The sequence below is a fragment of the Lactuca saligna genome, chromosome 6 (genome assembly GCF_052625555.1).
Source record: "Lactuca saligna cultivar CGN05327 chromosome 6, ASM5262555v1, whole genome shotgun sequence".
NCBI lineage: Eukaryota > Viridiplantae > Streptophyta > Magnoliopsida > Asterales > Asteraceae > Lactuca > Lactuca saligna.
In genome coordinates, this window is record NC_136422.1 from 96,590,813 (window position 1) to 96,662,901 (window position 72,089).

A 72,089-nucleotide genomic window follows, 5' to 3' on the forward strand; every position below is an offset into this window, starting at 1 on the left:
TGGTATATAACTATAAACACTAAGTGGCCGAAGCACTCTGAACTAAAAGTATACTTTAAAATATAAGTATTTTTCAAAAGTATACACGAATACCCAAACACTAGAAACTGTAACCACGAATAGAATAAAACATAAGTAATTGGGTGTTTTACACTGCGGTTAAACCTGGGTAGTTATGTAGTTGTGTCTAGGGTCAATATAGCCTGATCAACTATATTCATTCGAGACACGGCCAACATGTGCTTGGGAGTGACTATGGTGTGCAGCATGCCTAAAACTTACCAGATATCCAAACAATGAGTCATCATCGCAGCAAAACATAAAATATTGTGGGCGTATTTTCTAGAGTCAACTTTGTTATAGAAATCCTCATTCAAGTGTTGCTACTCATTTCCTTTAGCGATAAATTCCCTTGCTTTGGTAGCTTTCCTATATATTATCGCATAGTAGAACAATTTATCTCCCATAATGAGATATCTCTTGTTCCATATCTCTTGATTCAATTCAAAGGAGTTACCATCATCTCTTTCCTGATCATTTTAGATTAAGATGCCTCCAAGAACAAGACCCAACTAAAGGAACAACAATCCTCCTCCACCACATCCTCCATTTGATCCCACCATGTTCCAAGTAGCTGTTACTGCTGTTGTGGCTGCTGCCATGTCACAAATAAACCCTGGTGGTTCCGGCGGGCTAGGAGGTGTTACTCATCCTCAAAATCAGGAAGGTGATCAGGGACACCGGAAGGAGTGTTCCTAAAAAGATTTCATGAACGCGAAACCCACACCTTTCAATGGCACTGGAGGTGTTATTGCTCTGACTCGATGGTTTGAGAAGATCGAGTAAATTTTGGAAATTTGTTCCTGTTCGGAAGTTGACAAGGTGAAGTTCGCCGCATGCACTTTTACCAATAAAGCCTTGACTTGGTGGAATGGCCGAGTCAAATCTTTAACCTTGCATGTAGCCAATGCTATGGGTTGGGAGAGCATGAAGGAGCTTCTACTTGCAAAGTACCGCCCGTGGGGCGAAATGCAGAAATTGGAGCACGAACTCTGGAACCTAAACATGAAGGCTTCCGATGTCGCCACTTACACCTCCATATTTGAAGACCTAGCACTTCTCTGTCCGGGAATCGTTACCCCGAAAATTAAAATATTGAAACATTCATCAGGGGGTTGACCCAACCAACCAAGGGAAATGTTTTGGCCGCAAAGCCAAACACCTTCTATAGCGCTAAATGCCAAGCGCAAACTTTGATCCACCATGGAGATGATCTTGATGAAGTGACCACCACTCCTGAGCCGGCAAAAAGGAGTGGTGAGAAAAGAAAATTTTGGAAGCAGCAGAGGGGTCAGTCTTCGCAAGAGCCCTCAAAGAAGTAGCAAATTGTGGTAGTCCACGCTGCTACTACCCCTGTTGTTGCTTCTGCCGTCGCTTCCACAGCTCAAGCACCTACGAGTAGGTATGCTGGTACTCTCCCTCGGTGCGACAAGTGTAACTACCACCATAACCCCAGTCCATGTTGTGAACTATCATACTCCAATTGTGGTAAAAAGGGGCATACGATTTGATTATGCAAAACACGAGCCCAACCAACCAATCAAGCATCAGGAGCAGGTGTCGGTCAGGCCTACTACGGTTGTGGTGAAGTCGGGCATAACAAGAGAAACTGCCCCAAGGTAGCAACAACTGAAAACAGTAGGAGAGTTCTAACTATGGGGCGAGATGAGGCAATCGCCAATCCCACCGTCGTCACGAGTACGTTCCTTCTTGACAACTCATATGCTTGCATCCTTTTCGATTATGGTGCTGAAAGAAGTTTTGTTAGCCATTCATTCAAACATCTTCTTAAACATAGTTCTGAACCATTAATCAAACTGTTTACCGTTGAGATGCCTAACGGTGAGAAAGAGAACGCTAATGATATATTCATATGTTGTACCCTTACCCTGAACAATCATTCCTTTCCCATCGACCTAATGCCAGTTTCAATAAAAAGCTTCGATGTTATCATTGGCATGGATTGGTTGAGCCCCAATCATGCTGATATTCTTTGTTACGAAAAAGCTATCCGCCTTAATCTTCCCTCTAGCCAAACTCTCATGATCTACGGCGATAAACTTAGTTCTAATCTTCGCATTTTTTCATGCATCAAAACTCAAAAACTTCTTCGAAAGGAGTGTCATGCATTCCTAGCTCATGTAATCAACATGAAACAGGAAGTTAATGATCTCGAGAGCATCCCCGAAGTTTGCAACTTTCCTAATGCCTTTCCAGAAGAGCTCCCGGGAATTCCTCCCGAACACCAAGTCGAGTTTTGCGTCGACCTAATCCCTGGAACAAATCCTGTAGCCAAGTCTCCATATCATTTAGCACTAGCAGAAATGCAGGAGTTATCAAATCAGCTAAAATAGTTACTCAGAAAAGGGTTCATCAGACTGAGTTCCTCACCCTGGGGAGGCCCGGTGTTATTTGTGAAGAAGAAAGTTGGATCCTTTCGAATGTGTATAGACTACCGTGAGTTGAACAAATTGACTGTCAAAAACCGTTATCCTCTTCCTCGAATAAATGACTTTTTTGATCAACTTCAGGGAGCCAGTTACTTCTCAAAAATAGAACTTGGGTCAGGTTATCATCAGCTACGAGTTCATGAGAATGATGTTTCCAAGACAGCATTCTGTTGGATAAGGTGTCTAAGTCCATAACTTATTTGGTATATACTTGACCCGACCCGGCATGGTCCATTTGGGTTGCATACCATCATGCACTTGGATAGACTATAATGAGAGAAATAAGACACTTATGGTTATTAATATATTATAAGTTCTAGTATATTAATAATAAGAATAATAAGATTATTTAATTAGTATTGATCAAGAATTAATCTAGGATTAATTAAGTGATCAAAAGAAGACTAATTAAATATATGGGTTGATTGTGTAAATCATCCATACTTATATAGTGGGCTAATGCTCCATGGATAATCAAGTTGGGCTAAAATCCATAGGATGGTCCATGGATGCTCCATGGTGTATTTGAACCCATGGATCCAAGGAAATGGAAAGCCATGACAATTAAGGATTTACCCTAATTGTAACACTATATAAAGAGCTTATTCTTGACAAACTCGGACACTAGTATCATCACTAGAAAGTAAAGAAAAGGGCTAGCCGATTTCATGAAGTATAGAACTCTCTCAAGTTATTCTAAGTGTTTTGGTGATTGTGATTCCATTTAAGGCATTCACACTCTTGGTGATTGGCCCTCAAACTCCTTAGAACCAAACTCGTCAAAAAGGTATGTAATCTCTTCTAACTCTTTATGTTTAAATGTTCCCCATGCCATGTTAGATAGGTTATACACCTTGGAAAATTTATTATTTTGCATGTATTTAGACAAACATAGATCCAAGGTTTATTAGGGTTTCATGCACACTTAGGAAGTGTTCGATTGCTCAAAACCCAACAGTGGTATCAGAGCCTAGGCTTGCTTGTTTGATACTTGATGCAAAATAGTGAAAAAAGTCGAAATCGTTGTTGTCTGCATGGTGGACTCGCCGAGTCCATGGGGGGGACTCGACGTGTCCAAGGCAAATTTCAACCTACTCGTCGAGTAGGTTCATGCACTCGACGAGTAGGATCGAGAGAGTGCATATTTTCGACTTTTGTTGCTGGAAATGGACTAGAAACATTACCCTAAACTATTTTAGTGTTATAAAACTTATTTTAGTTGGTGTAATGGTTGTTCTAATCCATTTACAATAGCATATATCAAAATTCCATGATTTTATGTGTTCATATGATTCTTGAAATTTTGAAGATCATGTTCATGTTCTTATGAATTTAGGAATTATTTGCTGAATTGTTTAGAATTAATTCTTGATCATTTATGTGTTTTGATGGAGTCCATAATTTGTCCTCAAGTTATGGATATCCAAAGGTCACTTTTTTATTTAACACACACTTAAAACACATAAGTTACATGAAAATGAAGAGTCTTCATTTTTATGAATCTTTAATTCATAAGTTATGAAATGAAAAGTTTTGGATGGTTACAAAAGATGAAGAGTCTTGTCCTTAAGTTATGGAGGTTCAAGAGTTACTTCATTAATAAATATATAAATAAAGTGTAACCTTAATTAATTCCATAAGTTATAAAATAAAGAAAAGTAATTCTTTTATTAGTTTAAAGTCTTCCATAACTTGTCCTCAAGTTATGGAACATGAAGAGTTTTTGGATTAAAACTACTTTAAACACATAAGTTATGGAATTAGTTAGTTTTGAATAGTTTCAAAACTTGCCCTCAAGTTTTGGAATTTGGAAAAGTTTTACACACTTTATTAAACTTTAATTCCAACACTTAGAATTTAAAAGTTAAAATTCAACACTTATACTATTTATGACATTAATGGTTAATTATTATATATATGTATAAGAACAAGTCGTTTTACCGTTAGTAGGCCTCATTCACGAAGCCGGTCTATAAGGTGGGTATAAGGTTGTTGCCTATAAAATGGCGACTTAATGGGTGTCCACTCTCACCCACCGCTTGCTTGATCGGTGGAGGGTCGTTAGCCGAACGGGTAGGAAAATGACTTTAAATTCTCATTAAAAGTATAATGATTATTATAAAGTAAGTAAATATTTTTTATTTAATTCCCAATCTTAGTTACTTTAGGAAAAATGTGAATTTGGTGCTAGCCCATTGAATTCACACTTTGTACCTTACCAAGTCGTTGGTGGAGCGTGTGTGGTTAACCGGCACACTAACTTGGACTAGTAAGGATCACGAAGGGTGACTTAATGTTTGTCATAGATTAATGGAGCGTGTGTGGTTAACCGGCACAATGATTAGGTGATAATATTAAGGGTACCAAGTGAATTGGTATGGTTATTCACACCTTGTTTTGTGATCCTCAGCATCCCAGTCACAAAATTTGAGAGGGCACACTCGAGATTGAAACATGCCATTAAAAAGTTCAATGAATCTCAAAAGATCTAGGAATTTCAAATCCAATTAAAACCTAATAAATTATTTCGTTTTTCATGGTGGAAATTGGTGAATCGTCATTCGCTTACCTTCAAATATTCTATAGCTTGGATTACGGCATCCCTCTTCCAAGTTATAAAATATTGTGTTGGGTCCTAGCCTTAGTATTTCATATTGGGTGTTATATTAAGGACTTTGAATCAACTAACTTGATTTTCTCCCATTATAGATGTCTCGTTCAGACAACTATGATCTTCCCAAATCCCTTGAAGATGGTGTCCCTCAACATCATGCTTCACTTCCTCCAATTATTCTCCCTCACCCACAAGTTCTTGAAAAGTTTAAAGTCACTCAATCCCTATTGGCAAGCATAGTCTATGTGTGCTCACATCTTGGAGATAAAGTCACATATTGACAAGCCGAGAGAGTTGGGTGTCAAAGTCTCGTGAAAGTTGGATGTTCAATCACTTTCTTAGTAACATAGTGAGTCTCTTTGGGACTACTATGAGACAGACTATGACACGAGCCTTAATGATCTTATCTATTTGCTTTGTGCTACGGAATCATCAATGATTTGGAACACCAGTAAAGCAGATTTGATTAAAAGAACAATATCCCAAGTCTTAAATGGACATTGACAATGGTAGCATTGGATATCTAGAAAAGCATTTCTCTTCCCAATGGAAAGGGATCGGCCATAGTTAACTCGATTGACCAAATGGTAAAGAGAAAGGCTAAGTCTGAGATAGTCTCATGTGTCATTACCAAAGGGTCCATGTGTTTTGTTGCCAAAGGAAGGGGCATTGGTTGCGAAGCTGCCATATTCACCTGAAAGGTCATAAGGTTGATCAAGTCAAGAGGTTTGACTCTACTTCGGGTAAAGTCCATTGTATAACTCTATTAAGTTCCTATTTGCAGATTCTTATTACATAATGTGAATGGGTCACATGTTGATGTTTTTAAAAATCAAAGAAAAGATAGGAAGCTTAAAGTAAGTATATGTTGATTCTGATTGCGAAGGTGGGTTTCGATCGCATGGTTCGGTAATCAGAATTTTGAGTTGTTGCTTAAGAGTTATAGTATATTGCTTATGATTAGATAACAACAAGGTTTTCATGTGGATTGTAAGGATAAGTTTTTCCGCAAAGTTTTAAAGAAAAAGAAAAAAAAAAGTTTTAATTTATTTATTTTAAAAAATATCCTTACAATGGCATCTGTGGAAAATTGTTGCTTATATGTTTCCAGTAATAGCAATATTGGAAAGTGGATTTGATTCTTTCATTTGTGGTAGTGTCTGAATTTACCAAATGAAGAAAGTTTTTCATCACCCAAGTTTCAATTGGACAGAAACTTGGAATCATACAAGTTGTATTGTATGATGAATGAGAATTTTCATCTTTGAAAATTAAGACTAATTCTTTGATCACATGTATATGTGAGTCAATTGAAGGACTAAGGAATTAGGTATACTGGGTGTGCGTTGGTCAAGGTCCACCACAAAGATCGATTTGTCATGATTTACTAAAGATTAGTAAATATGATTATACTTATAAGGTTAAGTATAATTCTGTAACATTGGAAAGGATACAATGTATGACAAAACAGATGAGAAGAATCAAATTAGGCAGAAAGATAAAAGTTTCTCAAATCTGAAAGGATAGGAGAGTAATTTAGTATCATCTTAATGATTATGAAACCATATCACAAATTCATACTCTAAGGACGTCTTATTGCATTGTTATAGCTAAGAAGAGAGGTCATGAATTGTTGGATTGGTTAAAATCAAGAAGATGAGTCATACTTCGTTCCAAAACAATTCTTAGAGTCATACTCCAAGATTGTAACCTTGAGTGACATAAAGTAAGGTTTAAAACACTTATCAAATGTAGTGTAAAATGTTTCTACTCTTGTACATTTGAGATTGGTAAGTTGTGATGTCTTGGATGAGACAAAGACCAACTAAGACCAATTGTGTGAAGTGTTAGTCTTGATAAGAATCCGCACTATCCCTTGAATATTTGTTTTGTCAAGGAATGGTTCTTGATTGGGGAAACTTATATGTCAAGGGGACAGTGGGAGCCTTAAAGATCCTGAAAGAGTTTCAAGATTTAATCAAGAGTAAAACCTGTAATTTAGCACTAGCACACGACTTAAGGTTTGCAACCTATCGTGTTGACATAATTCTTATTTCTGTACCTACTTCAAATAAGTTGAATTTGCATGTGAGTTATCAGAGTTCAACTTGGAAGCATTGGTGGGCCTTGTGCTACCAAGGTGACAAAAAACTAAGATTGAACAAGTTTAATCCATGTAAGGCTGAATTTGTCACTAACCTTATCTTGTGATTATGGTTTTGACAAATTCGCATGGATAGGAACTCATACACTATAAAATCTAAGTGTCATAAGGTTTCTCTCCGATTCATGAAAATGATGGTGAGGAAATGCTTTCACTAAGTAGATTTTACGTAGATATCAATTGTGTTATTTGCATTTTCAAAAGTCGTTAGTGGAGCGCGTGTGGTTAACCGGCACACTAACATGGACTTGCGAGAAATGGCAAATGCCTAAGCAATTGAGACTATGATTACAGCATCCCTTTTCATAGTTCTGAAAATTATTTAGACACACATGTGAGCTATCTAAGAAAGGGTGCATGAATCTAAATTTCAGAAGTCTAGCAGATTTCTGGAAATATGTCCGAGCTAGTGGGAGCATGATAATTATGATTAGTATTGCAAGCTAGCAATGTTAATTATAGAAAAACAAAAGTTTCAATTCGTGAAGTTGCAGGGGTTGAAAAAGTCGTTTTACTATAATTAAGGGAGAGAAAATTATACTTCATTTCAATTATAGAAGCTTAGATTGAGATTTTAATCATCTTTAGTTAAGGACATATATATGAATTTTATGTCTGAATGGTTCGACTTGAAGAAATTCTATATATATATTGCGTTTTCAAAAATCGATTATGATTACGGCATCCCTCTTCATAGTTAAATTTTGAAAACATGGCAAATAAAATATTGTAGCAAAAGACTGGTCTAGTATCATGTCTTTATGTCAAACATCATGAATCGTGTCCCATATGCTTCGGATATAGGATCGATTGCATGTGCTATAATATTCATCTTTTCTAAATTTTTCCAAATGCTTAAGGCATTGAGAAGGGAAAAGTCTAGAACTGGATATGACTAAAGTGATTAAACAATTGTCGAGGACAATCTGAGGTTCGCCAAAGATTGGTTGCTCAGGGACATTTGGAAGTATAGTGTTAATTTTGGCAGGACCATATTGACATGTTCTGAAAAGAAGTAACTCTTATTCGGAAGTGATAGTCAAAATGGGACTATGGAAATGTCTCCATAGGGGGAAGTTATTCAATCTGTGTAACATTAGAAAAACTTAATGCGAGAAGGATGTTCAAAGCAATGTACTTTGAATATGAGACTTCCGTTCCATAGAAGTTGACCTCCTTTGGAATACTCTGTAATGACTGGTAACAAGGTTTTGGTGACTTTGTGAATAATCATTACAAGAGGAACATTGCATAAAAGTTTAAAATCTAACAGTTTTTTTTGGTAAATGATAGAAATCGGGGATTCTCACATTTATAATAAGGATTTGGGATTGTGAAATGAGTATCATTGGAATCATGTTCAATTGATCTACATCACAATGTATGGATCATAGAAAAACATAGTGTGCATACTTGGAGTATGGCATAACTATTGTTTAGAAAAACAAAGTGTACATGTTAGGAGCATGGGACGACTGTTGTTTTTATTCAAGTCTTAAGTTGATTATTTGAAACATTGAATAATGTGTAATCAATATGGTGATAAATAAAAAGTGGTTTTATTTATATTCAAAAGGGTTCTGAGACCATATTGGATTCGATTATTATTGTGTTTCACTTTGCATGTTTTGACTTCCAAAATAGCTAAGTTATTCTTTCCAAATGACTAAGTTATTTAAACACTCCACAGTAGTTCATATGTTGGAAGTAGGTATGAATCAAGACTGTCAGGAATCGAGTTTGTAGATGGCTAAATGGGTTTAGTCATGGCAATGGTTGCTACAACATTCATGAGTGCTCATAAGTTATGAGTATTGGAATAAACCCACGCTCACTTGTATCACTTCATGGAATTTATCTCGAGTGGTCGTGAGATGGTAATATCATATAAATCTTCAAACCTAGAGATATGAGTTGTTACCTATGAGTTGGTTGTGCATTGATTGCACGTAAACGCATCAGTAACTTGATGTTATAAAACGTGCCTTTGTGTACAATTCAACAAGTAGTAGAACAAGCATATGAGTCGAAGTTTATCTGTTCCTTCTAGATATAGAAGCGATATCTGGGCCCCTCGATGATTTTGTTGTGACCTATGTACCGGCCGGTCAGAACTAAATTGATGTGTTCGATTAAGTTCTTTGTCAAACAAATCGAAAAAATCGGGAAACAAACTGTTGTACAATAAGTACGACGTTGTTCCATGTATTTGTCCGGCTGATATCATGAGGACAGAGGATTATATGATCACTTATCTAAAATGGCGCTTCATAGTTCAACAGAGTCTTCATAGTTCAACGGAGTTTTCGAGAGCTACGATTACTGGTTGGTTCCCGAAGTAACGTACGCAAATATAGTTATTAGACTTATCCAAGTGGGAGTCTGTTGGGTAAGGTGTCTAAGTCCATAACTTATTTGGTATATACTTGACCTGACCCGGCATGGTCCATTTGGGTTGCATACCATCATGCACTTGGATAGACTATAATGAGAGAAATAAGACACTTATGGTTATTAATATATTATAAGTTCTAGTATATTAATAATAAGAATAATAAGATTATTTAATTAGTATTGATCAAGAATTAATCTAGGATTAATTAAGTGATCAAAAGAAGACTAATTAAATATATGGGTTGATTGTGTAAATCATCCATACTTATATAGTGGGCTAATGCTCCATGGATAATCAAGTTGGGCTAAATCCCATAGGATGGTCCATGGATGCTCCATGGTGTATTTGAACCCATGGATCCAAGGAAATGGAAAGCCATGACAATTAAGGATTTACCCTAATTGTAACACTATAGAAAGAGCTTATTCTTGACAAAATCGGACACTAGTATCATCACTAGAAAGTGAAGAAAAGGGCTAGCCGATTTCATGAAGTATAGAACTCTCTCAAGTTATTCTAAGTGTTTTGGTGATTGTGATTCCATTTGAGGCATTCACACTCTTGGTGCTTGGCCCTCAAACTCCTTAGAACCAAACTCATCAAAAAGGTATGTAATCTCTTCTAACTCTTTATGTTGAAATGTTCCCCATGCCATGTTAGATAGGTTATAAACCTTGGAAAATTTATTATTTTGCATGTGTTTAGACAAACATAGATCCAAGGTTTATTAGGGTTGCATTCACACTTAGGAAGTGTTAGATTGCACAAAACCCAACACATTCAACACTTGATATGGACACTACGAGTTTGTAGTGATGCCCTTCGGTCTAACCAATGCACCGGCAGTGTTCATGGACCTGATGAATCAGGTGTGTCTCCCTTTTCTGCTCAAGTTCGTTATCGTATTCATTGATGACATACTTGTCTATTCCAGAAGCGAAGAAGATCACAAACAACACTTGAGGTTAGTGTTGGAAACTCTTAGATCGGAAAAGCTGTACGCGAAATTCTCCAAGTGCGAATTCTGGATTCGGAAGGTAATTTTCCTTAGTCACATGGTAAGCGAGGAAGGTATACATGTACACCCTTCCAAAATCAAGGCAATGGAGAATTGGTCGACACCTTAGACACCCACAGAGTTCTATCAATTCTTTGGTCTCACCGGCTATTATCCCAGATTCATTCAGAATTTTTCCAGAATCGCCAAACCCCTAACCACTCTAACACAGAAAGGTGTACCCTTTTATTGGAGCAAAAAGCAAGACACTGCCTTCCAATTGTTAAAGCGAGCCTTATGCAGCGCACCTATCTTGTCCCTACCCGAAGGATCAGAGGATTTCATTATATATTGCGATGCATCTAATCAGGGCTTAGGCTGTGTGCTTATGCAGAGAGGAAAAGTTATGGCTTATGCCTCGAGACAGCTAAAGGCACACAAAGTTAACTACACAACTCGCGACCTGGAGTTAAGAGCAGTGGTCTTCGCACTAAAGATTTGGAGACATTATCTCTACGAAACCAAGTGCACGATCTTCACTGACCATAAACTCCTACAACACATCTTCAATCAGAAGGACTTAAACATGAGACAACGACGATGGGTAGAGCTGCTCAGTGACTATGAGTGTGAAATCTGCTACCATCCTGGCAAGGCCAATGTGGTGGCAGATTCCCTTATCCGAAAGGGAAGCTCAAGCAACAAGGCGAAGACATTGACAATGACCATCCATTCCCACTTATCCGCACAAATCCGAGAAGCCCAGTTAGAAGCCCTAAAACCAGAGAACGTGTCGAACGAAGCCTTCAGGGGAATGGATATGAATCTTGAGATCAGAGGCAACGGAGTTTATTGTTTCATGAATCGAATCTGGACCCTAAAGTTCGGAGGTTTCATAGAGGTTTTCATGAATGAAGCTCACAAGACCAGATACTCAGTTCACCCAGGTTCGGATAAGATGTACTTGGATCTCAAGAAATTATATTGGTGGCCAAACATGAAAGCCGAAATCGCTACCTTCGTGGGCAAATGTCTGACTTACGCCAAGGTAAAGGTCGAGTATCAGAAGCCCTCGGGTCTGCTCGAGCAGCCCGAGATACCTGAGTGGAAATGGGAGATGATTACGATGGATTTTATCACCAAGTTACCCAAATCTCCGAGTGGGTACGATACCATTTCGGTAATTGTCGACCGAGTGATAAAATCCTCTCACTTCCAACCGATTAAAGAATCATTCAAGATGGAAAGACTCACACGAATCTACATTCAAGAGATAGTCCGACTACACGGTGTGCCTGTGTCCATTATCTCCGATCGAGATAGTAGGTTTACCTCAAGATTTTGGCAGTCCCTTTAGAAAGCTCTTGGAACTAAGCTTGATATGAGTACGGATTATCATCCTCAATCAGATGGGCAGAGTGACAGAACTATCCAGACCCTGGAAGACATGTTGAGAGCATGTGTCATCGATTTCGGAAAGTCGTGGGACACCCATTTACCCTTGATCGAGTTCTCGGATAACAAAAGCTACCACACCAGTATCAACGCTGCCTCGTTCGAAGCCCTCTACGGTCGCAAGTGCAGATCCCCTCTGTGTTGGCCGAGGTAGGGGACATGCAGCTAGCCACGGGTCGAGTCCTCAAGAGTACTCTTACTAGTCCTGAAATCATCCTCGAAACCACCGAGAAGATCATCCAAATCAAAGAATGACTAAAAGCTTCACGATATAGACAAAAGAGTTATGCTGATAAACGACGGAAACCCTTGGAATTCCAGGTTGGAGATCGTGTCTTGTTGAAGGTCTCGCCTTGGAAAGGCATTATACACATTGGAAAGTGCAGAAAACATAACCCGAGGTACATAGGACCTTTCGAGATCCTCGTTAGGATCGGCCCCGTAGTTTATAAACTCGGACTACCTCAAGAACTTAGCAACATCCATCCTATATTCCATGTCTCAAATCTTAAAAAGTGTCTATTCAATGAAACCCTTGTGATCCGTCTTGATGAGATCGATATCAACGAAAATCTAAACTCCGTGGAAGAACCAATCGAAATCATGGATTGAGAGATCAAACATACGAAACAAAGTCGCATCCCGATAGTGATGGTTCGCTGGAATACCAAGCGGGGGCCCGAGTTCCCTTGGGAGCGCGAAGATTCGATGAAACCGAAATATCCACATCTCTTTCCAATTCCATGAATTGTATCTTAATTCTAAATTTTGGGATAAAATTTCCTCTAACGGGGGGACGATGTAACAACTTGAAATTTATCCCATCACTATAACCCCTTTTTCGTTAATAAAACTCATTTTATTAAATTGTTTCATTAATAATTTGGATTAGGTTAATTAAATTGAGACTTTTATCGTGACTTCATAAGTGTCCAAACGAATTAGAAACATGTGAAACACCCTCGATATCCCTTTGAAAAGCTTTTAGTTTACGACCAAGTCGCGTCACGAACATTTAATCGGGTATGACCATAAGCTCCGTTTAACGTCGGGATCGGGTAGATTCCCACCGGGCCGCAAACTCAACCCCTATATAAGACTTGAGTGGTCACATTTAAAGCTTTTCCCATATCCTCATAGCTCTCTCGCTCTATCTACTCTTTCTCTATAAGCCAATTTTGATCCAAAAACGCCCCTTTCGAGCTCCAAAATCATAAGTGATCCATCCTAGCTTGTTGTTTAGCTTGTTATACATGCAAATTCGTGTTTAAATCATTCAAAAGTCTCAAAATCATGTGTTTATGGCCAAGGAAAACCCCCAAACTACAAACACCCATAAGTGGGGTTTTGAAGCCCCAAAACCCTTCCAAATCCCTTCTAGTGCTTAGCTATGACTTAAGGACTTGCATGTATGAGCTTAGAACCCCAAAATCATATCATTAGGGGATAAAACATGAGTTTATTGCCCAAGAAAGTTCTTGGACCGTAAACACCTCTTCATAGGTCGTAAACACCTTTTTAAGGTGTTAAATTGCCCTTAAACACCTCCTATGGCTTGGATTAATGTTTAGAACCAACCACCATCGAAGTAGGGACCTTAGACATCAAAGAAACCATGACCTTAAAGAGATTATGGCCATGAACCCCCAAGGGATTGGTCCTTTGGCCGTAAACTCCCTTAAGGAGGTCAAATGGTGCCCTAACTTCCTCCTATGGCTTGGATTAATGCATAGAACCTTTTATTCTTTCATTTGACACCCTAAATCATGCAATAATGAGTCAAACATGAGTTTACTGCTGTAAAACCATGTTTTTATGGCAGTAAACTCACCAAGCATCCGTCAAGAACCCTAAACTACATTTCCAAGGTCATTTCAAGTCCCAATCACTTCCTAAGCCATTGAATCAACCCTAGAACCTTCCCTTGTACAATATAAGACCTTTAAACATCCAAAAACACTCCATCCATGAGTTTACGGCCGTAAACTCATGGGGATATGGTATTTCGGCCGAAATCTTCCCTAAGAGTTTACTCTTGAAGAGTAAACTCCCTATTTAAGCCATACACCACTTAGATGCAACCCGTATCATTCGTAACACTCGAGATAAAGTGTTTCCGCGCATCGGAGTGTTTTATCTTACTTAATTAGTGGTTCAATGTCTAAATAGATACAATTATGTATCTCTTCATATTACATATGATCCTCGCGCGTGTTCAAGCCCTAAACTGACACTTAGCATCCTACCCGACACATTCTCGTCTGGTGAGTTCATACCCCTACACCTTTTTCCGTGTTTTTAATGTTTTCAGGGGGGAATACGAGCAAAAGTACAAGGATATCTTGTACATAAACTTATTATTTCGTACGAAATGTTATATATTCTGTATACTTTTAATAAAGAAAACCGTATTACCGACCGTTTAACTTATATAGTTAGTTTTCAAACTAACTGTGAAACTCATTATAAAATTATTATATTTTGTATTTCACAAAGGATTTCATGTCATTCATAAAACAAGATTTTTCCGTATTATTACTTGTAAATTCATTATTCTTAAGATTGGAGACACGTCCTCGGTAACACTCCACATAGATATGCGAGTGGAGGACCGCCCCTGTAACCAGAATCTCCTAGAAGGAGAACGTGACTTGAGTGTATAGATCTACACGAGGCTGACTACCCTACAGCTTATTGCTAGCTACAGTGGGACCGGCAGGTCTACGGGTGACAAAAGTTATAAAATGATATCGGCCTTGTTACGTGCCATATCTAGTTTATCGTATGGTTATAGAACTCGCAAACTTAGATAATGGAGATTTACTTTTGGTAATAATGAACCTAGTGAACTAATACCCTTAGGAATTAGTTTACTACCTACTTATTAGTTTTATATACGTGTTAAAACTAATGCATTTTTCAAGGATAACCAGGCTTTCAGGAAACTTCACTTAACATTACAAGTATGGTAGATACTTGTACACTTCATTTCGGATTGATAACCAACCACCAACTTTTAAGGAAAATAAGGGTTTTTCCTGGAATAACTTAACTGTTAATAAAGAGGCTATTTAAGAAATGGATAAATAAACTTCTTTTATAAGAAAATATAGGATTTTCTTGGATAACAATTTTTCATAACACCAAAGGAAACTTATTCTTTTACCAGAAACAAACCGCTATGAACTCACGAGCTTTATGCTGATATTTTAAAACTGCTTGTATTCTCATGTTCTCATTAGACAGGTATCTGTGTTCTTTTGGAGAAGACGAAGAGTATAGAAGTCTCGTCTTTACTTTTGTTCGTACTGATGTATATATAAAACATGTATTATTTTGCTTTCAAACAAATGTAAATATTCTTATGTAATGTAATGGTTGTGTTTACTATGCTTACTATGTACATTGGTTGTGATACTTTACATGACGTCCTCCGCCCCGAAACGTTTCCGCTAATGGTTTTGGGGTGTGGCAGATGTGGCTTTGCTTTGTTCGCCTGACCTCTTGGCCTATGGTTACTACGATTCTTTCACGAAGGTGAGGTTCTTGTCGATCTCGATCTCGTCGAGTGGGATTACAAGAGTCCTGAAAGAAAGGTACTTTTTCAAGTTCGAGTCATGCAGGGTAAAATGTACGTTACTGTAACATCCGGAATCCCAGGTATAGTATTTAATATTTGTTTTTCTGAATTATGAGAAGGAACTCAGTGAGTTGATGCGTAGACTCGCTGAGTAGGATCGTGATTGTTCATCTGGATTCAGTTTGGACTCGGCGAGTCCATACTGTTTAATGAAACCCTAAATCCTCCGAGGTTTTAGCCTATTTAAGGGTACTCTTAGCTTCCCATTGGGGCTACCAGTCCATTGAGAGCTCCCTTGGTCATCTATATTGTTTGGAAGGAAGAAGAAGCCTTTATTGATCTTTCTTTCCTTGGTTTGGCAAAAAGGAGGTGATCAAGAGCAAGAGGAGGCTGAAGGAGGTGTGGTTCAAGTGGTTTCAGAGTCCATAGATTCCAACTTGAGGTATTCATTCGACTTTTCTTCAGTTTTGGTATTGAACCTAGGGATTAGGGTTTTCTAACCCTTTTTAAGGATGTTTTTGTGGAGCAATTGGTCCCTTATCGAGTCTATGCTTTGGATCTGGACTCAAAGAGGTTCAGAGACTTCAATCTAGTATGTTTTATGGGTCCTTGAGGGGTGATTGAACTTAGGTTGCCATTTATGGGACTAAATCTCCATTGGATGCCATTATGTATGTTTATAAGCATCAAGTTTTGAGCTTTATGTGATTATATTGATTGGAAAGGTCAGATCTATGGAATGGAGGAACAGATATGACCTCAGGAGGTCAAAAGAATCTGTGCATGGCATGTACTCGCCGAGTTGTACTTGGGACTCAGCGGGTTGAGTCAAGGTAGCCCTGCGATTCATATCTGGGGACTCGTCGAGTAAATGGAAGGACTCGAAGTGTTCATTGGACTAAGGATTTGAGCGAAGCCAGGTGGACTCACCGAGTTGCCCAAGTGCGCTCGCTGAGTCGTGTCAAAGTTGACCGTTGACTTTGGTTGACTTTTAGGGTTTGGTTAGCAGCGAGGCCTTTGAGTCAAAAGAAGGGTAAAATGGTCTTTTACCCTTCTCAGGATGTTAACGAAGGTTAGAGTACGATAATATTTATGGGAATATTTGCCTTATGTGTTTAGGCAGAGGCTAGATCGCATTTCCCACCGAGTCAGTGAGTTACCGAGATATCTGAGGTGAGTCTTCTCAGTATACTGTACTCGGAAGAGTATTTATGTGTGACCGGAAGGTAGGATATGTTATGAGAAGTATGCTTTGTATGTGATTCAGTTAACTGTTTGTATGTGCTATGTATGCTATGCTTGATTTGGGCCGGAAGGCGTTATGTTATAGGCTGGGAGGCATTGTGATGAGGACTGGAAGGTCAACGCTGGTAGGACTGGAAGGTTTACCGGGTTGGGACGGAAGTCCCCTGAGACACATGGACCAGAAGGTCCGGGCCTGGAAGGGCGTATGTGGGTGTAAGTAGTATTTTGGGGAACTCACTAAGCATTTATGCTTACAGTTGTTGTGTTATGTGTTTCAGGTACTAGCGAGGAGCGTGGGAAGGCGCCGACGTGATCTATACACACTAGCGGAGGATTTATTTTATGATCTTGGGATTTATATGTTTTGTATGACGATATGATACATTGGATTTTTATGACTTGATTTGGAAGAAAACATGTTTAAGAAATCAAAATTTTGTTTTGAAAATTGACGTCGTTACAAGTTGGTATCAGAGCCTTGGTTTGAGGGATTCGGGTGCACCATCGGGTGTAACGGAACTCAAACCGAGGATTTGAGAAAAAAAATCAATAATAAAATTATAAAATTTTATAAGAGATTTTGTGATAACCAAAGAAGAAGTGATGTGTACGGTTAGCCAGCGCCCGAACGGTAACATCCCCAAAATACCCTTACAATATGTGTTACGAGATATGTTATGATATGTTATGCATGCTAGAGTAGACTAGGTATTGATATTAGGACTAGAGTGGCCTGATTTGTGATGCCTTAGTCTAGGGAATCCTGCTGCTATGAGATATCTTGAGAGCGAGTAGCTAGCCAATGCATAGCAAGAATAGAGTACTCGTGATCCGGGGTCCAAGGAGGAGGGCTTGGGGTGAATGTTGATGCGGTGTAGTCAGTAGTATAGGGCCCATACTACTGAAGACACCGGATTAGTGAGCAGCCCAAGTAAAAATCCTTTGGGAATCGGAGGTCGAGTAGGGTTGCGTTATCGAGTGCGAGTACGCTCGATGGAGTCTCTGATATTTTTATGTTGTATTTCAAAGAGGCATTATGGTTGGGACACACTACATACCTGGGATGAGCGGTGTGAGTGACAAGGAGCTTCGTCAGGTGGTCCACGATGAGGTGGTTGCACCGATTCGGGCCGAGATTCCGGAGATGTTTGGGTCTATTAACACCATGCTGTTGGAGACTTTCGACGAGCGGTACGCCACGGTGACTGAGGCCGCAACCGCTGCAGCTACGGCAGCTGTGGCTGCTGCCAGACCTTAGGGAGGTGACTCGTTCTTATTCCGGGAGTTCAGCAACACGAAGCCACCCGAGTTTGATGGAACACAGGATCCGATCGTTGCGATGAGAGGGATTGCTGACATTGAGGGATGCTTCTATACGTGTTCATGTTCGGAGCATCTGAGGGTACCGTTCGCTTTGAACCAGCTCCGCCTAGGGGCGAAGGATTGGTGGAAGTTCATCACGGCGAACTTCACTCTTGCAGAGATTTCAGCAGTGACTTGGGAGAGATTCACTACCGTATTCAGAGACGAGTATGTTCCCCCGGTGGAGAGGGAATGTTTGATTCAGGAGTTCTTAACCCTCAAGCAGGGTAATGATTCAGTTACGGTGGTCACCCGGAAGTTTCATGAGAGGGCGATGTTCTGCCCTGAGCAGGTGTCTTCTGAGCAGGCATTGATGAGTTGATATTTGGGTATTCTGAGGAGGGACATTTGGGAGTTCTTATCGAACTTGACATACCGGACATTTGCTGAGCTCCAGGCAAATTCCTAGAAGAGAGAGATCGAGTTGGAGACTCAGGCCAGGGAGGAGGCCGAGTCTCAGCGGGTGGATCGGCAGCTGGCTCAGTCTCAGCCGACAGTCAAGCGGACCAAGTCCGCCGATTCGAGGAAGGGAGGTCAGAAGGGTCGCACTTGCGGAAAGTGTGGTAAGGGTCATGAGGGGGCCTGTCGATCGGATGCTTGCTACAAATGTGGCAAGGAGGGGCACATCGCTAGGGATTGCCCAAAAGGATTTATGCTTTGCTTTCATTGCAACCAAACCAGCGATCGGAAGGCCGAGTGTCCTCAGCTTCACCTGGGATCAGCACAGGGATCTGCGCCTGCTGCTAGGGTTACTGAGATTCGACCGGCGAAGGCCAAGGCTCCGAAGGCTCGTGGGAGAGATTTTCAGTTGACTGCGGAGGAGGTCCGTGCGGCGCCTGATGTTGTGGCTGGTATGTATTCTTTCATGTATTTACTTTCATGTTGAGATATTGTGCTTATATTATGATATTCGTAGGTACTTTTCTTGTGAATTTTGTACCTGCCTTGGTATTATTTGACTCAGGTGCGAGAAGTCTAGTTCCTAGGGCATCTTGTTAATCAGAAAGGGATATTGGTCGATCCGGCCAAAATCGAGGCGGTGATGAGATGGGAGGTGCAGAGATCACCCTCTGAGATCAGGAGTTTTCTGGGATTGGTGTGCCACTGACCAAGATGACCTGGAAGGGTGTTGCATTTTCTTGGGGTCCAGAGCAGCAGTCCTCATTTGAGACACTTCGCCAGAAGTTGTGCGAAGCCCCGGTGCTTGCACTCCCGGAAGGGATGGAGGATTTTGTGGTATATTGTGATGCATCAATATCTGGGTTAGGGGAACTGCTTATCCAGAGGGGGCACGTTATAGAATATGCATCAAGGCAGCTGAAGCCTCATCAGTTGAGATATCCCACCCACAATCTGGAGTTGGGGGCTGTGGTGTTTGCCCTCAAGATCTGGCGACATTATCTGTATGGGGTTCGGTGTACCATATACACGGACCACAAGAGTCTGAAGTACTTGATAGATCAGCCAAACCTGAATACGCGCCAGAGGAGATGGTTGGATGTGGTGAAGGATTATGATTGTGAGATCCTGTACTACCCGGGAAAGGCTAATGTCATAGCCGATGCTTTTAGCTGTAGGGCAGAGAGCGCCCCGATTCGAGACGTTTGTATGAGGTTGACAGTGATGACTCCGGTATTTGACACCATCCGAGGGGCCCAGGCTGAGGCTGCAAGATCAGAAAACCGAAAGAGGGAGTGGGTTGTTCGGAAGGTATCAGAGTTCGTTACCGATAGTCGGGGACTTATGACTTATGAAGAAGCACATCGGTCGAAGTTCTCGATTAATCCCAGGGCTACTAAGATGTATTTGTATCTGAAGAAGGAGTATTGGTGGCCCTGTATGAAGAGGGATGTTGCATGGTTCATCAAGAGGTGCCTGACTTGTCGCCAGGTTAAGGCCGAGCACCAGCATCCGCACGGTAAGTTGCAGCCGCTGGAGATTCCTGAGTGGAAGTGGGAACAGATTACCATGGATTTTATCACCAAATTGCCAAGGACTGCGAGAGGGGTCGATGCAATTTGGGTGATTGTGGATAGGTTTACGAAGAGCGCTCATTTTCTTGCTATCAGTGAGACGTCTTCTGCGGAGAGGTTGGTAGAGTTATATGTGAGGGAGGTGGTATCGCGGTACAGGGTGCCGATGTGGATTGTTTCAGATCGGGACGTACAATTTACTTCCAGATTTTGGAAGAAGTTTCACGAGGAGTTGGGAACGAGACTGCATTTCAGTACCGCATACCACCCACAGACAGACGGGCAGAGTCAGCGGACGATTCAGACGCTTGAGGATATGCTTCGAGCTTGTGTTTTGGATTTTGGAGGGAGTTGGGACACCTATCTACCCTTGTCAGAGTTTTCGTACAACAACGGACATCACTCGAGCATTGGTATGCCACCCTTTGAGTTGTTGTATGGGAGGAGGTGTCGGACACCCATCTACTGGGGAGAGGTTGGGCAACGGGTAATGGGTAGTAAGGAGATTGTGCTTCAGACGACAGAGCAGATACACCAGGTCAGGCAGAGATTGTTGACCGCTCAGAGTCGCCAGAAGAGTTATACGGATAGGTGCCGGTCCGAGCTCGAGTTTCAGGTTGGCGACCTTGTACTCTTAAAGGTCTCTCCTTGGAAAGGAGTAATCCGATTCAGGAAGACGGGCAAGTTGGGGCCTCGATATATTGGACCTTTCAGGGTAATTGCGAGAGTAGGCAGGGTAGCCTACCGTTTGGATCTACCTGCGGAGCTGGGTCAGATTCACGACACCTTTCATTTGTCGCAGTTGAGGAAGTGTATTGCTGACAAGTTGGCAGTAGTACCATTGGAGGACATACAGGTGGATGCAGGCCTGAACTATGTGGAGATACCAGTGGAAATTAGGGATCGGAAGATCAAGGTTCTAAGGAACAAGGAAGTGCCTTTGGTGCAAGTACAGTGGCAGCACAGGAAGGGGTCAGAGCTGACTTGGGAGCCAGAGCGCGAGATGTGGGAGCAGCATCCGGACTTGTTTGTAGAATGAGACTTCGAGGGCGAAGTCTGATTCTAGTGGGGGAGAATTGTAACATCCGGAATCCCAGGTATATTATTTAATATTTAATTTTTTGAATTATGAGAAGGAACTCGGCGAGTTGATGCGTAGTCTCGCCGAGTAGGGTCGTGATTGTTCATCTGGATTCACTTTGGACTCGGCGAGTCCATGACTGGACTCGGCTAGTCCACGTTGTTTAACGAAACCCTAAATCCTCTGGGGTTGGAGCCTATTTAAGGTTACTTTTAGCCTCCCATTGCGGCTACTCGTCCCTTGAGAGCTCCCTTTGTGATCTATATCGTTTGGAAGGAAGAAGAAGCCTTTATTGATCTTTCTTTCCTTGGTTTGGCAAAAAGGAGGTGATCAAGAGCAAGAGGAGGCTAAAGGAGGTGTGGTTCAAGTGGTTTCAGAGTCCAGAGATTCCAAATTGAGGTATTCATTCGACTTTTATTCAGTTTTGGTATTGAACCTAGGGATTAGGGTTTTCTAACCCTTTTTGAGGATGTTTTTGTGGAGAAATTGGTCCCTTATCGAGTCTATGCTTTGGATCTGGACTCAAAGAGGTTCACAGACTTCAATCTAGTATACTTTATGGGTCCTTGAGGGGTGATTGAACTTAGGTTGCCATTTATGGGACTAAATCTCCATTTGATGCCATTATGTATGTTTATAAGCATCAAGTTTTGAGCTTTACGTGATTGTATTGATTGGAAAGGTCAGATCTATGGAAAGGAGTAACAGATCTGACCTCAGGAGGTCAAAAGAATCTGTGCATGGCATGTACTCGCCGAGTTGTTCTTGGGACTCGGCGAGTTGAGTCAAGGTAGCCCCGCGATTCATGCCTGGGGACTCGTCGAGTAAAGGGAAGGACTCGACATGTTAATTGGACTAAGGAGTTGAGTGGATACAGGTGGACTCGCTGTGTTACCCAAGTGCACTCGCCGAGTCGGGTCAAAGTTCACCGTTGACTTTTAGGGTTTTGTCAGCAGCGAGGCCTTTGAGTCAAAAGAGGGGTAAAATGGTATTTTACCCTTCTGAGGATGTTAAGGAAGGTTAGAGTACGGTCATATTTATGGGAATATTTGCCTTATCTATTTAGGCGGAGGCTAGATCGCATTTCCCACCGAGTCAGTGAGTTACCGAGATATCTGAGGTGAGTCTTCTCACTATACTGTACTCGGAAGAGTATTTATGTGTGACCGGAAGGTCGGATATGTTATGAGAAGTATGCTTTGTATGTGATTAAGTTAACTGTTTGTATGTGCTATTTATGCTATGCTTGATGTGGGCCGGAAGGCGTTATTATATGGGCCGGAAGGCATTGTGATGAGGACCGGAAGGTCAACACTGGTAGGACTGGAAGGTTTATCGGGTTGGGACGGAAGTCCCTTGAGACACATGCACCGGAAGGTCCGGGCATGGAAGGGCGTATGTGGGTGTATGTAGTATTTTGGGGAACTCACTAAGCATTTATGCTTACAGTTGTTGTGTTATGTGTTTCAGGTACTAGCGAGGACCGCGGGAAGGCACCGGCGTGATCTGTACACACTAGCAGAGGACTTATTTTATGATCTTGGGATTTTTATGTTTTCGATGACGATATGATATATTGGATTTGTATGACTTGATTTGGAAGAAAACATGTTTAAGAAATCAAAATTTTGTTTTGAAAATTTACGTCGTTACAGTTAGTGAGTTCGCGGTGTAGGCAGGGTTTTTGAGTTACGGGGCCGATTCTCGAAAGAATCTCGGTGGTCCAAACTATCTTGGATTTTAGCTTTCCACGCTTTCCGAAGCGTATCAAGCCTTCCTAAGGTGAGACTTCCAAAATAATTTGGTCTCTCACTTGGAATTCCAAAGGTTTGATCCTCTTGCTTCTCTTCCCTGTCAAGGGTCACTCCCTTCTGGGTCAAAGTCGTAAGAGGTTCTGTAATTCGCAAGGAGTTCTAGATGAACTTTCGACAGTAGGTCAGCGAGACCTAGAATTTGGCGAATCCTCATAGGTGTCTTCGGTACTGACAAATTTCCAACGGTTTTGATTTTTGGAAGGGTCTTCAAGAATTCTCAAATCACTAATAGTGTATCTTAGGAATTCGACTCTTCAATTCCAAAACTCGTATTTAGAGAACTTCGCGTAAAGCTTATCTGATCGTAATGTTTCCATGGTTTGTTGTAGATGCCCTTTATGATTTCCTTCTTACTACAGGAGTAGATAAGTAAGTCATTCACAAGGACAATGACGAATTGATCTCAGTAAGAATGACGTATCATAATCATTGAGTTAATGAATACTACGGGCGTATTGGTCCTATCCGAGGGGTATCACTACAGACTCGTAGCGTCCATATCGAGTTTGGAAGATTGTCCTCGGGACATCGTTCACTAACACTCGTATCTGGTGATATTTGGATCTCATGTCTATTTCTGAAACGTAAATAGTTCCTTGTGGTTGGTCAACCAATTCTTCTATGCGAGGCAGAGGGTAATGATTTCTAATGGAAATCTTATCGAGGTCTCTGAAGTCGATGGACCTACGAAGCGATTTTTCATTCCTTTTGAAGAACAAGACCGTAGCTCTCTAGGGTGAGGAGCTTGGTCTTTTCATTCCATTGTTGAGTGGTTCGTTAAGTTGTCCGGATGGTTCTTGTATCTTTATGGGTGTTAGACCATAGGGCGATGTGCTTACAGGAGCAATATTGGGCTCTAAGTTTGTTTGCATGATGATGCGATTACTCTTAGTCTTGGGCAGTCTCCATCCTGAAGTTCATATTAGAAGTCATACATGGTTCATCAATTACCGTCTCGTGTATACGAGTCATATATAATTAAGATTGAAAAGGTAGTCGAATAAATGATTCTTGTTTAAGCTCACATCCCAACGAGGAAAAGAAGTTAAAGTGGAATCATCAATTCTAAACCTATAGAAGCTTTGATTATATACCACCCCTATGTGTATATTCTTCAACGATAGATCAACCGTATAGCTCTTTGGATTAAACTTGACGTACTGTACGAGTGGTATTTCTGGGAGGTTTGCTGAGTTTTCTTCAGAAAGGATAAAAGTATGAGGTACTCTATGCATGAGTACTTCGGTGTTCTAGAATGACGGCTTCGCTAGAAAGGCGATTTCGAAGCAAGAGATGTGCGCACGTAACTTGTATTGTGCGGATCGAATTTACTCAAGTTGTATGATAATGTTGGACTTACTTAGAAGTAAAAGACATTAGATTTGAACATAAAGGCATTACAGACAAAACACAACAGTGCAACTTTTAACAGAGTTACAGTATTTTAGAGTAAATACAAGAATGATGTTGCGAACAAGGTATACTACAAAAGGAAAGTATACGCAACACAAGGGTCCCTTAACCGGCAGGATCTCGCAAAGGATAAGAATCGAGTTGCACTATTTTTGAACATGTTTAAAAGCATACACAATACTGACAATTGAAAGTGAACCTATACTATAGTAGGGTCCTTCGTTGCCTCATTCCATTCTGAGGTCAAACTCCTCCTAATTCGCCGTCTTTCTTCTCTGTTGGACAATCCCTCTTGAAGTGTCCCATTACGCCACATAGATGGCATATTCGAGAGATTTTGACACTGGTGGTTGAAGTAATGTGTTGGATCCGAGTCCTGCGGCAGCTGGTAGTATGTTCATTCTTGTTGCATTTATACCATTGTAACAGACGACAACTACCTAGATGATGGAAGCTGCACTTATTGCATTTCGGTGGGTTTCCGGCATACTGTCTGGCTGGGTTAGGGGTAATTAGGATAGAAGAACGGAAGGTAGTAGGAGGTACAGATGTCGTGGCTGCGAAGGTTGCCACAGGTTGTGTTCTTTTGCTCGCCCCTTGGGGTGATTTGCCTTTGATGTTAGCCCAGAACTTCCGTTTGTTATTATTGGGCTTGAGATTCGGGGTGTTGTGGTAGTTTGTTACTCGCTGAGGTACTTGATTGTTATTTGGATTGGAAATAATGTTAACAATCTCTGTAACATTTGCATTGTTAGCGTTAAGGTGAGTCAGAACAACTGTCACGGCAGCTGATACTGCATCTTGAAAGGTATTTGCATTAATTTGAAGAGTTGGTGTTTGGTTAATGGGTCAATCACTTTTCTTCGGCGACATGATTCTGTAATACGGAAAGAAAAGGAGTTCATGAGTTGATATGATTGAACCTATATAATTTTGATTCTGACTAAGAGATGAGTTATTACACATGAAAACTTAGCTTATACACGTTATGATATAATCAAGATTGGGCGGATAATAAAATGTGTGATTCTACTCTAGTTTCACATCCCAACCAGGAAAAGAAATTAAATTAGAAATCTCACATTCTATTGTCTACCAGGTCTTCATTATATATAACTCGGGAATGTATAAGCGAGGAAAATCATTATAATAACCTTCTTGTGAATCCTTTTTAATGAGCTAGAATTCCCGGTAAACGTTACTAGATTACTTAGAAATGTTACCATTGAACCTAGATGAATTTTGATCGTTCATGAAAAGACTAGAAGTATGTTCTCGAGGGTTTGGCCTACATCCCTATGATACAGTCCTAGTAAAGAGTAGAATGGTTTCAAGACGTTTTGTCGTTCAAGTTGAGGTATTATTGGTTGGTGGATAATATGATCCACCCTTTGAAAGAGGCTTGAAAATGATTCTGGAGTTACATTACCCTAGTCCAATAACTTGACTAGAGTGGGTTTCAGATAGACTCCAACAATAGTATGATGAAAGTATTTAAACAAAGAGTGACACAGAAGTTAGCCGAATGTCAATATCCTCAATGTTTAAGATGTAATAAGTTTGGGAAAATTGACCTTGTAGTAGGTCTTACATCATAAACGGAGTAGAAAAGCCTTTGACAGCATAAAGACCTAACTAAAAGTACTTATAGTAGAAGGTAGTCACATAGAAAAGTGCTACACAGAACATAGACAGGAACACGGTTCTTTAAAACAAAGAAGGAAGGCAAAGTATCTACTACTGGAGACGGTCACCCCTATGGTGAACCCTTAGTTCAGCTAGTTGATGTTCCATACCAAGAAGGTATCTTTCGTACACCCTTTGGCATACTTGGAGCTCTATGACTTTGGCTCGAGTTTCAGCTAGTGCTTGCAACATGCTCTCATGGTTTCTTTTAGATCTTTCACATGCGTGTTCAAGGCGATTCGTGCGGATGGTATGCATTCTTGCATTGGAATTAACCTCTTCGATACATTGGAGAGCCGTCCTGCACTAAATTTCATTTCGGGAAACTCTACAGATCAGAATTGGTAGAACTCTATCTGCTGAGCTCCCTTTGTTTACGTTGTAGAAGCTTCATTCTCCATTAAACGGAATAGATTGATCTTGCTCTTCGCTCCATGTTTCCAATCATTCTACCCAAGGAGGCGTCGGTCCATGAAAAGTCGGACGAGGGTTAGGATTTTGAATGGGAGCTACCGGGGGTAGGTCATCAACCTCGGGTTCGGAGTTATCATCATCAGAAAGGTATTGAGCATGGTGATCATTTATAGGGATTCGATGATCATTCTCGGGTTCTTCTCCAAACCATCCAGCATTGCCTTTGTTCGGAAGGTACGGGTTGTCGTGGGGATGGAGTCCATCCATGTTATCTACGCGAGAATTGGGGTAAGGAAATAAATATTAGATGAACTATCTAGATAATTATTAGATAATCTTCATTAGTTACATCACTATTTGTAAAGTGCATACCATTTATATGTAATCAAAACATGGTAGGCCTTCGCATAAGTGACCTTAACTCCAAAGTCACAAGGAACCAGAGTAAAGCAAAAATCTCACAGATTCTAAGTCTATGACATCCTAGATACATATAACCTTAGTGTATCCACTTAGCAACTATCAACTTAGTAATGAAGACCCTTTTATGTTCAAGTAAGTAATTATAGTAACACAAAATACTCCTATAGTATTTTAGACTTAGGTTCTGTTATAATATTCTCATTGTGGTAGTGTTGGTAAGTTCTTAGACTTGTTGACACATCACAACCATTCTTGGGCATGTGCTAATCACTCCTCGGACCAGCATACTTGATCAAACTATGCCACTCCCAGGACTGGCCATACATCCCCGAGCTTACCTGTGATATTCAACAATCGTAAGACTTTTGTTCTTGTCATTGTGACACGGATTTTAGTATGAATGCAGGCACATATACTTAGTTAAATATTTTATTATTTAATAGTATAAACTCTTGGTCAGAGTATTTTTAATCCCATTGTATTTACAGTTAGTATATCTTTTATTGGTTGATATACTCAATTCACAATAAACAATGCTCTGATACCAATCTGTCACACCCCAAAATCGAGAACGGCGGAAACGTCTGGGGCGGAGGACGTCATGTACTGTATCATAACAATGAAAAGTAGTAAACAAGCAACAACATCATCCATTTCATTAATAGTATAATTTTAAATAATTGTGTGTTCTTTCATATCATAAAACAACATAATGAATGTTCAAAATAAAAGATGAGTCTTGACTGCTCCGTCTTCACAAAACCTGGTCGTCATACTTGTCTATTTGTGACCTGAGAATACAAGTTATTTTGAAAGCGAATATCAGCAATAAAGCTAGTGAATTCATAAGTATTAATGTGTCTTTGTTGTGTAAAACTGTAAAGAAAGACTTGTAAATGTTTGAAGAAAAGTTTGCATAAGTATGAAAGTGTTTGTAAGTAATTGTAAACGTTTGAAAACCCGAGAAAATCTTGTATTTCCTACTAGTATAAAAGTAGTCTTCTACTAAGACCTAACTGTTTTGTAAGTAAGCATCACTGTAAATGTGATGGGTTTTCCTTGTTTAACTATTATTATAAAACTATAGTCTACCTCATTGTTTATGCGTATGTGTCACAATATAAAGGTAATAAGGAAAATAGTTTATCTATATCAAATATGTCCTACCTCATGGTTCATGTGAATGTGTAACAAAGTAAAGGAAGGAAAATAATATAATAACTAAAAATGTATCCTTTTGCACCAGGATATTCACGGCGTGGAAACTCACCAAACAGTACAACTATAGATACCCGTCGATGATCATTTTCCCTAATGTAGCTAACAGCCTTGGGTGTGGAATGGTAAGTCCCGTAACATTTGTAATAGATTCTATGTAGTATCTTTTAAACGTATTAATGTAAACATGTTCATGTAAGCGTATCTATGTAAACGTATTCTTGTAAGCATATTCATGTAAGCATATCTATGTAAACGTATTCATGTAAGCGTATTCATGTAAGCGTATTCATGTAAGCGTATCTATGTAAATGTATTCATGTAAGCGTATCTATGTAAACGTATTCATGTAACATGTAATGTATTAGTATAGACTCATGAATGAACTGACTCTTGTGTGATTCCTTGTACTCGAAATGGTAAGTAATATATCCTAACTATACCTATTATAGTTACTAGTAATGTACATGTATAACCAAAAGTATGCCTTTGCTACCCAAAGGTACTGAACTGAAAACTGGAACTTTTATGTCTATATATGTATACATGATATATAACTAATATTTAGACGACATTCGGACGGGTAACCGATGCCCTAAGGCCACATCCCAACGAGGAAAAGGAAATAAAGCGAGCTAGCCGTCCAAAGTCCTTTAAACATTACTTATATAACTATACATATCTAGGCATGCATTTTGACAATATAAAAGTATAAAAGAAGTTTGTAAAACCTTTGAAAAGTTTAATAACTAATAAATGATGACTTGATGTCAGTTTATAAAACGATTTGAAAGTAGTTTGTTTGATAAGACAGTTTTAAGTATAAGGAAAACCTTTGTTTGAAACACAAGTGTAACAGAGTTTGAAAGGAAACATACAGCATGTAAAGCAGTTTGATAAAGAGTTTTAACATGTAAAAACGTTTGAAAAAAGTCGTTTGAAGAAATCTGTTTGGTAAAACAACTAAACGTATAGTAAATCCATTTGTATGCTAGTTATTAATCGCATGTGATTGATATAATTACTAGCATGATTCGACTTGTATCCCCCCCCCAATAAAGCATTTATAAACAATTAAAAACATTTAAAAGGTTAATTTATGGCGTATGAACTCACCTACAGTTTGTGGATTGGATGGAAGTGTCGTACAAGTTGTTGGTCTCAAGTGAAGACTTAAACACACACAATGATCCTAATAACATATAAAGACATATGTATATATACAATTGGTGATTTAAACACTAATTAGACAAGTATAAACATTCTAAGGCATGGAGAACACTTTGGTCAAAGTGTTAGGAGGCCATTGGGTTGCAACAAAGGAGTTCAAGGCCTTGTAAGTGATTTTATGGTCCATAGACCATACTTGTTGGAGTTTACAGCCCAGGGGAGTTTACTCCTGGCCATAAACTCTCAAATGGGTCTCCAAATGAGGCTTAAATCTATTATGTCTTAAGTGGTTAAGTGTTCGAAGGCTTAAACAAGAGGCTAGGTGGGTTTAAGGTCCAACAATGGTCCTTATATGTATTTATGGCCTGGGGACCACTTCCCCATGAGTTTACGACCGTAAAATCATGGTATGAAGTACCAATTTGTTGATTGAAGTCCCTTGTTCAATGTGGTGTTATTCTTGACTAAGATCCAAGGCTTGGTAAGGTTATTAGGCCAACTTTGCACCACTTAAGCGATTTTACGCCTTGAGGGGATCCTTGGGCGTAAACTCTCATTGAACCCTCAAAACTTGGTTTTTTAGGTCCTTAATACATTAAGGAGGTTATCTAGGTTAGTTTCCAAGGCCAAAAGGGGGACTAGGGTGCCATTTGCACCACTTAAAAGGGTTTACGGCCCAAGAACATTCCTTGGCCGTAAACTCCTTGGATCATGTGTTTCCTTATGATTTCTAGGTTCTAAACATGTTAAACCTAGTGTACAACAAGTTAGAACAAGAGTACTTATGATCTCGGAGCTTGAATGGTCGATTTTGGCCAAGAACACTAGTGTGTGTTCTTGGTGTTCTTCGCGAAACTTGAAGATCTATGCAAATGGAATGATTTCACGGATGAAATCATGTAAGATCATTAGTTTATGTAAGATATCAACTAGTTAGGACAAGGAAATTACAGTATTTGAAGATCGGGATGATAGTTAAGAGGATTTCAGCCAAAGGAAAGGGAGGAATGAAGAAATGACCACAAGTTGACCATATAAGGGGAGTTTACGGCCAACATGATGTTTACGGCCGTAAACTCCATGGTGGTGGCCGTGAACTCCTGGTTAGGGTGTTTCAGGTCTATTCTTTGTGCTATTTCTCCAGTAGGTAAGCCCCGACACTTATCTCTTAAGTGTATAAGGCTCAGAACACTCAAACAGACTCCAAATTGTGCTAAATGATAGTAGGAATGATTTTGACTTTTAATGAAGTGTTTGACTGTACAGGATAGAAAATTTCGGGTTGTCACAACTACATCGCCACATTGCTGGTTAAGGTTATGGTATATCCTTTCATCCTACATCACCTATTCATCATCATCTATTTACCTAATTATCATCATCTTTCTATCATCATTTTATTTCATCACACACCAACTATTTCATCTACCCATGTTTCATCCGCAACATATTTGTATATATAAAATAAATATACCGTTTAAATATTTTAAAATATGTATAAAATCGTTCATCTAGCATAGACAGAAAGTATTCAAATAATATGCACACATAGCACGTAATTTATATAAAATACTTTATATCTATGGGTAAGATGAAAGTAACTATGCACTCACCTGAAAAGGTGGTGATTCCGAACTCAGACAGCGCTTCGCTTCTTAAAAATAATTTCATTCGACGAAACCTAGTATTATTACCAATAGAGTTTAGTCTATTATTTGCCGAGACTAATTAATAGTCTAGCTATTATTACTATTATATAAGCGTTAAACAATACTTTGTATAACCCATAATTATAGCCCAAGTACTGATTTATAAGCTCCTAATAACGTTACTATAATTAAATAAAAGCTATATTAAAAATAACGTAGGCGTAGCTCACTTACAACAGGTTTTATAGAAAACAGGGCTTTGCATGGAGCAGTGTTCCCGAGCTGAAAATCTCTTCTTCTCGGATCCGTCGAGCACTCCGGGACTTCTGCCTCGTGCTAGGGAGGTTCCCTAGGCTTTTCGGGGGGTTTCGGGGCTAGAGAGAGGTTCTAGAGAGAGAGTAAAGATTAGAAAGAATGGGAAATGGGTGAAGAAAATGAGGGTGGGAGAGGTTCTACTTATACGGTGAAATATGGCTAAACTTGGTGCCATATGTCACCATCTGGTGGCAAGATTTGGGGAGAAAGCAATGGCCAAGATTGTGTCACGTAACCCATTTTTGCACAGAACACTTCCGACTTCTAAAATCCCTAACTTTTACATACGACCTCCATTTTTGATGTTATTTATATCCACGCATAGGTAAAAATATGATCTGCAACTTTCATTTTGACTCCATTAGCTAATTGTTGACCGAACTTAGATTTAATAGTACGAGAAGATTAGATTGTTAAATGACCGCGAAAAATTTGGTAACTCCTTCATACAGACTCCATTTGCATCTGTCCTTTTACTGTTGAGTTCCTATTAATGATATCTTCAACTCTCATTTAGTTCGCGTAAGCCAAAAACTGCTCGAACTAAAATTCGAGTTTCGGGTTGTGCACTACTAAGCCAAATCTTAGAAAAATCATAACTTCCTCATACGAAGTCAGATTCGGGCTTTCTTTTTATGGACTCTCTCAAGTTAACATATTCTATGACTTTCATTTAGATCACTAAGGCTAAAAGTCGCTCTATCATAAATTCATTATTTACGTCTCCTCGGTGTTGTGTCGGTTTCGTCCAAAACTTCGACGAGTCATAACTTCTTCGTTATAACTCGGATTTCGGTGCTCTTTATATGTTATGCGGTATTATGGGGGAACTCACTAAGCTTTGTGGTTATAGTTTTTGGTTTTGGTTTCAGGTACCTCTTCGTCGAAGGGGAAGGAGTCGACGGTGTAGCAGCGCATCACACACACATGGTTTCCGCTTGGGGTTTTTGGGAGTGTACTATGATTTTTCATTACTTTTGATGTTATGGTTTCGAGACACGACGCTACAGTTTTATGTATTGACATAATTTTAGCAATGTATTGATAACTTATATTATAAACCACTTAATTAAAAATGAAATTTTTGGCCTTGATTTTTAGGAAGGTACAAGTTGGTATCAGAGCCCTGCTTTGAGGGATTCGGACACACCCTCGGGGGTGTCTGGACTCAAACCGAGGGACTAAAAGATTTTACAAGGAAAATAGATATAAAATTTTAAGTTAAGGAATTTGAGAAAAGACAAGGTGTGTGATGCGTGCGACCGACCGAGCTCATGTAAGTTTTCCCCAAGATACCCATACTTGTTATGTTATGTGTATGATTCATGATTCTAAGAACTTCATGCTAGATTAGGGCTAAGGATCTAGAGGATTCCTTGAATGCATGTTGTATGAGCTGTATGCTAGGATTGTTTAGTCAGCGGTAGGATAGCCTGATTAGGTTATGCCTGATGTGGTTACTCGTTGCACGAATCTTGCTTGCTTTATGCTTAACGGGTCCTAGTTAACTTTAACTAACTAGTGAACAGATATGTAATAGTATTCGCAAACTAGTTAGGGAAGGGAAGTAGGGACTCCTAGTGTAGCTGATGGCAGAGAATAGATCGGAGAGTGCCCTAGGAAAGCCTAGGATGAGATTAGTAGAAAAGGGTATCGGTAGAGGGACTTGGTAAAGTTGAAGCAACCCTTGAGAAAAGTATGGATAGATGTGGAAGGTAGTATGGGCCCATACTACTGGAAGTAGAGGATCTGTACTCGAGTTAACGAGGGTCGAGATGGAACCAGGAAACTTAGAGAGTGTGTGAGACCTCTCGGGGGTATGTATGATCCTAACGTTTATGTGTTGATTTTTAGTATGGCGATCACACGACATGGAGCAGGAGGATCAGGTTCAGGATCAGGATCAGGATCAGGCTCGGGTTCAGGATCTGGGCAGGTTGATGCTAGGAAACACGAGTTCAACGCATCTGTGATCACGGGAGGTATCCTTGATGTGACCCCGATCATTTTTGGGTCGATCAAGGAGTGGATTGTTGAACTGACGAAGGATCGCCTCTGAGCATTCACGAGTGATCTGGTGTCTAGCCTGACGAGTACGCGCATATTATCCTTCAAGGACTTTCGAGGGAGTGGTGCATTGGATTTTCATGGGGTGAAGGACACCATTGCTGTTAGGAGATGGATCGCAAACATTGAGTCTGCGTAGTTGACGAGCTTCTGTCCTGAAGGGTCGAAGGTCCGTTTTGCTGTAGGTTGTTTGAGGGATCGAGCCAGGGATTGGTAGGAGTTAGTTGGTGATTTGTTGGGAGCCCCAGGTGTGGAGGCTATGACTTGGTCAGATTTCGTGACCCAATTCAGGGCTGAGTTTGCACAAGCTATGGAGCTTCAGTAGTTGGCAAGAAAGCTTTTGGATATGAGACAGACTACAGAGACCATGGCGTAGATCACCACCAAGTTCCGAAAGAGGGCCTTGTTGGTACCCCAGTATGTGGGGGATGAGGAGATGCGGAAGACCCGCTATCATAATATGTTGAGAGCCGACATACGAGAGCATGTCAATTATTCGGCCTGCCGACCTTGGAGTCTTTGATTGCCAGGGTGCCGGAGAGGGAGATTGATTTAGAGCACCACAGGAAGAGGAAGTCAGGGACTACGCAGGTTGCAGGGGTTTTGGGAAAGAAACACAAGGGATTCGACGGGAGGTCGATGGGCCAATAGGGGCGGGACCGCTGTGGAAAGTGCGGTCGGTCACATGAGGGAGGTTGTCGCACTGGGTCGGGTTCTGGCTGCTATAAGTGTGGCCAGATTAGACATTTTGGCAGGGATTGTACTGCCCTGCTCCCACGGTTCAGATATCAGACCTGATTTTCTTTCATTGCAATTAGAGGGGCCATAAAAATCTAACTGCCCTAGATTGACAGCCGCAGTGCCAGCGGTGGCACCGACCCTAGCGTCGGCACGAGTGACGGATAGCTGGAAGCCTAAGGTAGAGGCTCCAATGGTGTGGAGCCGAGCATTTCAGTTGAAAGCCGAGGAGGCACGCGCTGCACCTGATGTGGTGGCGGGTACGATTTCTTTCTTATGATTTTATGTTATGTGAATGTGATTTTGATATGTTATGTATGTGCTTTGTTTAGGATCATTCCATGTGAACGGTATCCCGGTTCAGGTATTGTTTGATTCGGGTGCTACCCGATAGTTTGTCTCTCTTTCACTTATCAAGAAGTTTCCCGAGTCTTCGGGCATGCTGGATTGCCTTTGGAGGTTGAGATTGCGGACAACCGGTCAGTGCGAGCATCAGAGGTCTACCGAGATTGTGTTTTGAGGATGTTCAAGGAGCATTACCTGGTAGATCTGGTTCCCATACCGTTGCAGGGGAACAAGGTTATTATTGGTATGGGTTGGCTAAGCCCCAACGGGGTAGTCATTGACTGGGCGCATCAGTTGGTGCGGATTAGGACCCCAAGTGGGGGGTAGCTAGTGGTTCAGGGCGAGAGGCTGCAGCGAGGACCAGCTCTAAGTTTAGCCGCTAAGCCTAGGTGCTACCTTCAGCAGGGTTGCGCAAGATTTGTCGCCTATGTTATGGATACTCGGGAAGCGATTAAGGTGACGGTGGGCGATGTGCCCGTGGTACGAGGGTTTGAGGATGTATTCCCTGAGGAGTATCTTGGGTACCTCTGGAGAGGTAGGTAGAGTTTAGGATCGACCTAGTCCCTGGTGCGGCTCCAATAGGCAAGGCAGGTAGAGTTTAGGAGTATCTTGGGTACCTCTGGAGAGGCAGGTAGAGTTTAGGAGTCTCTTGGGTACCTCCGAGCATTTCACCATGGGGAGCCCCAATTCTTTTTTTGAAGAAGAAGGACGGGTCGCATCGGATGTGTATAGACTATCAGGAGTTGAATAAGGTAACGGTGAAGAACCGTTACCCACTCCCAAGGATTGATGACCTCTTTGACCAGCTACAAGGATCATCTTGGTTCTCCAAGATTGATCTGCATTCAGGATATCATCAGATGAGGGTCAAAGAAGAGGATGTGTAGAAGATTGCGTTCCGGACGCGCTATGGCCACTATGAGTTCGTGGTGATGCCTTTCGGGCTCACCAATGCTCCTGCTGCGTTCATGGATCTCATGAACCGCGTGTGGAGACCGATGTTGGATCGGTCTATGATAGTTTTCAAAGATGACATCTTGGTTTATTCCAAGACTCGAGAGCTGCATGAAAAGCACTTGCGAGAGGTTTTGGATACTTTGAGGAAGGAGAGCTTGTACACTAAGTTCTCCAAGTGCGGTTTTTGGTTGTGTGAGGTGCAGTTTCTTAGGCATCTTGTCAACCAGTGCGGGATTTCGGTTGATTCGGCCAAGGTGGAGGCCGTGATGAGGTGGGAGGTTCCAAGGTCTCCATCTGAGATTCGGAGCTTCCTAGGACTGGCACGCTACTATCGGAGGTTCATTCAAGACTTCTCCAACATAGATGTGCCCCTGACCTGGTTGACGAGGAAAGTTGTGGTCTTTCGCTGGGGGCATGAGCAGCAGGCCGCATTTGAGACGTTGAGGCAGAGATTGTGCGAGGTGCCAATCTTCGCTCTGCCAGAGGGCATGGAGGACTTTGTGGTATATGGAAATGCGTCCATCTCTGGTTTGGCCACGGTATTGATGCAGAGAGGGCGTGTTATAGCTTACACGTCGAGGTAGCTAAAGCCTCACAAGGCGAATTACCCGACACATGATTTGGAGTTGGGGACTGTTGTTTTCTCCCTCAAGATTTGGCACCATTATCTCTATGGAGTTCGTTGTACCATTTACACAGACCACAAGATCCTGAGGTATCTCATAGACCAACTAAATCTGAATATGAGGCAACATCGGTGGCTTGATATGGTAAAGGATTATGATTGATGGATCCTCTACCACCCGTGGAAAGCCAATATCGTGGCTGATGCGCTTACCCATAGGGCAGCACCGATCAGGGATATTTGTCTAAGGATGACAGTTGTGACATCGTTGTTGCAGCAGATTCAAGAGGCCCAACAGGGGCCATGAAAGAGGAACATTAAAAGAGTGAGAGAATTGTGAGTCAAGTTTCCTCCTTCAACTATGATAGTCGGGGATTGTTGACTCTTCACTGTAGGGTGTAGGTCCTATATCATGGGGGTGTGCACCAGGTACTGATGGTAGAGGCGCACAAATCCAGGTTCTCCATCCATCCCGGGGCAATGAAAATGTAAAGGGATCTTCGTCTCGATTATCGGTGGCCCTGTATGAAAAGGGGTATAGCTTGGTTTATGTAAAGGTGCTTGACCTGCAGGAAGGTCAAGGATGAGCACCAGTCCAACCATTGGATATCCCGCTATGGAAGTGGGAGAATATTACTATGGACTTCATTATGAAGCTTCCCAGGACCGCGCGATGGGTGGATTCGATATGGGTCATCGTTGATCGATTCACCGAGAGTGCCCATTTTATTCCAATTTAGGAGAGTATTTCGGCCAAAATGTTGGCCGACATTTACATCCAGGAGGTAGTGGCGTGGCCCGGGGTGCCAGTTTCTGTGATTTCAGATAGGGACGTGTGGTTCACTTCCAGGTTTTGGAAGAAGTTTCATGACGAGCTGGGTACTCGATTTCATTTTAGCACCGCCTTTCACCCGCAGACGGATGGTCAGAGTGAGCGAACCATCCAGACTCTGGAGGATATGTTGCGGGTGTGTGTTTTAGACTTCGGAGGTAGTTAAGATACTTACCTTCCGTTAGCTGAGTTCTCCTATAACAATATCTATCATGCGAGTATCGACCATCCTCCCTTCAAAATGTTGTGTGGGAGGAAGTGCAGGACCCCAATATGTTGGGGAGAGGTTGGGCAAAGAGTCATGGGGAATACCAAAGTAGTACTCAAGACTATGGAAAAGATCCAACAGGTTCGAAGCAGGCTTCAGACTGCTCAGAGTCAGTAGAAAAGTTATGCCGACAAGCGACGGTCGGACATAGAGTTCCAGGTCGGGGATATGGTACTCCTGAAGGTGTCGCCATGGAAGGGCATCATTCGATTTAGGAAGCGGGGCAAGCTGGGCCCCAGGTATATTGGACCCTTCAGGATTATAGCCCAGGTGGGCAAGGTAGCATATAGGCTAGATCTGTTAGCCAAACTCAGTCAGATTTATAGCACCTTTCACATCTCCCAGTTATGGAAATGTTTGGTGAACGATTCAGTAGTGGTGCCTTGAGAGGATATCTAGGTTGATGACAGCCTGAACAACATCGAGCGGCCAGTGGCAATCCTTGACCAGAAGTCAAGGAATCTGAGGAACAAGAGGGTGGAACTGGTAAAGGTGCAGTTGCAGCACTGCAAGGGCTCGGAATTACCCCAAGCATTTCCAAGATCAAGTAGCAGACTTCGAGGACAAAGTGTAGAATAAGTAGGGGGGATTTGTAACACATGATTCCCAGTACATATTTAATTTAAGCATTTATGTATTTTCTCTGGGAATCGACGAGTTGGTGGCCCAACTCGTCGAGTATGGTCGTGAACCGCAGACATTTTATGTGACCTACTTGATGTGTCGAGAGACTAACTCGGCGAGTAGGTGTCGTTTAAGGGAAACCCTAAATCTGAGGGTTTGCACCCTATTTAAACGACTTAATTAGCCTCCCTCGTCCCTATATCTCCAAAGAAGTTGTATATAAAAACCCTAACCGTTTTTGTGTGATCTAAGGCCATTTTGGTGCTTTTGGGTGGTTTGTGAAGCTTGAAAGGAAGGAAGAAGCTTGGGAATTCGAGTCGGGGCTTGTAGATCAAGAGATCTCATTCCATCTTCAACTTAATCAAGGTAAATGCCCCATGTTTTGGTCTTCCATTTGGTTGTTCATCTTTAGGACTTAGATTTTAATGAATTTAGGGTTTCCCAAGGCATTTTATGATTTGTGAAGTGATTCATGGGGTTCTACTTCCAGATCTAAGTCATTGGAGGGGTCTCATGGCATAAAGGTGCCAACTTTATGGACATGAGAGCCCCATGCACATTGTAGAGCACCTTTTATGGATTTTTGAGCCAAAAACCCCATTCATATGCACCAAGTTTGGAACTTTATGTATAAAATGAACATTAGAAGGCCAGATCTATGGTTTTGATGTGTTAAGACCCATTTAAATCGGATGTATAGTAAGGGTCAAGAAGGGACTCGACGAGTTGTTCTTGGAACTCGGCGAGTCAGTGTGTATGGACCACCAAATCCTTTCTGTGGATGGACCAGTTGTTTGGGAAGAAAGTACCGTAGATGCTTAGGCACGTAAAGGGACCTGGGAATCATGGGACTCGGGAGTGTATGAACAGACTCGGCAAGTCCAATGCAATCTCCCAACCATTGAAGATGGACTCGATGAGTTGTTCATACAACTCGGTGAGTCATAGACTGGACATGTTTTTATGAGGGAAATGAACTCGCCGAGTCGGATGAAGATTTTCCCGATGTTTTGAATGAAGGATGACTCAACGAGTTCTTGCTAGACTCAATGAGTGGAGTCGGGGTTAGATCGGGTTAGTGGAGCATGGACTCATCAAGTTGGTAGACCAACTCGGCGAGTCAGGTCAACTAGGTGTTGAATTTGACTGGTTATGGTATTGACCTTGGTTAGGGTCATATGTTATGTTTGATGACTTGAGGATTATGGTGTAGGGATTAAGGAGTCGAGGAGAGTCTATCTTCGTGTAGAGGACGGTTCAGACACTACACGACATCGGGGTGATTTACCTTCCAGTAGGGGTGGGTTTGAGGCCACAATGTCGATTCACCAACATGGGTATTTAGTACATAATTATCTTTGTGATAATTATCTTGGTTTGGTTATGTGATTTGGTCATGAGATATGCCTGCGTGATATGATATCTATGTCAGTGGTAGTGACAAGGAATAGTCTTTCCCTGGCATGGGTCGTTAGAACCAAGGGGTAGGTCAGTACCCTGATATGCCTGACTGTATGTTTATATATTGCTATTGTATGCGAGTGGTAGGGGTGAAATAGTCCCCAGTTACCGGTTGAAAGATACCGATGGCGGTTCCTGGTTGAAATATAGGTTGAAAGATACCAATGGCGGTTACCGGTTGAAAGATATTGATGGCAGTTACCGGTTGAAAGATACCAATGATAGTTACCGGTTGAAAGATACCAATGGCAGTTACCGGTTGAAAGATACCGACGATATTATATGGTATGGGGTATGATGGAGGAACTCACTAAGCTTTGTGCTTACAGTTTTTGGTTTTGGTTTCAGGTACCTCCTCGTCGAAGGGGCAGGAGCAGACGGTGTAGCAGCGCATCACACACAGACATGGTTTCCGCTTGGGGTTTTTGGGATTGTACTCTGATTTTTCATTACTTTTGATGTTATGGTTTTGAGACATGACACTACGGTTTCATGTATTGACATAATTTTAGCAATGTCTTTATAAGTTATTTTATAAACCACTTAATTAAAAATGAAATTTTTGGCCTTGATTTTTGGGATGTTATAGGAATGCAACTTATCAAAATAATTTTGGTGGGATAAAAAAAGTATGAATACTACATACATTATTTTTTAATAATGTAAGTTTTATAATATAAACTTACCCAACAAAACCCTCTAGCTTCACAAGATAAAAATAATAGTCGTATTTTTTTTAAATAAGCATAAAAGATACCAACAATAAAATTAGTAGTATTTTTATCTCGATAGTTAACGCAATCATATTGCATTCGGTTTGGAAGACGTCAGTTGCATAGTAGTTTTGGATTAAAAATCGGATATTCCATCTCAATATTGGCACCTAATTCGTAGAACATAAATTTCTTAATTTTCATATGAAAAATAGAAAGTATAATCTTTTTTCTCAATAAATAAAAACCTAAATGGGACACATTTTTCAAAACATCAATGTTGCAAATTTTAAACTTAGTTGAAATTACATTTAGCATTTGGTATAATTAAGAATGTATGTTGATAACACATTTAAGTTGGACAAAACATCGACATAAGCTGGTCATTGCGGTAGCTTAAACTCTGAGTGTCATTGTATGAAGAATGAGAAAAATTGTAACACCTGATTCCTAGTATGCATTTAATTCAAGTAATTGTTATATTTTTCTCTGGGACCCGATGAATTGGGGGCCCAACTCGTTGATTAGACTCGTGATCCACGGGAAGTTTAAGTGATCTACTTGACGAGTCGGGAGACCGACTCGGCGAGTAGATGTTGTTTGAGTGAAACCCTAAATTTGAGGGTTTCCGTCACACCCCAAAACCAAGAACGGCGGAAACGTTCTGGGGCGGAGGACGTCATGTAAAGTATCACAACACAGTAAATATAAATAAGCAAACAACATCAGCCATTGCATTAAATATATACTTTTAATACAAGCGTGTTCTGTACAATATAGACACCAAAAATAATGTGTATCAAAATAATAAGATGAGTCTTGGATGCGCTCCATCTTCTCAAAAGCTGGCCTCGGTACCTGTCTACTGATGACCTAAGAATACAAGTTATCTTGAAAGAGTTTATCAGCATTAAACTGGTGAGTTCATAAGTATTTTAGTGTCGGTATTTGTCATCCAAAATGTTTGAACATGTATCAAGTGTAAGTTTGTAAAATGTATGTAAAGATTTGTAAGTGTTTGTAAATGTTTGAATCTCTCATAAAAACCTATATTTTCTTTTAAAGTAGCCTTCTACCAAGGCTTAACTGTTTTGTATGCTCGTTTGATGTAAAAGTGTGTAATTTCCCAAGTGTAACTATCATTTAACAAAATATAGTTTGTACATTAACGTTTAAGTGAGGTTATCACTAAAATATATAATAGGTAAATCATTGTAGTACTGTAGTTTTGTATTATAAGAACTACTAATTTACTAACTACCTTAAACCGGATTTATATTAAGGTATAATGTGATAAATTGCACCATGCTATCGACTGGTAACAACGACATAATGAATGGTCGTAATAACGGAATGACGTTTGGCACCCGCAGACCTGCAGGTCCGGCTGTAGCTAGCAGCAAGGTATAGGATAGTCAATCCAGTATAGATCTATACGCATACTCATGCTCTCCTTCCAAGAGAATTCTGGCTACAACTCGGGCCATGACATTTAAGGAATGCTCCGACACAGTGGATCACAATTGTTAACATGTTCATGTATATGAAATGTTTCTCGTTCTCGTATAGTTGTATGTGTCCTGTTTCTAGTATAGTTGTATATGTACTGTTTCTAGTATAGTTATATATGTACTGTTCCTAGTATAGTTGTATATGTACTGTTTCTAGCATAGTTGTATATGTTCTGTTTCTAGTATAGTTGTATATGTTCTGTTTCTAGTATAGTTGTATATGTTCTGTTTCTAGTATAGTTGTATATGTTCTGTGTTACCCCGATGGTAACTAGCTACTGATATACAGATAAGTATGAATATGGAAGTACTTTTATGTCTATACATGTATATATGATATATAACTAATATTGAAACGACCCTCGGATGGTCACCCGAAATCCCACCAGACCACATCCAAATCGAGGAAAAGGAAATAGGGCGGATGGCTTTCCTAAGCCCTTTAAACATTACTTATATATCTATACATATATGGGCATGCAATTTATAAGAAGTAACAAAGTTTAATAAAAGCATTTGATAAGTAAAAAGAGTTGTAAAACATTTTGAAGTGAAACAGTTTGATAAACAGTTTGAACAGTGATAAAATCATTGGTTTTCTAGTTATTAATCACATGTGATTAATGTAATCACATGTGACTGATGTAATAACTGTAAGTGTTTAACTTGTATACCCCCCCCCCATAAAGTATTTAAAACATTTAAAAGCATTTCAAAGGTTGATTAAAGGGGTATGAACTCACTTGTGGTGAGTAGATTGGATTGATGTATCGGGTACCGTGCTAGGTGGCAAACGGAGACTTGTTCACACGTACGAGCCTAGTTATCATATAATGAGCATATATATAACTAATTAGCCAAATGATAACTTAACAAAATAAGTTGAGAAACTTAGGAACATGTAAACACTTTATATAAGTGTTATAGGTCCTAATGGTTGCATCTAAGTTGATACGGGACAAGGCAAAAGGGGTTTAATGCACCAATGACCTTGCATATGAGTTCACCACCCAACAAACCCCACCTTTGGAGTTTACGGTCATAAACTCCTTGAGTTTATGGCCGTGAACTCCACACTTGTTGGTTTTGGGTGTTTTGAAGTGCTATATTGATCCTAGAATAAGCCTAGCCTTGTTGGAATAATCCTTGAAGTAGTTTAAGGCCTTGGAATGCTCCTTTGGGGAGTTTACAGCCAAAGGACCATATCCCCTAGAGTTTACGGCCGTAAACTCCTATGGGGTTTTGGTTTTAATTCATTTAAGGCACTTGCACATGTAGGATAACTTCCATGCTTTTGCTTAAGGCTAAAGGGGACATTAGGCACACATTTAAGCCTTTACTTGGAGTTTACGGCCCAAGAGATGTTCCTTGGCCATAAACTCCCTTTAAGGGATGATTTTGATGTCATTTTCTCCTCATTCAAGTTACAAGTATACAAGGTTAATTGTCTTAAGGCTTTAAGGGTGTTTAGGGCATCTTTAACCCTTGAAAAAGGGGTTTACGGCCCAAGAGCTTTTTTTGGCCGTAAACTCCTAGAACTTTATGATTTTGGAGTGTTTTGGTGTCTAAATTAGCTACAAGCATTAGAGGGTAAATGTGTTTAAGCTTTAGGGGTTATTTAGGGCACTTATAGCCCTTAAAAAGGGGTTTACGTCCCAAGAGATATCCTTGGCCGTAAACTCCTATAACTAGTGGTTCTTGATTGATTTCTAGCCTCTAATGTTTATACATTAAGTCCTTAACTAGTTGTCTAACAAGGAATCGGGACTAGGAAGCTTTTAGGCCTCGTTTTGGAGTTTACACCCCAAGAACGTTCTTGGGCCGTAAGCTCCCAGATCTTGTATTTTAGACATGTAAACAATGTTATAAAGCATATAACAAACATTAAAACACATTTAGGAAAGTAGACTCACAATCCGGGATGAGAACCCGAAGATCCGTCAGAGAGAAATGGCTTTTCTCCACTTGGAATTGTGAATAATGAATTAATTAAATTGAGAAATCTATTTATAGTCATGAAATATTTTGACAAAAAGTATTTTTATTTCGGAAGTTGGACTATAACATTATGAAACTTGGAATGTTCAAATTTCACAAATCCAAGAGCATCCACTCTCCTGATATCTCCAGAAACGTAAACCCAAATGTACACAAATTTGTTCGGAAATGTCTGAAAATCACTGAAACTGGACTGGCTTCTATTGAATAGATATTGTTCTTACAAATGGAAATTTCGGGTTGTCACATCATCCCCCTGTTAGAAGGAATTTTGTCCCAAAATTAGAATTTACGCAAATAAGAAGTTACAAATAACTAAGTGAAAAGATGAGGGTATTTCAGTTTCATCTGATCCTCGTGTTCCCAAGTGAATTCCGGTCCTCGCTTGGCGTTCCAGCGAACCTTCACGATAGGGATATGGCTTTGTTTCGTCTGCTTGACCTCACGATCCATGATCTCCACTGGTTCTTCCACGAAGTTGAGGCTCTCGTTGATCTCAATCTCGTCGAGTGGGATTACGAGAGTCTCATCGGACAGACACTTTTTCAAGTTAGATACGTGGAATGTAGAATGTACGTTACGAAGTGTGTCGGGTAGATCGAGTTTGTAAGCTACGGGGCCGACTCTTGCGAGAATATCGAAAGGCCCTATGTACCTAGGATTAAGCTTCCCACGCTTACCGAAGCGTATCAAGCCCTTCCAGGGTGAGACTTTGAGAAGGACTCGGTCTCCCACCTGAAATTCCAAAGGTTTTCTTCGTTTATCAGCGTAGCTCTTCTGTCGGTCTCTAGAGGCTTTCAATCGTTCACGAATCTGAACGATCTTCTCTTTCGTTTCCCGAATGATTTCGGGACTAGTGAGAGTATTGTCGGAAGCTTGCCCCCTGGCTAATTGGGTATCACCCACCTCAGCCTAGCACAGAGGGGATCTGCACTTTCGACCGTAGAGAGCTTCAAATGGTGCTGCTTTTATGCTCGTGTGATAACTGTTGTTGTAGGAAAATTCGACGAGGGGTAAATGGGTATCCCACGCTTTTCCAAAGTCAATTACACAAGCACGCAAAATATCTTCTAAAGTCTGGATCGTCCTCTCACTTTGTCCGTCGGTCTGTGGATGGTAGGCTGTGCTCATGTCCAACCTTGTTCCTAGGGAATGTTGCAGTGATTGCCAGAATCTTGAGGTGAACCTACTATCTCTATCGGAGATAATGGATATAGGCACACCATGTAGCCGTACGATTTCCCTAATGTATGTTCTCGTAAGTTTCTCCATCTTGTCGGTTTCTTTGATTGGCAGGAAGTGTGAAGACTTGGTCAATCTATCGACGATGACCCATATGGTATCAAGTCCACCCGTTGTCTTGGGCAACTTGGTTATGAAATCCATAGTGATCTGCTCCCACTTCCATTCTGGAATCTCTGGTTGCCGCAGTAAACCGGAGGGCTTCTGGTACTCGACCTTAACCTTTGCGCAAGTAAGGCATTTACTTACGAAGGTAGCAATCTCTGCTTTCATATCAGGCCACCAATATAGCTTTTTAAGATCCAGATACATCTTATCTGGACATGGGTGGACGGAATACCGAGTGTTGTGCGCCTCGGTCATGACCAAGTCTCGGAAACCACTGTGTTTCGGTGTCCAGATCCGGTCCATGAAGTATAAGGCTCCGTTACCCTTGGCTTCTAAATTCTTGTCCATTCCTCTGAGGGATTCACTTGTCACATTTTCAGGCTTCATGGCTTCAAGTTGGGCCGCCTGAATTTGGTTAGACAAGTGTGAATGGATGGTTATTGACAATGACTTGACCCTGAGACCAGAATATTCCTTCCGACTTAGGGTGTCTGCTACTACATTGGCTTTACCCGGATGATAACGAATATCGCATTCGTAATCACTGAGTAGCTCGACCCACCGTCGTTGTCTCATGTTGAGCTCTTTCTAATCGAATATGTGTTGTAAACTCTTGTGGTCGGTAAAGATAGTGCTTTTCGTTCCATACAAGTAATGTCTCCAGATCTTCAGAGCAAACACCACTGCTCCTAGCTCAAGATCGTGGGTCGTGTAGTTAACATCGTGTGTCTTCAATTGTCTGGAAGCGTAGGCGATGACCTTACCTCGCTGCATCAGAACACACCCGAGCCCTTGGTTCGATGCATCGCAATAGACTACAAAGTCTTCTACCCTTCAAGGAGAGATACTATTGGCGCGGTGCACAAGCCTCGCTTGAGCGTTTGGAACGCTCTCTCTTGTTTCTCTTCCCAGTCAAAGGCCACGCCTTTCTGGGTCAGGTTTGTAAGAGGTTTCGCTATTCGGGAGAAGTTCTGAATGAATCTGCGGTAGTAGCCAGCAAGACCTAGAAATTGATGAATTTCTATCGGCGTCTTGCGTGCTGACCAGTTCTCAATGGCTTTAATTTTGGATGGGTCCACGTGGATTCCCTCTTCACTTACCACGTGTCCTAAGAATTCGACTCTTCGGATCCAAAATTCACATTTCGAGAACTTCGCATAAAGTTTCTCTTTTCATAGAGTTCCTAGAACTTGTCGCAAGTGATCGCCATGCTCTTCCTTACTTCGGGAGTAGATCAGGATGTCGTCAATGAAAACAATGACGAACTGATTCAAGTAAGGTCGGCATACTTTGTTCATCAGGTCCATGAAAACTGCTGGCGCATTGGTCAATCCGAATGGCATCACCACGAACTCGTAGTGTCCGTAACGAGTTCGGAAGGCTGTCTTTGGAACATCCTCCTCTAGTACCCGTAACTGGTGATATCCGGATCTTAGATCAATTTTGGAAAAATAGTTCGTCCCTTGCAGTTGGTCAAATAGATCGTATATGCGAGGCAGAGGATAACGATTTTTGACCGTCAGTTTGTTGAGTTGTCTGTAGTCGATACACATACGGAATGATCCGTCTTTCTTCTTAACGAAAAAGACCGGTGCTCCCCAAGGTGAGAACCTTGGTCTTATGAAGCCCTTGCTGAGCAGTTCGTTAAGTTGACCAGATAATTCCTGCATCTCTGCTAGTGCTAAGCGGTAGGGCGACTTGGCTACTAGGGTAGCTCCTGGGACTAAGTCGATTCTGAACTCGACCTGTCGTTGCGGAGGTAATCCAGGTAGTTCTTCTGGGAAAATGTCGGGGAAGTCGCTCACTACTGGAATGTTCTTTAGTTCTTTCATTTCGAGGCTCGTGTCGACGACGTGAGCAAGGAATGCGTGGTATTCTTTGCGCAGATATTTCTGTGCTTGAATACATGATATAATGCGAAGACTCGCACCAGTTTTGTCACTGTAGACAATAAGAGTTTCATTAAATGGAAGGTTTAAACGGACTGCTTTCTTGAAGCACATGATGTCAGCGCGATGAAGACTCAACCAATCCATGCCGATGATGATGTCGAAACTTTGTATTGAGACCGGCATGAGGTTGATTGGAAATGAATGGTTATCTAGAGTTAGGGTACATCCTAAGTATATGCTACTGGTGTTTTCTGTTTTTCCATTAGCCATTTCTACTGTGAATTGTTCTTTAAGCGTGTGTGGTTGTTGTTTAAGCATGCGAGCAAATTTATGGTTCACGAAGCTTCGCTCCGCTCCACTATCGAACAGAATGCATGCATAGGAGTTATCGAGGAGGAACGTACCAGTCACCACTGTCGGGTTAACAACTGCTTCCCCGTGGCCTATAGCTAGTACCCTCCCTGCTCCTCCAGCATTTCTCGCCTTGGGGCAGTCCCTCTTATAGTGGCCTGTTTCGCCACATCCATAGCAAGTTGGGCTCGCGCCGGAGCCAGGGACTTGTGTGATCGGTTGTGCCGGGAACTTACAGAAACGGACGGTGTGTCCTTTCCTGTTGCAGTTAGAGCACTGCATTTCAGGGCATGGGCCGTTGTGGTGGAAGTTGCATTTGTTGCACTTTGGCAAACTTCCAGCATACTGCTTCATCGGAGCAGTAGCTGCAGCAAGGGTTACCGCGGCATGCATTTCCACAATTTGTTGCTTTTTGGCAACTCGCTGCTTCTTCTTGTCATCCCAGAACTTCCGCTTGGTGTCAGTGGGTTTGGAGGATTCTGAGATGGCTAGGGTTGTTGTGGTTGCAGGGGTTTTGACTCCATGGTCAATGAGTCGCTGTGCCAATCGCTTGGCACTATCGAAGGTAGCAGGGTTTGATGATAGGACATTCCCCTGATACAGAGGCACTAGCCCCCATATGTACCGTTCGATCTTTTTCCCTTCAGTGGGAACCATATTAGGGCAGAGGGCCACCAGTTCGCTAAATCAGGCAGTGTAAGCAACAATGTTGGTGCCCTTCATGGTCAGGCTCCAAAGCTCCTGCTCTAGTTTCTGGATCTCACCCCTCGGGCAGTATTCCTCAATCATGAGGTCTTTCATCGTTTCCCAGCCTATTTCGTTGGCTACGACGAGAGTTAGAGATTGAACGTGGCCGTTCCACCACGTCAGTGCCTTCCCTTCGAAGGTGCATGCGGCATATTTGACTTTGCTCGCAGTAGGGCAAGAACAAATTTCGAAGACTGATTCAGTCTTCTCGAACCATTGCGAGAGAGAAATGACTCCACCGGTCCCATGAAAGGACTTCGGCTTGCAGTTGGTGAAATCCTTGTAAGAGCACTCTCTCGAGCGCACAGGAGTTTCAACCGGATTGGAGTTAACCGGGGTTCCACCTCTGCTGGCATCAGTAGAGTGATACTGTGCCATGGCAGTTGCCACTGCTGCAGCTACGGCAGCATTTAGGGCTGCTGTATCAATGACCAGAGGTGGAGGAGGCGGTGTATGTGTAGGGTTATTTCGGGGAGATTTGCGAGGAGTCATCTTTCAGCTATAAGTTTATGAAGATGAGAAAAGTGGTAAGAATCAAATTGTAAGTAAGGTGAGAATAACACTTGGACTAACTAACCATAGCCCAACAACTGTATGAGTGTTTGAGATCATAACAAGGAAGATTTGTAGGAAAACACAAGTTTAAAGATTCTTCCCATAGAGTGGGTAATTGTCAATAATACTGGTATTACTGATGTAACGAGTTTAACGAAAATTGACCTAACAGTAGGTCTTACATCATACCATACGGAAAGTTTGACAGTTCTTAGATTCCTAATTAGAGTACTGAAAGTTAGGAATATTTTACACATAAGTGCTACTCAGAGAAAATATATTAAAGGCTAATCCTTAACCCAAAAGATAACGATGTACTACACATCATCTAACGGCGATGAGTATTCCTCGGGAGAACCCTGAGGTCTCTCATTTGACGGATCACCTCTTGAAGGTGTCGCTCATGAGCCCTTTGACGAGCTCGAAGTTCCATGACTTCTGCTTAAGAGGCAACCAGATGTTGCTGTAGGGTTTCATTGGTTCTCCGGGTCCGCTCCATGTCTTCTTCGAGACAGAGAATGCGGACTGTGTTGATGCCAGAGTTGGCATCAATCTCCACGACCCGGTCGATGGCTGCTCGACATTACGAGCTATTTTGCGGATAATGACAGGTAGAGCTCGGTCAGTAGAGCCACCATCGCTGACGTTGTAAAAGGTTCGGTCCCCAAAGTATGGTAAGGGTTGACCCTGTTCGTTACTCCAGTGATTCAAGTTATCTACCCACAAGGGAGTGGGACCTGGAAAAGCTGGTCGAGGGTTGTTGTTCGGGGCTTGACCTACTGGAGGTAGGTTGTTGACTTCGGGCTCAGAGTCTGATCCATCCGAGAAGCCTTCAGCTTGATGATCATCCAACGGAATTTGGTGTTCATCGTCAGACTCTGCTTCGAGCCATCCTGCGTTGCCTTCATTTGGAAAGTATGGGTCGCCGTGATGGAATCTAGCCATTTAAATCTACGCGAGAAGAGAGGTATAAAGATATAGTATATATGTAGTTAGTAGTACAAAATATACCTATAGTATTTTAAGTTTAGGTTCTACTGATCTTCTTGTGGTATTGTTGGTAAGTTTTTACACTTGTTAACACATCACAACCATTCTAGGGCATATGCTAATCACTCCTCGGAACAGCATAGTTGATCAGGCTATGCCATTCCCAGGACTGACCATACATCCCCTAGCTTACCTGTGATATTTAACAATCGTAATACTTTTGTTCTTGTCGTTGTGACACTGGTTTTAGTATGAATGCAGACTAGTATACTTAATTAAATATTTTAGTATTTAAAGTATAGACTCTTGGTCAGAGTGTTTTAGTCCCAAATGGGTTTATAGTTTAGTATATCTTTTATGGGTTGATATACTTGATTCACTATAAACAATGCTCTGATACCAATCTGTCACACCCCAAAACCAAGAACGGCGGAAACGTTCTGGGGCGGAGGACGTCATGTAAAGTATCACAACACAGTAAATATAAATAAGCAAACAACATCAGCCATTGCATTAAATATATACTTTTAATACAAGCGTGTTCTGTACAATATAGACACCAAAAATAATGTGTATCAAAATAATAAGATGAGTCTTGGATGCGCTCCATCTTCTCAAAAGCTGGCCTCGGTACCTGTCTACTGATGACCTAAGAATACAAGTTATCTTGAAAGAGTTTATCAGCATTAAACTGGTGAGTTCATAAGTATTTTAGTGTCGGTATTTGTCATCCAAAATGTTTGAACATGTATCAAGTGTAAGTTTGTAAAATGTATGTAAAGATTTGTAAGTGTTTGTAAATGTTTGAATCTCTCATAAAAACCTATATTTTCTTTTAAAGTAGCCTTCTACCAAGGCTTAACTGTTTTGTATGCTCGTTTGATGTAAAAGTGTGTAATTTCCCAAGTGTAACTATCATTTAACAAAATATAGTTTGTACATTAACGTTTAAGTGAGGTTATCACTAAAATATATAATAGGTAAATCATTGTAGTACTGTAGTTTTGTATTATAAGAACTACTAATGTACTAACTACCTTAAACCGGATTTATATTAAGGTATAATGTGATAAATTGCACCATGCTATCGACTGGTAACAACGACATAATGAATGGTCGTAATAACGGAATGACGTTTGGCACCCGCAGACCTGCAGGTCCGGCTGTAGCTAGCAGCAAGGTATAGGATAGTCAATCCAGTATAGATCTATACGCATACTCATGCTCTCCTTCCAAGAGAATTCTGGCTACAACTCGGGCCATGACATTTAAGGCATGCTCCGACACAGTGGATCACAATTGTTAACGTGTTCATGTATATGAAATTTTTCTCGTTCTAGTATAGTTGTATGTGTCCTATTTCTAGTATAGTTGTATATGTATTGTTTCTAGTATAGTTGTATATGTACTGTTCCTAGTATAGTTGTATATGTACTGTTTCTAGTATAGTTGTATATGTTCTGTGTTACCCCGATGGTAACTAGCTACTGATATACTGATAAGTATGAATATGGAAACGACCCTCGGATGGTCACCCGAAATCCCACCAGACCACATCCAAATCGAGGAAAAGGAAATAGGGCGGATGGCTTTCCTAAGCCCTTTAAACATTACTTATATATCTATACATATATGGGCATCCAATTTATAAGAAGTAAAACAAAGTTTAATAAAAGCATTTGATAAGTAAAAAGAGTTGTAAAACATTTTGAAGTGAAATAGTTTGAACAGTGATAAAATCATTGGTTTTCTAGTTATTAATCACATGTGATTAATGTAATCACATGTGATTGATGTAATAACTGTAAGTGTTTAACTTGTATCCCCCCCATAAAGTATTTAAAACATTTAAAAGCATTTCAAAGGTTGACTAAAGGGGTGTGAACTCACTTGTGGTGAGTAGATTGGATTGATGTATCGGGTACCGTGCTTGGTGGCAAACAGAGACTTGTTCACACGTACGAGCCTAGTTATCATATAATGAGCATATATATAACTAATTAGCCAAATAATAACTTATCAAAATAAGTTGAGACACTTAGGAACATGTACACACTTTATATAAGTGTTATAGGTCCTAATGCTTGCATCTAAGTTGATACGGGACAAGGCAAAAGGGGTTTAATGCACGAATGTCCTTGCATATGAGTCCACCACCCAAAAAACCCCACCTTTGGAGTTTACGGTCATAAACTCCTTGAGTTTATGGCCGTGAACTCCACACTTGGTGGTTTTGGGTGTTTTGAAGCGCTATATTGATCCTAGAATAAGCCTAGCCTTGTTGGAATAATCATTGAAGTAGTTTAAGGCCTTGGAATGCTCCTTTGGGGAGTTTACGGCCAAAAGACCATATCCCCTAGAGTTTACGGCCGTAAACTCCTATGGGGTTTTGGTTTTAGTTCATTTAAGGCACTTGCACATGTAGGATAACTTCCATGCTTTTGCTTAAGGCTAAAGGGGACATTAGGCACACATTTAAGCCTTTACTTGGAGTTTACGGCCCAAGAGATGTTCCTTGGCCGTAAACTCCCTTTAAGGGATGATTTTGATGTCATTTTCTCCTCATTCAAGTTACAAGTATACAAGGTTAATTGTCTTAAGGCTTTAAGGGTGTTTAGGGCATCTTTAACCCTTGAAAAAGGGGTTTACGGCCCAAGAGCTTTTCTTGGCTGTAAACTCCTAGAACTTTATGATTTTGGAGTGTTTTGGTGTCCATATTAGCTACAAGCATTAGAGGGTAAATGTCTTTAAGCTTTAGGGGTGATTTAGGGCACTTATAGCCCTTAAAAATGGGTTTACGGCCCAAGAGATATCCTTGGTCGTAAACTCCTATAACTTGTGGTTCTTGATTGATTTCTAGCCTCTAATGTTTATACATTAAGTCCTTAACTAGTTGTCTAACAAGGAATCGGGACTAGGAAGCTTTTAGGCCTCGTTTTGGAGTTTACACCCCAAGAACGTTCTTGGGCCGTAAGCTCCCGGATCTTGTATTTTAGACATGTAAAAAATGTTATAAAGCATATAACAAACATTAAAACACATTTAGGAAAGTAGACTCACAATCCAGGATGAAAACCCGAAGATCCGTCAGAGAGAAATGGCTTTTCTCTAGTTAGAATTGTGAATAATGAATTAATTAAATTCAGAAATCTATTTATAGTCCTGAAATATTTTTACAGAAAATATTTTTATTCCGGAAGTTGGACTATAACATTATGAAACTTGGAATGTTCAAATTTCACAAATCCAGGAGCATCCACTCTCCTGATATCTCCAGAAACGTAAACCCTAATGTACACAAATTTGTTCGGAAATGTCTGAAAATCACTGAAACTGGACTGGCTTCTATTGAATAGATATTGTTCGTACAAATGGAAATTTCGGGTTGTCACAGTTTGCACCCTATTTAAACAACTTATCTCTCCCCATCTCAGCCTCCATCGTCGCTTATACTTCCAGAAGTCATTAGCCTGAAACTCTAGCCTTGTTTGAGTGTTCTAAGGCAATTTTTGTGCATTTTGGTGGATTGTGAAGCTTGAGAAAAGGAAAGGATCTTAGGAGTTCAAGTTCAAGCTAGAAGATCCAGAGGTTGTGTTCCATTTCCAGCTCATTTAAGGTTAAAAGTTTCTATCTTTATCTTCCATGTGTTTAATCATCTTTAGGGCTTGGATTTTGGTATATTTAGGGCATTCTAAGCCATTTTCGGGTTGTGGAGTGTAATATGGAGTTATGGCTTCAAATCTTGGTCTTTAGAGGGGTCTCATGCATAAAGGTGCCAACTATATGGCCGTAAGATCCCCATTCATCTTGTAGGTCTCATTTTTGGTCCTTTTAAGCTTAAAGACCCATGCATGGACGTAAAGTTTGTGGCTTTACGTGCTATATCGACCCTAGGTGGTCAGATATACCCTTTGGATGAGATGAGCTTAGCAAAAATTGAATTCATGGATATGGAATTTAGTGGACTCGACGAGTTGTTCTTGAAACTCGGCGACTCGTGTAATGGTTCTCCAACCTTCGCTGTTTTGGGGGTCTAGTTGAGTCTAGAGAAGGACTCAACAAAGTTGGATGGATTATAGACCATGAAATCCTAGGGCTCGAAGAGTGCATGAGCAAACGCGGCGAGTCCAAGGTAATCACCCAACCTATAAAGATGAACTTAATGAGTTGTTTATACAACTCGGTGAGTCATAAACTGGACACATTCATATGAGGGAGATGAACTCGACGGGTTCAAGGATGAACTCGGCGAGTCGGTTGCAGATGGTCCCTATAGTATGATTGAAGGAGAACCCGTCGAGTTCTTGCTAGACTCGACGAGTAGAGTCGGAAGTTGCATTGAGTTGAAGGAGTATGCACTCGACGAGTTGGTAGAGCAACTCAGCGAGTCAAGTCGACTGGACGTTGACTTTGACCCAGATATGGGTTGACCCTTGAAAGGGTTACTAATATGAGTTGCTAAGTAAGAAAGGTTGTTGTGTAGGGATTCAGGAATCGACGGGATTTGGTTTTCATTCCGAGATCAGTGAAGACACTAGGCGACTTCGAGGTGAGTTTCCTCCTAGTAAGGGTGGGTCTACGACCATAATTTCGGCCCATAAGTAAGAGTGTTGGATAGATGATTGTCTTTGTGACAATTATCTAGGATTGATCTATGACATGTTTACTGTGCTTGATGTGATTATTGTACTTGACATGCTTTTTGTGCCTGATATGTGTTAGTAGTATTAGGGGGTGAAATAGTCCCTGGCTACCGGTTGAAAGAGACTGAAGGGGATGTTAGTTCCTAGTTACCGGTTGAAAGATACCGAAGGGGAGGTTACTTCCTAGTTACCAGTTGAAAGATACCCAAGGGGAGTCCAGCTCCTGGTTATGCCTGACAGTTAGCGGTTGGAAGATACCGATGATTATGCATTATTATGTATGGGTATGATGGGGGAACTCACTAAGCTTTATGCTTACAGTTTTTAGCTTTGGTTCCAGGTACCTTTTCATCTAAGGGGAAGAAGTCGGCGGTGTTACAGCGCATCACACACTTGCACATGATTTACGCACTTGAGAACCTAGGATTTGTAGTCTGATATTACACTATTTGATGGAATAATTTTTAGACTTATAACTTGTGATTTTATGTTAAAAGATTGTAATTTTGTTTTCTGAGGACTATTTTTATAAATAATATATTTTAAGACAAAAAAAAAATTGGGTCCCGATTTTGGGACGTTACAAAAATAAATGCCGTTTTATATACGCTCGACAATTCAATGAAATCGCGTCACAAGGAAACCATCATGTGTACAAAAATGAGAAATAATGGTATAAAGGTGGACATATGAGACAATAAGATGGATAACATATGGGTGATCACGTATAACCCAAAGTTGTTAATATTGTTTAATTGTCATCTAAATATTGATGTTTGCTCGAGTATAACTATATAACCTCTAGAAACTAATTTCTGAAAAAAAAAATATTACTAGTACCGGCGCGGATAAATAGTTTGTGTGTGTGTGTATATATGTATGTATGTATATATGTATGTATGTATGTATGTATGTATGTATACACACACACACACACATATATATATATATATATATATATATATATATATATACAACATTCATTACAGAATAATAAGATAAACATGGTGTTTTTGCGTTCTCACACTATTTAATGTTTTTATTTGAACTTACTTCTATATATATATATATATATATATATGTATATATATATATATATATGTATATATATACATATATATATATATATATGTATATATATATATATACATATATATATATATATATATATACACACACACACACACCTTAATAAGCATTTAGCCCCGAATACTAAATTTTAAGAGGTACAACCCTTAAAGCAACATTTACAATCAGTTTATGCATTACAAAATTATCTGATCAACAAATGAACGAGTAAAAGTTAAACCAATGTTCCCTTAATTTCTACTTATTGAATTGGTCAAAACCAATTAAATCGGTTAGATCTTGTATATATATCTTCTCAGTCTTTTCCACAAAACCTGGATCTAATGTATATCCATCGAAGCCAACTATGTTTTATTGTTTCTTCCTTATAGCTGACGTTGCTTTCTTGAACATTTTAAGGCAGATCCTGTTGGATTAATGTCTAAGTCCATAACTATAATTGGTAAGACTTGACCCGACCCGGCATGGTCCATTTGGGTTGCATACCATCATGCACTTGGATAGACTATAATGAGAGAAATAAGACACTTATGGTTATTAATATATTATAAGTTCTAGTATATTAATAATAAGAATAATGAGATTATTTAATTAGTATTGATCAAGAATTAATCTAGCATTAATTGAGTGATCAAAAGAAGACTAATTAAATATATGGGTTGATTGTGTAAATCATCCATACTTGTATAGTGGGCTAATGCTCCATGGATTATCTAGTTGGGCCAAAACCCATATGATGCTCCATGGATGCTCCATGGTGTATTTGAACCCATGGATCCAAGGAAATGGAAAGTCATGACAATTAGGGTTTACCCTAATTGTATAACTATATAAGCATCTTATTCTTGAGGAAAAAATCGGCCACTAGTGAGAGTAAGAAAGGGCTAGCCGATTTTCATGAAGTGTAGAATTCTCTCTAAGTTATTCTAAGTGTTTTGATGATTGTGAACCATTTGAGGTGTCACACTTGGGGCACTAGGCACTCAAGCTTCATGAAGACAAGCACCATCAAAGAGGTATGTATTCTATCTTGTTATATTGATAGTTATGTATGCTAGTTTAGGATAATACCTTGGATATTCATATTTGCATGTATAATAGAGAAAACATAGATCCAATGTATTTAGGGTTGCATGTACACTTAGGAGTGTTAGAATGCTCATAACCCAATAGTGGTATCAGAGCCTAGGCTTGTTTTCTTGTTATACCTGCAATAGAAGCTGAAAAATCGAGTTTTGATGCTGTCAGCCCAGCAGACTCGCCGAGTCCATGAAGGGACTCGATGAGTCCAAGGCAAAATGCATCCAACTCGCCGAGTTATGTTCATGCACTCGACGAGTTGGACCCCAGACAGCATATTTTCGAGGTTTTTGGCTAGAAATGGACTAGGAACATTACCCTAAGTTGTTTTTGAACTTATAAACTTGTTTTTTAATGTGGTAATGTTCATGCTAATCCATTTTCAAAGATAATTGTCAATAGATTCATGTTTTGTATTAGTTTAAAGGTTAGACTAATTACATGAAAAAGTTTGATTTGAATTATCTTGTTCTTATGAGTTGCTTAGATTAATAGAAAAGTTGAATGAAATAGTTGTTTTCAATCCAAATTAATCTAAGAGTTGATTCTAAAATGTGTTTTTGTAACTTGTCCTCAAGTTATATGAAAAGTCACATTTAAGTTTCATAAAACTCATAAAAGTTGGCAAAGGTTACAAAAATGAAGAGTCTAGTTCTAATTAATTGGAGTTATGACTCCATAATTTGTCCTCAAGTTATGGAGGACCAAGAGTCTCTTCATTAAATAAAAATAATAATAATAAAAAAAATAATGTAACCTTAATTAATTCCATAAGTTATAAAATAAAGAAAAAGTTAATTCTTTATTAGTTTAAAGTCTTCCTTAATTTGTCATCAAGTTATGGAACTTGAAGAGTTTTTGGATTAAAACTACTTTAAATACATAAGTTATGGAATTAATTAGTTTTGAATAGTTTCAAAACTTGCCCTCAAGTTTTGGAATTTGTAAAGTTTTCACTTATGAATACTTTAATTCCAAGTTAGCCATTAGAATTTTAAAAGTTAAAATTCAACCCTTATACTTTATAATATTATAAGTTAATAATATATATGTGTATAAGAGTAAAGTCGGTCTTACCGCTAGTACGCCTCATTCACGAAGCCGGTCTATAAGGTGGGTATAAGGTTGTTGCCTATAAAATGGCAACTTAATGGGTGTCCACTCTCACCCACCGCTTGCTTGACTGGTGGAGGGTCGTTAGCCGAACGGGTTTGACAGGACTATAATTCTCCCTTCATTAAAAGTATTAATGATAAATACTAAGTAACTCAACTCTTATAAAAACCCAATCTTAGTTACTTAGGAAAATGTGAAGAAGGTGCTAATCCATGAAATTACACTTTGCACTTTGTTTAAGTTGGTTAGTGGAGCGTGTGTGGTTAACCGGCACACTAACTCGTATTTAACAAGGTAGGCAAAGGGTAACTTAATGTTTATCATAGTATCGATGGAGCGTGTGTGGTTAACCGACACATCGATTGAGGGGTAATTTATTAAGGGTACCAAGTAATTTGCATGGTTACTTCACACCTTGTTTTGTGATCCTCGACATCCCAGTCACAAAACCTGAAGGGCACACTCGAGATTGAAACATGCCATTGAACAGTTCAATGAATCTCAAAAGATCTAGTAGTTTCAAAAACGAATTAAAACCTAATAATACATTTCGTTTATCTTGGTGGAAATTGGTGAATCGTCATTCACCTACCTTCAAATTGTTTTATAGCTTGGATTACGGCATACCTCTTCTAAGTTATAAAATAGTTTGTTGGGTCCTAGCCTTAATATTTCATATTGGGTGTCAGATTAAGGACTTTAAAATCAACTATCTTGAATATCTCCCAAAAAGATGTCTGGTTTAGACATTTATGATCTTCCCAAATCTCTTGAAACAAGCTTTCCTAAATGAAGATGATGTCCCATGGAAATCATACTTCTGTCACCTCCTCCAAATTATTCTCCCTACCCCACAAGTTCTTTAAAAGTTTAAAGTCACTCGAGCCCTATTGGCAAGTAAAGGTCTTGGTGTGGTCACATCTTGGAGATGTAGTCACATATTGACAAGCCGGGAGAGTTGGGTGTCAAAGTCTTGAGAAAGTTGGTGGTTCAACTACTTTCTAAGTCACATAGTGAGTTCTTTTTGGAACATCTATGAAACAGACTATGACAAGACCCTTAATGATCTTATTTATTTGTTAAGATCAACTTCCTCAAAAACTTGATGGACATTGACAATAGTGACACAGGAAATCCAGAAAAGCATTCTCTTCCTAAGGAATGGGATTGACCATAGTCAACTAGGTTGACCAAATGGTAAAGAGAAAAAGGCTAAGTCTGTAATAGTCCTGTGTACCATTATCAAAGGGTCCATATGTTTATATTGCCAAAGTAAGGGTCATTAGTTGCGAAGCTGCCTAATTTACCTAAGGATGTTAAAGTCAATAAGATTGACTCTACTTTAGGTAAAAGTCCACTAATCTAACTCTGTTAAGTTTCCATTTTGAGATTTCTGATACATGATGTGACTGGGTCACATGGTAATGTTTTAAGAATCAAAGAAAAGTAAAGGAACTTAAAGAAAGAATATGTTGAATCTGATCGCATAGATGGATTTCTATCATGTAGTTTGAAGATCAGATTCTTGAGCTACTTCTTAGGAGTTATGAGGTATTGCTTAGGAATAGATAACAACAAGTTTTCATATGGATTGTAAGGATAAGTTTTTCCGCATAGTTTTAAAATAAAAGAAAATTTTTTATTTTAGTTATTTTAAAATATCCTTACAATGGCATTTGAGGAAAAATTGTTGCTTATATGATTCCATTAATAGCAAGAGTGGAAGTATGAAATTGATTCTTTAATTTGTGGTAATGTCTAAATTTATCAAATAAAGGAAAGATTCTCATCACCAAGTCTCAATTGGACCGAAACTTGGAATCATGCAAGTTGTATAGCATGATGAATGAGAACTTTCAAGTATTGGAAAATTAAGACTAATTACTTATTCACATGGATGTGTGAGTCAAGTAATGGACTAAGGGATCGAGTACATAGTCATGTGCACTGATTAAGTCCACCACAAAAGATTGATAAGACTATTCGTCATAGTTTACTAAAGCTCAGTAAATATGATTATATTTACAAGCTTAAGTGTAACTCTGAGACATTGGAAAAGGTTCCAATGTAAGGCAGAGCGAATAAGAAGAATCAAATTAGGCAGAAGGATAAAAGTTTATCAAATCTGAAAAGATGGGAGAGTACTTTAGTATCAGCTTTGTGATCATCTTAATGATTAAGAATCCATATCAAAATTAGTTCTCTAAGGAAGTCTTAGTGCATTCTTATGACTAAGAAGAAGGGATCTTGAATTGTTGAAATGGTTAAATCAAGAAGATGAGTCATACTTCGTTCCAATACAAGTCTTAGAGTCATACTCCAAGATTCTAATTTGAGTGACACATCTTTAAGAAGGTTTAAAACACGTGTCAAATGTAAGAGTAAAAGTGTCCTACTCTTGTTCATTTTAAGTTGGTAAGTTGTGATGTTTTGGATAAAACAAAGACCAACTAAGGCCAATTGTGTGAAGTGTTTGTCTTGATTAGAATCCGCACGATCTCTTGGATGTTTGACAAGGGAGTCTTATAGGTCAAGAGGACAGTGGGAGTCTTAAAGGTCTTGAAGGTCTCAAGAACTAATCAAGAATGAAACCTGAAGTTCCTCACTAGCACACAACTTGAGGTTTATAACCTATCGTGTTGACATATTCTGTGCTCATTCCAATCAAAGTTGGCTTTGCATATGAGGTCTTAGAATTCTCAATTGGTTACACAACAACTTGGAAGCAATGGCAGGCCCTTGAGCTACCAGGTGGCAAGAAATTAAGATTGAGTTCAGTGCATATGAGTTTGGATTTGTCATTATCCTTGTCTTGTGACTATGGTTTTGACAATTCACATGGATAAGAACACATACACCATTAAATCTAAGTGTCATAAAGTTTCTCTCAGATTCATGAAAATGATGGTGAGGAAACACTTTCACTAAGTAGATTTTAGTTAGATAGCAATTGTGATGTTTGCATTCTCAAAGTCGTTAGTGGAGCGTGTGTGGTTTACCGGCACACTAACCTGGACTTGTGAGAAGTAGCAAAAAGGTCTAACCATTATGATTACGGCATCCCTCTTCATAATTGTTTAGACACACAAGTGTGCTATCTAAGGGAAGGTGTATGTTTTTGATAAAGTCTTATCAAAACAATCTAGTATCAGAAATCTGAACTTTGGTAAGAAAGTCAATAAAGTATTGATTTCTAGAAGTCGAGCTTTCTGAGTATATGTCAAAGCTAGTGGGAGCATAAGTGTTATGCTAATAATCATCATATTAGTGTGAGCATGATAATTATGATAAGTATTGCAAGTTAGCAATGTTAATTATAGAAACAAAAGGTTTCAATTGGGAAAAAGCTGTTTTGCTATAATTAAGGGAGAGGAAATTATACTTCACCTAAAGTCTATAAGCTTAGATCGTGAGGTTTTAATCATTTAGTCAAGAATATATATGAATTTCATGTTGGAATGGCTCAACATAATGAAATTCTGTTTATGGGTCCATTATTTGCGTTCTAAAATTCGATTATGATTACGGCATCCCTTTTCATAATCTGAATTATGAGAACTTGGAAAATAGAAATGGAAATGTTATAGAAAAAGACTGGTTTAGTCTTTATGTGAGACATCATGAATCGTGTCCCATATGCTTCGGATATAGGATCGATTACATGTGCTATATTCATCCTTTCTAAAATTTTCCAAATGCCTGGGGCATTAAGAAGGGAAAAGGTTTAGAACTAGATATGACTAAAAGGATTAAACAATTGTCGAGGATAATATAAGGTTTACCAAAGATTGGTTGCTCAAGGACAATTGGAAGTATAGTGATAATTCCGGAAGGACCATATTGACATAATCTGTATGGAGGTAACTCTTGTTCAGAAGTGATAGTCAAAATGGAATCTGGAAATGTTTCAAAGTTAGAATTTTCAATCTGTTTAAGATTAGGAAACTTAATGCAAGAAGGATGTTTCAAAGGAGCTGATCTCCTTTGGAATGCTCTGTAATGGTTGTTGTCAAGTCTTTCTGACTTTGTGCGTAATCATTACAAGAGGATCAATGCATATAAGTTTAGAATCTAACAGATTTCTGTAAATGGCATGAATTTGGAATTCTTGCATTTACAGTAAGGATTTGGGAGTGTGAAAAGAGAATCATTGAAGTTATGTTCAATTGATCTAGTTCACAAAGTAAAGATCATAGAAAAACATAGTATGCATACTTGGTGTGTGGCATGACTAGTGTTTAGAAAACATAGTGTACATGCTTGGAGCATGGGACAACTATTGTTTTAAATTCAAGAATAAAGTTGATAGCTGAAACAGTATACAATGAATAATGTGTAATCATATGGTGATAAATAAAAAGTGTTTTATTTATATTCATAAGTTCTGAGACCATATTGGATTCAATTATTATTGTGTTTCACTTTGCATGTTTTGACTTCCCGAATAAACTAGGTTATTCTTCCGGAATGACTAAGTTATTCAAACCATCCACAGTCGGTCATATGTTGGAAGTAGATATGAATTAAGACTGTCATGGGTTGGATTGTAGAGGTCTAAGTTGTTGGACAAAGGGCTACAACACTCATGAGTGCTCATAAGTTCTGAGTATTGGATTCAACTCACGCTCATTGGAATCACTTCATGGATTTTATCACGAGTGATCATGAGACGATAATATCTTATATTCTTCAAACCTAGGGATATGAGTTGTTACTATGAGTTGGTTGTACATTGATTGCACGAAAATACATTGGTAACTCGATGTTATTAAACGTGTCTTTGTGTATGATTCAACAAGTAGTAGAACAAGCCATATGAGTCGAAGTTTATCCATTCCTTTTACCTTCGGGATAAAAGCGATATCTGTGGGCCCCTCGATGATTTGATGATACAAATGGAAGTGCTCGGCCGGGCCAAGACTGATTTGATTTGTTCAACTAGTCAGTCGTCATAAATCGGAAATCAGGAAACAACAAATGGACAGAGAGAATGATTATAATCCATGTCTCAGTCCATATGATATCTAGAATGGAGGAATATATGATCCCTTATCTAATGGACAAGTCATTGACAAGATCAGAGTTCATCTACAAGGTCAGAGTTCGATAGAAGCTTTTGAGAGCTACGATTGCTAGTTGGTTCCTGAAGTCATACGCAATAATAGTTTTAGACTTATCCAAGTGGGAGACTGTTGGATTAATGTCTAAGTCCATAACTATAATTGGTAAGACTTGACCCGACCCGGCATGGTCCATTTGGGTTGCATACCATCATGCACTTGGATAGACTATAATGAGAGAATTAAGACACTTATGGTTATTAATATATTATAAGTTCTAGTATATTAATAATAAGAATAATGAGATTATTTAATTAGTATTGATCAAGAATTAATCTAGCATTAATTGAGTGATCAAAAGAAGACTAATTAAATATATGGGTTGATTGTGTAAATCATCCATACTTGTATAGTGGGCTAATGCTCCATGGATTATCTAGTTGGGCCAAAACCCATATGATGCTCCATGGATGCTCCATGGTGTATTTGAACCCATGGATCCAAGGAAATGGAAAGTCATGACAATTAGGGTTTACCCTAATTGTATAACTATATAAGCATCTTATTCTTGAGGAAAAAATCGGCCACTAGTGAGAGTAAGAAAGGGCTAGCCGATTTTCATGAAGTGTAGAATTCTCTCTAAGTTATTCTAAGTGTTTTGATGATTGTGAACCATTTGAGGTGTCACACTTGGGGCACTAGGCACTCAAGCTTCATGAAGACAAGCACCATCAAAGAGGTATGTATTCTATCTTGTTATATTGATAGTTATGTATGCTAGTTTAGGATAATACCTTGGATATTCATATTTGCATGTATAATAGAGAAAACACAGATCCAAGGTATTTAGGGTTGCATGTACACTTAGGAGTGTTAGAATGCTCATAACCCAACAGATCCTTCGAAGGAAGGTATGTTTTTTTTTAATATTTAGCAATTTTTGGTTCCATTTTGTGTTGATTGTTGAGTTTCGAAGATCAGATATGAGTTTCAGACAATGGAAGGAAAATCACACGACCAGACACCATAGAAGCTGACCATCCTCCAATTGTCACCTTCATCATTGTTGATGCAGCTTCTACTTCCATTGCTACTACCGTCACAGTCACACATCTTACTTTATTCTCTCTAAATATCCTAACCCTTTCCCAACACAATCTCTAGACACCACTATTACTCTTCTTCACCCTAACATCCACCGCTTCTCCACTATACACTCACACACATTATATAGATCTATGTTAGACTTTGATCTGGATTTGCAACCAATCAACACTACCCTGATTTATCCTCTTTGTTGGGTTATGAGCATTCTAACACTCCTAAATGTACATGCAACCCTAAATACCTTGGATCTATGTTTTCTCTATTATACATGCAAATATGAACATCCAAGGTATTATCCTCATCTAGCATACAAAACTATCAATATAACAAGATAGAATACATACCTCTTTGATGTAGAATGTCTTCATGAAGCTTGAGTGCCTAGTGCCCCAAGTGTGACACCTCAAATGGTTCACACAACACTAAATACACTTGGAATAACTTGAGAGAATTCTACACTTCATGAAAATCGGCTAGCCCTTTCTTTCTCTCTCTAGTGACCGATTTTGATCAAGAATAAGATGCTTATATAGTTATACAATTAGGGTTAACCCTAATTGTCATTACTTTCCATTTCCTTGGATCCATGGGTTCAAATATACCATGGAGCATCCATGGAGCATCATATGGGTTTTAGCCCAACTAGATAATCCATGGAACATTAGCCCATTATATAAGTATGGATGATTTGTACAATCAATCCATATATTTAATTAGTCTTCTTTTGATGACTTAATTAATCCTAGATTAATTCTTGATCAATACTAATTAAATAATCTTATTATTCTTATTATTAATATACTAGAACTTATAATATATTAATAACCATAAGTGTCTTATTTCTCTCATTATAGTCTATCCAAGTGCATGATGCTATGCAACCCAAATGGACCATGCCGGGTCGGGTCAAGTCTTACCAATTATAGTTATGGACTTAGACATTAATACAACAGTCTCCCACTTGGATAAGTCTAAAACTATTATTGTGTATGACTTCAGGAACCAACTGGCAATCATAGCTCTCAAAAGCTTCTGTCGAACTTTGACCTTGTAGATGAACTCTGACCTTTGTCAATGACTTGTCCATTAGATAAGAGATCATATATTCCTCCATTCTAGATATCATATGGACTGAGACATGGATTATAATCATTCTCACTGTCCATTTGTTGTTTCCCGATTTCCGATTTATGACGACTGACTAATTGAACAAATCAAATCAGTCCTGGCCCGGCCGAGCACTTCCATTTGTATCATCAAATCATCGAGGGGCCCGCAGATATCGCTTTTATCCCGAAGGTAAAAGGAATGGATAAACTTCGACTCATATGGCTTGTTCTACTACTTGTTGAATCATACACAAAGACACGTTTTATAGCACCGAGTTACCAAATGCGGTTTCGTGCAATCAATGTACAACCAACTCATAGCAACAACTCATATCTCTAGGTTTGAAGAATATAAGATATTATCATCTCATGATCACTCGTGATAAAATCCATGAAGTGATTCCAATGAGCGCGGGTTGAATCCAATACTCAGAACTTATGAGCACTCATGAGTGTTGTAGCCCTTTGTCCAACACCTTAGACCTCTACAAGCCAACCCATGACAGTCTTAATTCATATCTACTTCCAACATATGACCGGCGGTGGATGGTTTGAATAACTTAGTCATTCCGGAAGAATAACCTAGTTTATTCGGGAAGTCAAAACATGCAAAGTGAAACACAATAATAATTGAATTCAATATGGTATCAAAACCTATGAACATAAATAAAACACCTTTTATTTATCACCATATGATTACACATTATTAATTGTATACTGTTTCAGCTATCAACTTTATTCTTGATTTTAAAACAATAGTTGTCCCATGCTCGAAGCATGTACACTATGTTTTTCTAAACACTAGTCATGCCACACAACAAGTATGCATACTATGTTTTTCTATGATCTTTACTTTGTGAACTAGATCAATTGAACATAACTTCAATGATTCTCTTTTCACACTCCCAAATCCTTACTGTAAATGCAAGAATTCCAAATTCATGCCATTTACAGAAATCTGTTAGATTCTAAACTTATATGCATTAATCCTCTTGTAACGATTACGCACAAATTCACAAAGACTTGGCAACAATCATTACAGAGTATTCCGAAGGAGATCAACTCCTTGGAAACATCCTTCTTGCATTAAGTTTCCTTAATCTTGCACAGATTGAAATTTCTGACTTTGAAACATCTCCAGATTCATTTTGACTATCACTTCTGAATAAGAGTTGCCTCCTTACAGATTATGTCAATATGGTCCTTCCAGAATTATCACTATACTTCCAACTGTCCTTGAGCAACCAACTTTGCTAAACCTTAGATTATCCTTGATAATTGTTTAATCCTTTTAGTCATATCTAGTTCTAAACCTTTTCCCTTCTTAATGCCCCAGGCATTTGGAAACATTTAGAATGGATAACTATAGCACATGTAATCAATCCTATATCCGAAGCATATGGGACATGATTCATGATGTCTCTCATAAAGACTAAACCAGTCTTTTGCTATAACATTTCCATTTCTATTTGCCAAGTTCTCATAATTCAGATTATGAAAAGGGATGCCATAATCATAATCGAATTTTAGAACGCAAATAATGGACCCATATACAGAATTTCCTTATCTTGAGCCATTCCAACATGAAATTCATATATATCCTTGACTAAATGATTAAAACCTCACGATCTAAGCTTATAGATTTGAGATGAAGTATAATTTCCTCTCCCTTAATTATAGCAAAGCAACTTTTTCCCAATTGAAACCTTTTGTTTTCTATAATTAACATTGCTAACTTGCAATACTTATCATAATTTTCATGCTCCCACTAACATGATCATTATTTGCATAACATTTATGCTCCCACTAGCTTTGACATGTACTCAGAAATCAGCTCGACTTCTAGAAATTAATACTTTATTGACTTTCTTACCAAAGTTTAGATTTCTGATACTGGATTGTTTTGATAAAATTTATCAAAAAACATACACCTTCCCTTAGATAGCACACTTGTGTGTCTAAACAATTAAGAAGAGGAATGTCGTAATCATAACAGTTAGACCTTTTTGCCACTTCTCACAAGTCCAGGTTAGTGTGCCGGTAAACCACACACGCTCCACTAACGACTTTGAGAATGCAAATATCACAATTTCTATCTAGCTAAAATCTACTTAGTGAAAGTGTTTCCTCACCATCATTTTCATGAATTGGAGAGAAACCTTATGACACTTAGATTTAATGGTGTATGTGTTCTTATCCATGTGAATTGTCAAAACCATAGTCACAAGACAAGGATAATGACAAATCCAAACTCATATGGACTGAACTCAATCTTAATTTCTTGCCACCTAGCAACTCCAGGGCCTACCATTGCTTCCAAGTTGTTGTGCAACCAATTGAGAACTCTAAGAACTCATATGCAAAGCCAACTTTAACTGGAATGGGCACATAATATGTCAACATGATAGGTTATAAACCTCAAGTCGTGTGCTAGTGAAGAACTTCAGGTTCTATTCTTGATTAGTTCTTGAGACTTTCAAGACCTTTAAGACTCCCACTGTCCTCTTGACCTATAAGACTCCCTTGTCAAACATCCAAGAGATAGTGCGGATTCTAATCAAGACAAACACTACACACAATTGGCCTTAGTTGGTCTTTGTTTTATCTAAAACATCACAACTTACCAATTTCAAATGTCCAAGAGTAGATAACTTTTACTCTTACATTTGACTCGTGTTTTTAAACCTTCTCTAAGACTAGTCACTCAAATTACAATCTTGGAGTATGACTCTAAGACTTTTATTGGAACGAAGTATGACTCATCTTCTTGATTTAACCACTTCAAAAATTCAAGTTCCTCTTCTTAGTCATAAGAATGCACTAAGATTTTCCTTAGAGAACTAATTTTTATATGGTTTCTTAATCATTAAGATGATCACAAAGCTGATACTAAAGTACTCTCCCATCTTTTCAGATTTGAGAAACTTTTATCCTTCTTCCTAATTTGATTCTTCTTATTCGCTCTGCCTTACATTGGAACCTTTTTCTAATGTCTCAGAATTACACTTAAGCTTGTAAGTATAACCATATTTACTGAACTTTAGTAAATTATGACGAATAAACTTATTGATCTTTTGTGGTGGACTTGACCAGTGCACAAGAATGTGTACTCGATCCCTTAGTCTTTTACTTGACTCACACATCCATGTGAACAAGTAATTAGTCTTAATTTTCCAATACTTGAAAGTTCTCATTCATCATGCTATACAACTTGCATGATTCCAAGTTCCAGTCCAATTCAGACTTGGGTGATGAGAATCTTTCCTTATTTGGTAAATTTAGACATTACCACAAATGAAGGAATCAATTTCATATTTCCACTCTTGCTATTAATGGAATCATATAAGCAACAATTTTTCCTCAAATGCCATTGTAAGGATATTTTAAAATAAATAAAATCATCATTTTTCCTTTTATTTTAAAAACTTAGCGGGAAAACTTATCCTTACAATCCATATGAAAACTTGTTGTTATCTATTCCTAAGCAATACCTCGTAACTCCTAAGAAGTAGCTCAAGAAGCCGATCTTCAAACTACACGATAGAAATCCATCTACGTGATCAGATTCAACATATTCTTTCTTTAAGTTTATTCACTTTTCTTTTATTCTTAAAACATCACCATGTGACCCAGTCACATCATGTATCAAGAATCTCATAATAGAAACTTAGCAGAGTTAGATAGTGGACTTTACCTGAAGTAGAGTCAAACTTATTGACTTTAACATCCTTAGGTAAATTTGGCAGCTTCGCAACCAATTCCCCTTCCTTTGGCAATATAAACATATGGACCCTTTGATAATGGTACACGAGACGATCACAGACTTAGCTTTACTCTTTACCATTTGGTTAACCGAGTTCACTATGGCCGATCCCTTTCCATTGGGAAGAGAATGCTTTTCTTGATTTCCCGTGTCACTATTGTCAATGTCCATCAAGTTTTAAGGAAGTTGATCTTAACAAATAGATAAGATCATTAAGGGTCTTGTCGTAGTCTGTTTCATAGGTGTCCCAAAGGAACTCACTATGTGACTTAGAAAGTGATTGAACCACCAACTTTCTCAAGACTTTGACACCCAACTCTCCCGACTTGTCAATATGTGACTACATCTCCAAGATGTGACCACACCTAGACCTTTACTTGCCAATTGGGCTCGAGTGACCTTAAACTTTTCAAGAACTTGTGGGTTAAGGAGAATAATTGGAGGAGGTGAGAGAAGTATGATTTCCATGGAACACCATCTTCATTTAGGAAAGCTTGTTTCAAGAGATTTGGGAAGATCATAAATGTCTAAACTAGACATGTTTTAGGAGATATTCAAGATAGTTGATCTTAAAGTCCTTAATATGACACCCAATATGAAATATTAAGGCTAGGACCCAACAAACTATTTTATAACTTAGAAGAGGGATGCCGTAATCCAAGCCATAAAATATTTGAAGGTAGGTGAATGACGATTCACCAATTTCCACCAAGATAAACGAAATGTTAATTAGGTTTTAATTGGTTTTTGAAACTCCTAGATCTTTGAGATTCATTGAACTGTTCAATGGCATGTTTCAATCTCGAGTGTGCCCTTCAGGTTTTGTGACTGGGATGCCGAGGATCACAAAACAAGGTGTGAAGTAACCATGCAAATTACTTGGTACCCTTAATTGTTTACCTCTCAATCGATGTGCCGGTTAACCACACACGCTCCATCGATACTATGATAAACATTAAGTTACCCTTTGCCTACCTTGTTAAATACGAGTTAGTGTGCCGGTTAACCACACACGCTCCACTAACCGACTTTAAACAAAGTGCAAAGTGTAATTTCATGGATTAGCACCTTATTCACATTTTCCTAAGTAACTAAGATTGGGTATTATTAAGAGTTTAGTTACTCAGTATTTATCATTAATACTTTTAATGAAGGGAGAATTATAGTCTTGTCAAACCCGTTCGGCTAACGACCCTCCACCAGTCAAGCAAGCGGTGGGTGAGAGTGGACACCCATTAAGTTGCCATTTTATAAGCAACAACCTTGTACCCACCTTATAGACCGGCTTCGTGAATGAGCCGTACTAGCGGTAAGAATGACTTTACTCTTATACATATATATTATTAACTTATAATATTATAAAGTATAAGGGTTGAATTTTTACTTTTAAAATTCTAAGGGCTAACATGGAATTAAAGTATTCATAAGAGAAAACTTTACAAATTCCAAAACTTGAGGGCAAGTTTTGAAACTATTCAAAACTAATTAATTCCATAACTTATGTGTTTAAAGTAGTTTTAATCCAAAAACTCTTCAAGTTCCATAACTTGAGGACAAGTTATGGAAGACATTAAACTAATAAAAGAATTAACTTTTCTTTATTTTATAACTTATGGAATTAATTAAGGTTACACTTTTTTTTATTTCTTTTTATTTAATGAAGAGACTCTTGGTCCTCCATAACTTGAGGACAAATTATGGAGTCATAACTCCAATTAATTAGAACTAGACTCTTCATTTTGTAACCTTTGCCAACTTTTATGAGTTTTATGAAACTTAAATGTGACTTTTCATATAACTTGAGGACAAGTTACAAAACACATTTTAGAATCAACTCTTAGATTAATTTGGATTGAAAACAACTATTTCACTCAACTTTTCTATTAATCTAAGAAACTAATAAGAACAAGATAATTCAAATCAAACTTTTTCATGTAATTAGTCTAACCTTTAAACTAATACAAAACATGAAACTATTGACAATTATCTTTGAAATTGGATTAGCATGAACATTACCACATCAAAAACATCTTTATAAGTTCAAAAACATTTTAGGGTAATGTTCCTAGTCCAATTCCAGCCAAAAAGTTGAATTTATGCCGTCTAGGGTCCAACTCGTCGAGTGCACTAACCAACTCGGCGAGTTTGATGCTTTTTGCCTTGGACTCGTCGAGTCCCTTCATGGACTCGGCGAGTCTGCTGGGCAGACAGCATCAAAACTCGATTTTTCTGCTCCATTTGCAAGTATAACAAGAAAACAAGCCTAGGCTCTTATACCACTGTTGCGTTATGAGCATTCTAACACTCCTAAGTGTACATGCAACCCTAAATACCTTGGATCTATGTTTTCTCTATTATACATGCAAATATGAACATCCAAGGTATTATCCTAATCTAGCATACAAAACTATCAATATAACAAGATAGGATACATACCTCTTTGATGTAGAATGTCTTCATGAAGCTTGAGTGCCTAGTGCCCCAAGTGTGACACCTCAAATGGTTCACACAACACCAAATACACTTGGAATAACTTGAGAGAATTCTACACTTCATGAAAATCGGCTAGCCCTTTCTTTCTCTCTCTAGTGACCGATTTTTTCCTCAAGAATAAGATGCTTATATAGTTATACAATTAGGGTAAACCCTAATTGTCATGACTTTCCATTTCCTAGGATCCATGGGTTCAAATATACAATGGAGCATCCATGGAGCATCATATGGGTTTTAGCCCAACTAGATAATCCATGGAGCATTAGCCCACTATATAAGAATGGATGATTTGTACAATCAATCCATATATTTAATTAGTCTTCTTTTGATCACTTAATTAATCCTAGATTAATTCTTGATCAATACTAATTAAATAATCTTATTATTCTTATTATTAATATACTAGAACTTATAATATATTAATAACCATAAGTGTCTTATTTCTCTCATTATAGTCTATCCAAGTGCATGATGCCATGCAACCCAAATGGACCATGCCGGGTCGGGTCAAGTCTTACCAATTATAGTTATGGACTTAGACATTAATCCAACACTCTTCACCCCTCCCCCTCCCCTTCTATGTCTGTTATTCTCTAAGAAAATCCTAAATGTGTGTTTTACAGGTCCCGAAATAGGAGATATTGAAATAGAAGACCTAAAAGATAAAGCCATATGAAAATACATCGCTGAAGGTCTAATTTGAAGGCATTATTTGATCTTCTTTAAAGTATTTTGAAGAACGCAACATTTTGGGAAATTCTATGTTTGGTGATGCCTATGTTCAACGTTTCCTTTTGAGTTTGTATGTATGTGACAATTATTCAGTATTTTTTGTTGACTTGAAGATTAACCAAACATCCAACAAGAATAGTTAGTTTCTTTCTTCTTCGGTGACCTGATCGGAAAAAACTAACTCTAGTATATTTTAATTTTGAATATCTTGGTAACTACAGGGAAACATGAAAGATGATTACTCCATGTATGAATAAACTGGTGTAACTGAGAAGTGAAAGATGAATCATCAGTGTTGGCATTCATAGAATTACTGTAAGTTCCTAATTATTAGTTATTTTTAAATGAAATCTTACATCGATTGCTTATTTTCTTCTTCTTTCTCCAAAAAAAAT